At 39.0% G+C, this 72089-nt stretch overlaps 3 protein-coding genes across 3 annotated transcripts; 2 read left to right on the forward strand and 1 right to left on the reverse strand.

The window, feature by feature from the left end:
* Positions 1–39461: 39461 nt before the first annotated feature.
* Positions 39462–40093, reverse strand: LOC148041224 (uncharacterized). Its single transcript, XM_087687683.1, has one exon. The coding sequence runs from the start codon at positions 40021–40023 to the stop codon at positions 39682–39684; it is 342 nt and encodes a 113-aa protein (XP_087543809.1). The 5' UTR covers positions 40024–40093; the 3' UTR covers positions 39462–39681.
* A 10219-nt stretch (positions 40094–50312) lies between these two features.
* Positions 50313–51398, forward strand: LOC148041225 (uncharacterized). The gene is made up of 2 exons (XM_087687693.1): positions 50313–50688; positions 50781–51398. The coding sequence occupies exons 1-2, from the start codon at positions 50549–50551 to the stop codon at positions 51331–51333; spliced, it is 693 nt and encodes a 230-aa protein (XP_087543819.1). The 5' UTR covers positions 50313–50548; the 3' UTR covers positions 51334–51398.
* A 3332-nt stretch (positions 51399–54730) lies between these two features.
* On the forward strand, positions 54731–57617 carry LOC148041226 (uncharacterized). The gene is made up of 7 exons (XM_087680478.1): positions 54731–55134; positions 55349–55561; positions 55925–56091; positions 56296–56362; positions 56510–56594; positions 56843–56898; positions 57515–57617. Exons 1-7 carry the CDS (start codon positions 54731–54733, stop codon positions 57615–57617), a joined length of 1095 nt encoding a protein of 364 aa, XP_087536604.1.
* Positions 57618–72089: the final 14472 nt, after the last annotated feature.

The raw sequence follows: 72089 nt of genomic DNA on the forward strand, positions 1-72089 counted from the left end.
CCAACTTTTGTTGTCGGTGTTAAATCCTTGACCTCTTACTTTGGGTCTAGTAGCTCCTTTGGTGTATAGGAGATTTTCCCTTGAGCTGGTCTCTTTTACATTTTTGCTTTTAAATTTTCTTTCTCCATCAAGTAGTGAGTGCTCAATGTCTTTGTGTGAGAGACTCAGAACATTACTTAGTGTTGAAACAAGGTTCTCATATGGTTCATGATTAACACTGACGAGTAGCACTGCTATTGCCTCATCCTCATTAATGTTCTTTTTAAGAGTTGCTAGCTGAGTTTTAAGCCTCTTGAACTTATTGATGTGTACAGTCATAGATGAACTGTCTTTTACATCCAACTTATAAAATTGCATAAGTAATTTTACCTTCGAGTTCTTTGCTTGTGTACCAAAGATCTTGTCAAGTTCTTCCCATGCCTTCTTTGCATCCTTGATGCCAGAGATGTGGTGTAATACATCATCTGATAGACCCCATGAAATAATACCTAGAGCTTTGTTGTTCATCTTCTTCGATACCTTTGTTTTAGATTGGTCTTCTACAACATCTTCTTTCTTATTATCTATATCTTCTTCATCATCTTCAAACAAGTCCCACAAGTCTTTCCGCATAAGGTGATACATGGTCTTCTCCTTCCAGGCATGAAATCCTTCCCATTAAACTTTGCTATTTGCTTAAGCTCTACCATTTTTTACTAGCACAGTCAGCTTCAAATAACCAACAAAGAAGTTGTATCTCAATGTGTCAAGGGACACAGGATTATTAGTGTTTAAAAACACTGCATGAGTATCAAAGAGATACTATTTTGAAGCTCAATGTTGGGCATTGATGCTTAATCGTCTTCTTGAAGCTTTTTCTTGTTGGCTTGGAGAGGAAATCTTGCTGGAATCTCAATCACTCTTCCACGGCTTGGAGAGAAAATATTTCTTTGATACCATGTGAGAAAACATGGATCTAGAGCATAGGACTGACTATGGAGGACGAAAGTCGGTAACAAGACTCATAGTGACATAGACACGAAGACAAACTATTGCTCAAGTGAATTAGATTCCAAGATGTAGGCTTGGACTCATAAACACAATCTTGAGCTGACCATGACAGAGACATAAAATGAAGTACAATGTACAAAATAGCATATTTGAAAAGTGAACCAAGTATATGTATTTATAGCATTTTAGCTTCTCCACTCTCCTCATTGTGCATATGGGATTTAGGACATCTCTTCCTGGACCATACATCATTTGTTATTTCTCAACACTATTGGCAAGCCTAACCCCACTGTAAGAAGTGGACACACTTGGATTCACCAAAGGAGAGCAGTAGGAGCCAAGGCAAGAGGAGAAGGTGGACATGAACTTGGAAATGGGGCTGCATGAGGAAGAGCTTGTTTCAGTGCCTCCTCTTTCATAGCATGACAAGCAACGACATGTAGATACACCTGCAGAAAGAAAGATGACAGTAAGAGAAAGAAAAAAACAAATGATAGAGAAAACACAAAGAAAATGAAATGCCAAAGGAGTAAGGGCACCTATTTCCCCTTGCGAGGACGATACCCCATCGATCTTCCACACCGACTGAGAAGTGCTTAAAAATAGCTAAAATTTACAAATATCAAGGGAAAAATATTCAACGTCGAAGGCCGCGGCTGCAGCTAGGACGATTTTAAGCGTCAAGTGCTTTGAAGGCACCCGAGTGACACTTGTTGATTTTTGATAATTTTTCAGACTGCCGTGAGGGTTGTCAAGAGTTGCCAGCCGATGCGGGATGTCAAGCCAGATGCACAAAAATTTACAGCACTCGATTTGGAGCCCGGACAGGAAAATGGACACAAATGGGGCAAGATATGAAAAGATGGACATTGGAGAAGACCAAAAGGGGTGCCCTTTGGGACATTTTAACCCCCCCCTTCAAATTTTTGATCAAGAAGCATGAAAAAACGTGGAGAGAGAATGGAGGAAGAGGGCGCCATCTTCATGCCATTTTTTTAGCGCCTCCATGGATGGAGATGGAGATGACAAGCTATGAGTACCCCATACAACCGATCTTGGGGCTGATCTTCTCCTTCTTGGCCGATCTTATCACCTGTCTTCACCCATCCAATGGTGGCCTGAATGAAGAGAGCCAATTCTAGTCTTTCTCTCTCCTCCCTCTCTCTCCCTTAAGGGACTGTTCTTGTGTGGAAGAAGACAATGAAGAATGGTGGAGGAAAGCTTGTCCGAATTGCTTCCGAATGGATGAAGACATGAAGAGTGATGTTCTTGAAGATGCTGAGTATTAAATGCATGCTGGAAATCAGCCCCGTAATCAAGACCAAGAAATCGAGACCTGAAAATAAGCGGTAATGCTATTTTTATAAAGAAAAATGATCTTTTTATGCTATTTGCTTTATGAAACCTTGTTCATATGGGATGAAAGTTCATTATGATATTGTTTGCCATGAGTTTCAATTGTTTGCAACCTAAAAATCAGAAAATATAAGGCTACATGGCCGGAATTAGTGTTAAAATACATGAAAATACGTGTTTTAAGGGTAAATTTGGATTTTTTGCTATATAAATGAGAAATATAATATGTCACACCAACTAAATCTGAGTTTTTACTGTGAATGAGCCTAAGGGCCATAGCCCACAATCAACTTTCATTTTCAATCATTTTTTATATTTAAAAAATAGAAAAAAAATGCCCAAAATGGGAAAAATGGATTTAAAATTAGGAAAAAATGGAAAATGGACTGAGAAAAATTAGAGAAAATTATATCTATGTTTTTGCAATGTATAACGATGGCAAAGAATGAGGATGGCCTCGGTTTGTCCCCGTTTCTATGTTTTGTGCGTATTTATCGTTTTTTTAAAGGGAAAAATGCATAGAAACCCTATCTAACTGATCAATGATGCAAAATGCTAAGAGTTTGATAAAAAGGGGTTGAAACATTGAAAGATAAAAAAAGATTTGATTTATGCATTACACTTTGCAAATAGAAAATGGTTTAAATAAAGAGAATGATAGCATGAGCACATGGCTCGGTGCCTCCTTTCAATGCAGCACACGTTAGTGAAATTCATGGAAAGAATGCTTTATGCACCATGCACGATGCTGATCTTTTTTTTTCTGAGCACATAGCCATACAGGATTTTCATTAATCATAATAATTAAAAGGTATCAGAAAAACCTCCTAGATGCATGGCACTTGTCTTCCTTAGGTTGTGACCAACGATGAGCATGAGAGGACGGCCCAAGCTATAGGTTAGTCGTTGGGTCCTAAAGGGAAATTGATGTGAGGAATGGTACATCCTGGAACATAAAATATTGGTACCTTGAGAGGAGTTGGTGCTCGTATGTGTTATATGTCTAGCAGCGCATCAAAGGGCCAATCCCTGAGATGTAGGAGAGCTGCAGTGGGGCTCCGACTATTAGCCGATGGAGTGCCTCCTATATGTGTGTGACGAGGTGTTATGCCTAAGTACTTTGGGATCTCCCTCTGAGGAGTTTAAGAGAAATGTTGGACTATAAACTATAAACACATGAATTAAGCTTTAGGGCAGTTTGTCCTTTAGCATTAGATTGACGCTCCTAGTCTGCGAGGCCGTGACGGTGTTTGTGTGTCATGAGCATGAGGTCCGGCTAGTGCTATAGCCAGTGCCGGCCCATTTCAGGTCCCATCAGTGGTGCGTCTACCGGGAGCTGCCTATAAGTGGTGGTTTTTGGATCTAGGGTTTCTAGGGACCAAAAGGAAGTTGGTTTATGTCCTTTGACAAGGACTATCAAGTCGAAATCCAAAAAGCAGAACGTGCTAAGAGGGCTAGGCTGCGGTTAGAGTTAGTAAGTCATTACTCTCCTCAAAGGAGTAGCCCAGCACATATAAGAAGCAGTGGTTTTAGTCACCCAACTGCTCCACATATTCCGTTAGGTGCAGGAGGAAGCGTAAGTTCTTCCTTCCCTCCACCAAGTTTACCCACTTCAAGTGGGGGTGTGAATCCATCAGTTCAAGCTCCGACTACTAATCCGATTGTCACCATGGCACAACCTATTGCAATTCCTGCAGGGACGCCAGATTTACTAGCCTTAGGAGTTCCCTTACCCATTTTTAATGGGTTAGCGGAAGAGGATGCAGAATTTCACATTTGTGAATTTCAAAGATTGATGTTCAATTATCGCATCCAAGATGAGGGACATCTCATGATGTTCTTCAATATGACGTTAAAAGGAAGGGCTGCGATATGGTATCAGAGCATAGACTCTGGAACCATAACCACCATTGATAAATTCTATACAGCTTTCTGAGTGGAATATGCCCCTGAAAGAGGTGGCCAATATTGGTTGCGGGTCTTGAATGTAACACGCCAAGACCCTCATGAGAATGTGAAAGCTTATGCCAATAAGCTTAAAGAAGTATTCCGTAAGTTACAAACTTACATTCCCATTCCGTCGCCTACCCAATTGCAATACTTTTTGCATGGGTTGGATTTTAATATCCAAGTACAATTGAGCAGTGTGGCCTTGGCAGATATAGACACAGCTATTACGCGGGCAGAGGGAGTAGAAGCACGATTACAAACGGCCTACTCCTCTCGAATGAATGTTAATGGGGGTTTAGTACTACCTGGCGGCAATCCATCATCGACGAATGGAAGTCAAGGGATGCCTATGACTAACCCTAATGGGAGAGGAAGTGTGGTTTCGAATGTACCTTTACTACCAGCTCCTCCCATTGTGACTATGCCTATGGCAAGTCAGTTTGAGCATGCATTATATGTTGGCAATAGGTACAAAGGCAAGAAGGATCAGCTCTTCTGTGACTTCTGCAAAAGGACCGGACACACTGAGAAGTTCTGCCACACAAGAAAGAGATCCCAAAAGGCCTATCTAGTCGCAGTCAAAGAAGAAGAAGAAAATGGAGCAAAGGAAGAAGAAGATGAAGATAAAGACCACCAGGATTGGAAGGACAAGACTCATCAGTCCTTCTACTCTCATAACTCTGATAGACTATTTTAAAAAGCCTTGTATTTCCTTGCCCTAATGCTTCCTGCCATAAGCTTTGTAAACTCCTCATGTAACTTGGCATTACAGTCCCTGTACACTTTGTGAGGCCCCTGTTACAGCCTCTGGATGTCCATCATGTTTTGGTGCCCACACTTAGCCTTTTCTGCAACAGTCTCTGGTGTCTACCATGTTTGTGGTGTGCCCACACTTTGCAGGTGGTTCTCATTACAGCCTCTACACACTTTGTGCCTTTTTAGTTGTGATTGAGGAGGGGTGTTGAGAATCAGCAATCACACTCACTAAACAGCCTCTTTGTATGGAGCTTCAGGGTCAAGGACATGCAGGCTAACCTATCCCATATGCACAATGGTGCCTACTGCAGTTTCCTACTTTCCTATAAAGCATTGTGTTAGATATGATCAATGCCCCCACCCTCATTAGGTGCTACCAATGATCCATGGTGCTCAAAGTTGTAAGGCCCCCATTATGAGGAGAAGCCAAATGTGAGCCCGGACATTGGTTGAGTCCTGACTTGTATATCAGATGAGGTCTATGTGACCGGATGGCAAAAAGGTGACTGTTGTGGGTCTAATCTTTGGGTTAGACGGAGTGGTTAAGCTGGTAGCAACTCGAGGCACATTGCATTGAGTTGCGTGGTAAGGGAGTTAAAAGGGGCCCCTATTGTGGGGTCCGGGGGCCGCGGAAGCGGCCCCTGGCTGGGGGGTCCCAGGGGGGCCAGCGGCCCCCCTGGCGGGGGTCCGGGGGCAGCGCCCCCGGCCCGATGGTAAAGGGAATATTCCCTGGAATATTCCTTGGCCGACTAGTGGAGGCTCATATGGTAGGTCGGTCAGCAGGCCGACCTAACGACCTTCGCGGGCTATAAAAGCTAAACCCCTTCGCGGCCATCATTCACTCATCTTTCACCCAGTCAGAGTTGTTGTTCCAGCTAGCCTTAAGCTCTTCACCTATCTTCTGTCTAGATCGCCATCTAAGCTTCACTCAGTGGAAGCGCACGGGTGGACAGAGCCATCTTTGTATCAGTTGTTTGGAGTTAAAGAATTTTACTGATTCTCCTCTTATCTGTTGTGTACTCTCTATCTCTTTCTCAGATTCTGTTCGCTGCGCCGTGTAATATTTTACATGGTATCAGAGCCCAGGGGGCTCTAGAGATCGGAGAGCGTGCAAGAGGCAAAGGCTTCAACAGCAAAGAGAAACGATGTCGACTCCGGGAAGCAGTTCTGGCGCATCAGGAAGCGGTGCAGGAGGTGGTGCTGCTGTACCGGCTATTCAAACACTGAGGATTCGTCCACCAACCTTCAGCGAAGGCAAGTTAGATGGTACAAACTACACCTTGTGGAAGTTCAAAATTACTACTATCCTTGATTCTTATGAGCTTCTGGAGACTGTGCTGGGGACTGACACAGAACCACAGCCTACCCCCGACCCATCAAATCCTAGTGTGATGATTCCTCCGAATGCAGATCTTCTACGAGCTTGGAAACGAAGGAATGCAGATGCATTGTGTGCCTTAGTTACAAGCTGTTCTGACAGTGTTTTGACTCTGATTCAGCATACAACCAAAGCGTCAGAGGCTTGGAATGTACTAAGGAGTCAATATGAAACACGAAACCAAACAAGGATTCAAAACTTGGAGAATCAACTAGCAGCGGAGAAGTTTGCTGAAGGAGAGACGGTTGAAGCATTCATCACTCGGATTAAGAATCTGCGCGACCAGATGGCTGGCGCTGGGATACAAAAGACTAGCGAAGAGCTAGCTCGGAGGTGTCTTCGGATTTGTCCACAAAAGTTTGATGGACTAGTAACTGCCCTTAATACTCAGGTGAGACCTCAAGCTTTGACTTTTGAGGAGTTTTGTGCATTATTAATGGAGGAGGAGTTGAGGCTGAAAGCCCGAGAAGGAAGCAACAATGGAGATGCTGCATTCTCTGCCAATGCAAAAGGCAAAGGTGTTTCCTCCACCAAAAATGATGGTGACAAAAAGAAAAAGGGCGGCAAGAAGAGGTTTCAAGGAGAGTGCTTCTACTGTAAGAGGAAAGGACATGCAATTGCAGATTGTCGTGTCAAGAAGGCAGATGAAAAGAATGGTACCCTTAAAACTAAAGGGAAAGAGACAGCCAATACGGCTGAAGCAGAGTTGGAATTATTCATGGCGACCATTGAGGAAGTGTGCTCCTCGGCGCAAGAAGAATCTACCACTGACTCTTGGGTGTTGGATAGTGGGGCCTCCCGTCACATGACCAACAAGAAAGGTCTATACAGTTCTATGCAGCCTCTACAAGAATCCATCACTGTGACGGTTGGAAATGATGCTAAATGCCCTGCTGCGGGCACAGGTACTATTTCTTTTGTTGCTGCAAATGGTGAAGTCAAAAAGCTTTCAAATGTGTTGTATGTTCCCGAAATCAGGAGAAATCTCTTATCAGTTGCTGCCATAACTGATCTTGGTCATGAAGTGAGGTTCAAGAAGACAGGTGCAGAAATTATTGATAGTGCTGGCACAATTGTTGGCAAAGGAGAAAGAAGGAACAACCTGTATGAGCTAAGTGCTCTTACAGCCACCGCTGGAGTGGGCACAAGTAAGCTTTGGCATGAAAGGTTTGGACACATCGGATTTGCAGTATTGAAGGAGATGCAAAAGCAAGGTATGGTTGCTCACCTACCTACAATAACTGAATTGAAGGAACCATGTGAAGCTTGTATGATGGGCAAGCAACAGAGAAAGGCATTTCCACAAGAAAGCAAGAATAGAGCACATGCTCCTCTAGAGTTGGTGCATGCTGACTTGTGTGGTAAGATGCCTACACAGGCCTTGGGGGGATCTTCTTATTTTATGTTGATTGTCGACGACTACAGTAGGAAGATGTGGGTGTACTTCCTTCGTGATAAGGCTCAAGCTTTTGGTAAGTTTAAAGAATGGCTAATACTTGTTGAGAATGAAACAGGGAAAAGTGTGAAGAAATTTAGAACAGATGGTGGTGGTGAGTTCAACTCAAAGGAGTTTGAAGGCTTTTGCAAGAGCAAAGGGATCAAGCGTCAATTGACGACGCCTCACACACCTCAGCAGAATGGTGTTGTGGAACGCAGGAATCGTACCATTGTGGAGATGGCAAGATGCATGCTAAAGGGCAAGGGATTGCCTAACCATTTTTGGGCTGAAGCTGTTAATACTGCAGTCTACATTCTAAATCGGAGCTACACAAAGGCTCTCAAGGGAAAAACACCTCATGAGGCTTACACTGGTAAGAAACCATCTGTTTCACATTTCAGAATTTTCGGATGTGAATGTTATGCACATGTTCCAGATGAGAAGAGAAACAAGTTACAACCAAAAAGCAGAAAATGTATCTTCTTGGGTTATAGTGATGAGCAGAAGGCTTACAAGTTATATGACCAAGAGGCAAAGAAGATCATTGCGAGCCGTGATGTGGTGTTCAAGGAGGAGCCGCATACAGTGGAGGAGGAGAAGGCAAGGTCTTCCACTTTATCATCAAGCGAAGAAGTAGTCCACTATGAACCTGTCCCGAGAGCTATCCCTATCCTTAAGGAGGAGGAAGCATCATCTTCAGATGATGAGGAAAAAGTTCACCAACCTGACATCACCCCACCGGAAAAGCCATTGCCGCGCTGGGTGAAGCAGCTCTATGACCACAATAATCCTATGCCTGCATCTGTTGAGGAGAAGGCAGACGGACCAAGGAGGTCTCAGAGAATAGAGGAGCAGAGGAGGGCTTCTGCTCACATAGTCAACATGGCCTTGATGGTTGAGATTATGAGAGAAGTAAAGGAGCCAACTGACTTAGAAGAAGCACTTGCAGATCCATCATGGAAGGCTGCTATGCAGGCGGAGTATGACAGCATAATGAAGAATGACACTTGGGAGCTAGTGGATCGGCCAGCAAAGCGGAAGATTATTGGCACCAAGTGGATCTGGAAGGTAAAGTACAAGGCTGATGGTACCTTAGAAAAGTACAAAGCTAGACTGGTTGCCCAAGGATTTTCACAAGTTGAAGGGTTTGATTTTCAAGAGTCATTTGCCCCAACTGCCAGAATGACCACTATTCGCACGGTACTTGCAGTGGCTGCCCACAAGAAGTGGCCAGTGTACCAAATGGATGTTAAGTCAGCGTTCTTAAATGGTGACCTCAAGGAGGAGGTGTACGTGGCTCAGCCACCAGGGTTTGAGGCCCCCCATTCTGAGAACAAAGTGTGTAAACTGAAGAAGGCATTGTATGGGCTGAAACAAGCCCCCAGAGCATGGTACCAACGGATAGATAGGTTCTTTTTAAACCTAAACTTCAAAAGATGTGCCTCAGATGCTAACTTGTATGTTTACAGGGATGGTAAAAAGTCTGCAGTGATTGTCCTATATGTGGACGACCTTCTTATTACAGGTGACTATGAAGATATGATCAACCAAACTCGAAAGGCTTTGAGTTTTGAGTTTGAAATGACAGACTTGGGCTTGCTGCACTATTGTTTGGGGATTGAAGTCTGGCAAGAGCCAGGAAAGATCTTCATCTCTCAGAAGAAGTATGCATGGGAGATCTTGAAGGCATTTGGCATGACCGAGTGCAAGGAGATAGCTACACCTATGGAGGTGAATGTAAAGTTATCCGTTGAGGATACATCAGGACTAGCAGACATTGGGAGGTATAGGAGGTTGGTCGGCAGTCTAATCTACTTGTGTAACACCAGACCAGATATCAGTTTTGCTGTTGGTGTTTTGAGCAGGTTCTCAAACAAACCTCATGAGAGTCATTGGAAGGCTGGGATGCGGGTGCTCAGATACTTGAAGAAAACTCTTGACTATGGTATCACATACAGTTTCGGAACTTCTCTTGTGGGGAACTGTGACTCAGATTGGGCAGGAGACATTGATTCCAGGAAGTCAGTTTCTGGTTATTGTTTCTCTTTGGGTTCAGGAATTTTCTCTTGGATTAGTAAGAAGCAACCAACAGTGGCATTGTCTTCTACCGAAGCAGAGTACAAGGCAGCTTGTTTTGCTGCATGTGAGGCCGTATGGTTGAGAAGGATTCTATGGCATATGGGAGTGCAGGATGAAGAACCAACTGTGCTGAGATGTGACAATCAGAGTTGCATCGCCATTGCCAAAAATCCAGTGTTTCATGCACGCACCAAACATATAGAGATCCAGTATCACTATGTGCGTGATTTGATGGAGGATGGGATAGTGGAACTGGTCTACTGTCCAACAGAGGAGAATGGAGCAGATATCTTCACCAAAGCACTTACGAAGGATCTGCTTCAAGTTCATCTTCAGAGACTCGGCATTGGGCCGAGGAGATAGTTCACCTATGGGTGGACATTGAGGGGGGGTGTTAGATATGATCAATGCCCCCACCCTCATTAGGTGCTACCAATGATCCATGGTGCTCAAAGTTGTAAGGCCCCCATTATGAGGAGAAGCCAAATGTGAGCCCGGACATTGGTTGAGTCCTGACTTGTATATCAGATGAGGTCTATGTGACCGGATGGCAAAAAGGTGACTGTTGTGGGTCTAATCTTTGGGTTAGACGGAGTGGTTAAGCTGGTAGCAACTCGAGGCACATTGCATTGAGTTGCGTGGTAAGGGAGTTAAAAGGGGCCCCTATTGTGGGGTCCGGGGGCCGCGGAAGCGGCCCCTGGCTGGGGGGTCCCAGGGGGGCCAGCGGCCCCCCTGGCGGGGGTCCGGGGGCAGCGCCCCCGGCCCGATGGTAAAGGGAATATTCCCTGGAATATTCCTTGGCCGACTAGTGGAGGCTCATATGGTAGGTCGGTCAGCAGGCCGACCTAACGACCTTCGCGGGCTATAAAAGCTAAACCCCTTCGCGGCCATCATTCACTCATCTTTCACCCAGTCAGAGTTGTTGTTCCAGCTAGCCTTAAGCTCTTCACCTATCTTCTGTCTAGATCGCCATCTAAGCTTCACTCAGTGGAAGCGCACGGGTGGACAGAGCCATCTTTGTATCAGTTGTTTGGAGTTAAAGAATTTTACTGATTCTCCTCTTATCTGTTGTGTACTCTCTATCTCTTTCTCAGATTCTGTTCGCTGCGCCGTGTAATATTTTACACATTGTACTTGCTTCCTTTTCTTAATGCAATGATAGTACTCTTTTCTTTTCAGTGAAGTGTCAATGTTATTGTCCACATACACAAGATTGTGTTTATGAGTCCAAGTCTCAATCTTGGAACCTAATTCACTTGTGTAACAAACAGTGTCTTTATCTTCTTCATCATGAGTCCACACTTCTCCTTTCATCCACCATAACCCACTGCCATGCTCTAGATCCTGCATTTCTCACAAAAACAAGCATCTAGATCTTGGTGTGAGAGGATCAATAGGTTTCTATGCACCATGGGATTTCAGCAAATCATGGCTGATTATTCACTTCATGTCAAACAAACAAAGTATGGAATGGTGGTTGTGGTCATCTATGTTGATGATCTTATCATTACAAGTAAAGAATGGGATGCACAAGGAATTGGACATCAAATATCTTGGATTATTGAGGTACATTTTAGGCAAGAAATATTATGGATAGGAGATCTACCAATTGTTCTTCTTTTTCATTTACTTTGGCCATGGTGAGTTGGAGCAACAAGAAGCAACCAATATTTTCTTTGTCAAGTATAGAAAGAGACTATAGAGATATAGCATTAGCAGCATGTGCATAAACATGGTTGAGACAACTTCTATGTGATATGGGGATTGAGACAGATGATGGAGTTATCATGTATTTTGATAACATTAGGAGCATTATGCTGGCAAAGAACCAATTATACCATGCAAGGATGAAGAGATAGACTTAGTACACATAAAAAATAAAGATCAAGTCATGAATATCTTTACCAAAGTATTAGGTAAGGACAAGCTTGAGTACTTCAAAAGTGCACTTGGGATATTGTATTTGCTAGCTCACTTTGATCTTGAGAGGGAGTCTTGAGAAACATAACATAGGCTAAGTCCATATCCCATGTATGCACTAAATAAAAGAGTGGCTATGTGTGAACCCTATCACTCTTTCTGACACTATTACCACTATGCATTTTAATGAGTGTTTTGATGAACATACCAATGCCATTTAAATTTACCCTAGAGACAAAGCTTTTATTTTCTTTGTACATTCTACATAAATGAGTGCATCAAAAGAAAGTGAGAATGAAAGTTGTATTGGAAAATGAATGGCTACCAATATCCAGCTCTTAAAGCTTTTTGGACAGTTAGCCGTCTAACAAAATTCCCTCCACAAACGGAGTCATGGCACTCTTCCAAAATGAGTGGAACCTCATCAGGCATCACACATTGGCGATAAATATCATTAACCCCTTTTTGATATAATGTTACTACGATCAAAGAAAATTTCAAAGCCTGCTATCTAATTTTTTGCTTTTCTGATTTTGATAAACCGGCTCCAGTCTCTCCTGTTGATAGGAAATGTGTGATAACATCATTCCAAGATGGAATCAAAGCCATATCAATTTTAAACATTTTCTCAATATCACTTCAGCCAAAGACTATTTAGGCTCCCCAAAATCCACAAGGCATTCCACAATACCCTGTAGCTTTGATGGCTTACTTCTAATCTCATAATCGTACTTTTGCAAAGTGATTAACCACTTTGCTAAACGATCAGGCAGCTGTAACTTATTCATCAACAATCTAAGTCCTTCCACCTTCGTATAGAAAACAACCTTCTCATAGAGGATGTCGTGCTTGAATTTTTTAGTCGTAAATACCATTGCAAGGCACAACTTCTCCATGTAGGTGTAGTTGATTTCTAATATGCCCAACTTCCAACTAGCAAAGGCGATCGGATGATACTATTTTTCCTCCTAGATTTGGGATAAACCACAACTGATACTATGCATGGTAGCTATTAAAAATATGTAGCATACTTCGCCCCTTTTAGGTGATTCTAAAACTATTCCTTATACTAGCTCCTATTTCACATAATCAAAAGCTACCTTACAAGGGTCACTCCATGCAAATAGATAGCTAAAGGATAATAGATTCATTAGTGGAAACATTCTTTCTGCCATGCCATTTATGAATCTTTGATAGTATCCTATAGATGATAGAAAGCTATGTACTTCTTTCGAAGTGTGTGGTGGACTCATGGCGACTATGACCTTGATCTTTTCAGGGTCAGTTGTCGTGATCCCTACTAAATTGGCCATATGGCCTAGCCATAGCCCATAAGGCATCCCAAAGAGGCACTTCCGTGGGTTAAGAGCTATGCAAAATTGTCTATGCACTGCTCAAAACACTTTCTTAAAATAATCAATAGTCTTTCTCTTATGGTGGATGTACCCAGGTCATCAATAAATACTTTCATCTCCTCTGGGGAGATGTCACCAAAGGTATTGTCTGCTATTCATTGCCATGAACCACCTGCATTGCATAAACCAAAGGCCATCACATGGTACGTAAACGTTGCCAAAGGGTTTGCAGTTCATGGTATAAAACATGGAGTTCTTATGATTGCAGATGAACTTCATTAAGACACACATGAGACACTTTCATACATCATTCAGTTATTATACCCCTACATTAGTCTTGGATGTCATTTAAGTTCATAAGTTCCTTTGTAACTTGGCATGTAATTTTCAGTTTGTATCATGCAAATTGATAAAAATAAAATCTATGAGGCCCTTCAGCTTGGACTACAGGTGTTCTTTGATAGTCTACAAGTTATGTCACATTGGTTTATGAAGTTCATTAGCTTGGAAGATCCAACTTTTGTCAAGAGCACTCCAAAGTTGACTAGGTCCACAAGTGACACGGAGTAATAGTTGCAAAGGACTTATATGACTTGTATATGATCAATATGAACTGTTTTTTGTGTAGAAGAAGGACAAGAGTCCAACCTGCATTTTGTGGCATATTTTTTGGGCCTGCACACTGTTACAACTATATATATCATCTCTCACTTGACTGGGGTCTCACCTATATATACTAACTCTACATCAATATGAATCATTCTTTGGGAGCATGTCTTATGTATCTCTCTCTTTCTCTCTCAACATGGTATTAGAGCTATGGATGCGTAGCAACAACAAGGAATATAAGTTGTTTCATTGTTTATACTTGATTGAATTCTTTGCACAAGTGATGATTTGATACATGAACTTGTTCAAATTAGAAGTATTAGTTAATCCTGTCAAAACTGCTTATCAATCGGAGTTTTGGATCAAAAGTTATGACAGTTCAGGATTCAAGACAATAATTCTGCTCGAATCTATGATTCTTTATTTAAAATTGTAATTCTAATTACAGTTCGTTAATCCCCAATTACAGTTCGCTAATCGCTCGTCTTTGTTAATGACGTTGATTATGACAAGCAAACATCTTGCTATTTTTAGCAATGTTTTATTCTCGTTCAGCACTTTTCTTATACATGTCATCTCGTCTTGCACGTTACATCTCTCTATTTTGGGCTTTCTTTTTAGTCACTCAATACTTTTCGTTCTTCTTACGTGCATCTCCCTATTTTGATTGTCATGCATCTCAGCTACGCTCGTCTTGTTCATGGTTTGCAGATTCTACGATCTCATCGTATTTGTTTTCTCTCGAGATACAAGCATGGCCAATTGCGTAATTGTTAATGGATATCCATCTGGCCAACGTTTGGTTCCCTTCTTCCAAGGACAAGGCTTTCTTGGGTGGAAAGCAAAGATGATGGTAATTCTTGAAGGTGACAAATTATTTGATATTGTTTTGGGCGACCTTTTTTGCCCAGTTCAACCTATTGATGTGATGAATGACAATTCTTTGATTATTGATGGCCCGTTATTTGAACAATGGAAAATTGATCATACTTATTGGATTCGTCATGACAAAGCGGCTCGTCGTTATATATTGTCTGCACTTCTTGACTCACTTATGTTGGATGTCTTTCATCTGGAAACCTCTCATGCTGTTTGGGAGTATCTTATCTCAACGTTTGAGAAGAAATCGGTCACCAAAATTTTATATCTCCAAACTCATTTGAAGAATCTTCAATATAAGGTTGGTACTTCTATGCTTTCTCATATTGAGGCTTTTAAAGACATTATCAATCAACTTGGTGCTGCCGGCGCTCCTGTTGCTAAAAATCAGATTGTTACTCAACTTCTTAATACCATCAAAGATCCTTTATATGATAATATCATCACTATTTTGTCTAACAAGGATGATATCCACTTTGACAAAGCATGCATATATCTTATTGAATATTCTCAACGTCATGAGCATCATTTGGAAAAATCTGATGCTGTTTTGGTCACTCACGAACAAAGGGATTTTGATGCTGCTTTTGTTGCTCGCAAGCATCCCGCTTCACATTTTTAGCAAGGTGGACGCCCTAATCAAGGTGGTAAATATTCTTGTCTTGCTTATCCTAGCAAACATTGTTCTTATTGTGATAAGAAAGGCCATGTGGCTTTTGATTGCTAGGCACGTCAATATGATGAGGAGCATGCCGTTACTACAAAGCAACCTCGCTCGTCTAAAATTTTTCCTCCTTGTGATTATTGTGCACATACAGATCATCCATCTCGTCGTTGTTATAAACGCTGATATGATGAAGAACGTTATCGAGCTTATATTGTTCAACAAACTATAACTGATGATGATCATACTCATCAGGAGCTCAATTTTGTCCATCATGATGTCTCTCCAGAAAAGGTACTTCATGTTCATGATGGTTCTCTATTCATCATTGATTCAGGTGCCACTGGAAACATGACATACCAATCGCAGTGGCTTCGCAATTATCATTCTCTTCCTATCAAGAAGTTTGTTTACCTTGCAGATGATACGACTTGTCAAGTCAAAGGAGTGGGTGATTTATATCTGGGGATTGTTTCATCCACTAGAATATTAAGAGGAGTTCTTCATGTTCCAGATTTGCAAAGAAATCTTCTTTCTGTTGCTCGTCTAGTTGATCTTGGTTTGTTTGTTGGCTTTGATCATAATAAATGTCATATAGAGAAAGACGGACATACTATAGCAGTGGCTCCTCGACATGGTAATCTATTTGAGCTATCATTAAACAATACGGTTGCAAATGTTGTTACTACCCCTGGAGATGCAGATTGCAAATTATGGCATCAACGATTTGCACACTCCGATTTTGCCAAAATTCTTGATCTTCATCTTCATGGTCTTGTGCAAGGTATGGATCTTAAATCTCATCCACATATGGGAATATGTGAGTACTATGCACTTGGAGAACACCATCGTTCGCCTTTCCACACTTCTACTTTATCACATTCCTGTGCTCTCTTGGATTTGGTTCATACCGATATTTGCGGTCCTTTTCCTGCCTCAAAGTCTCAATATCGATATTTTATAACTTTCATTGATGATTTCTCACGGTACACACATGTCTATCTTCTTCGACATAATTCTGAGGCTTTATCTATATTTAAAAAATACAAGATAAGTGTGGAGCTTCAAATTGGATTCTCTATAAAGACTCTTTGCAGTGACAATGGTGGTGAATATGTATCCAATCTATTTGATGACTTCTGTAAGGATCAAGGTATTCATCATGAGTTTACAGTTCCTTATTCTCCTCAAAAAAATGGTGTTGCTGAGCGCAAAAATCGCACTATTCTTAATGCTATACGTTGCATGCTTATACACTCTGGTTTGTCTCAAAAGTTTTGGACTAAAGCACTTCTAACATCCAATTTTTTTTTTTATCATCTTCCAACAACTGCACCTGCCGGTAAAATTCCTATAACAATCTGGACAGGGAAGACACCTTCAGTCTCTCACTTTCGCACATTTGGCTGCATTGCTTATATTCATGTGCCCAAGGACACTCGACATAAGTTGAATCCTCCAGGTTTAAAGGTTATTTTTCTTGGTTATTCAGATCATTCCAAAGGTTACAAATTTTATGATCCTTCTACTCAAAAGGTTATGATTAGTCGTGATGCTATATTTGATGAGAAGACTATGGGTGGCACATGGTCGTCAGATGTTTCACATGATACACAGTCTTTGCTTAGTGCATTTCCTTACTTGCTTTGTGAGTCTACTAATTCTGATGATCATAAACCTCCTTCACCTCCAAAGAAGATTGATGAAAATTTGGAGATATATGTCATCTTCCTATTGAGATAAGGCATGGATTCTATTCTATTGAATATGATGTCTTTGATGATGCTATGTCTGTCCAAGAGGATCCAATATCATATATGGAAGCTATCAATTCGTCTCAAAGGGATCAATGGCAAGAAGCTATGCAAGCTGAGTATGATTCTTTAATTTCCAAAGATACATGGATTCTTACTGAACTCCCCCGAAATTGTGTTCCTATCAAATGTAAATGGGTTTATAAAACCAAGACCAAAGCTGATGGCTCGTTTGATAAGTTCAAAGCACGACTTGTTGCAAAAGGTTACTTGCAGATTGTAGGATTAGATTATCAAGAAACATTTTCTCCCATTGTGCGCTCCACAACTGTTCGTATGCTTTTGGCTTTTGCAATACTATTTGATCTAGAAATTCACCAAATGCTGTCAAGATTGTGGGAGAGAAGGAAGGAGTCTCGCTTGAAGCTTTCTTGCTTGCACAATGGGGGAAGACACACAAGGGTGGAGGCTGAAAACAGTTTTCCTCTTCTTAGTTGTGTAAGCCAAAAGAACTCAAGTACAAAGAAAATAGAAGAACCCTCTATATGGGTCTCAAACCAAACTCAACTAACTAAGGTGGCATACTAACTGAGCCACGAACTAGAGTAGATAAGGATAGCTATCATGTAGCTATTATTCATGGGCGGTGTACCAACCGCGTCTGCAACTGACAAGTCGGTGACATAAATACACAACAGTCACCCTGGCGTATCACGAGTGGAGCTCGATATCTCAACACTCCCCCTCTAGCTCAATCCCAATTCCTGCACACCAAGCAGGTCTCTGAACTTGCGTAGCTTCTCTGCGCCCAATGCCTTCGTGAATATGTCAGCTACCTGATCCTCTGTGCTGGCATAAACTAGATCAATAAGACCTAGTAAAACCCTCTCTCGCACATAGTGATAATGCACCTCAATGTGCTTTGTTCTAGCATGATAGACTGGGTTATTTGCCAAGTGTATACTACTCATGTTGTCACAATAAATGACAACTGGTCCATCTGTAGACTGATGCATATCATAAAGTAGCTTATGCAACCAAGCTACCTCACATGCAGCCATTGCTGCACCCCTGTACTCAGCCTCTGTGCTCGAAAGGCAACTGTAGGCTGTTTCTTGCTGCTCCAAGTGACTGCAGCACTCCCAAAAGAGAACACATATCCACTGGTAGATCGTCTATCAGAAATACTACCAGCCCAATCAGCATCAGTGTATCCGTACAACTGTATCTGAACCCCAGTCTCATAAAATAGTCCATACTGCAATGTGGACTTCACATACCTGAGTATGCATCTAGCCGCATCCAATTGTGGTTTCCTTGGAGCCTGCATAAACTGACTTACCAATCCAACAGCATAGCTCAAATCTGGCCTGGTAATAGTCATATAAATCAAACTTCCTATTATGCGTTTGTACATAGTAGGGTCTTCTAGAAGCTCACCTGCATCTGTGCTCAGCTTCACATTCTGCTCCAAAGAAACTGAAATAGGCTTACAGCCTGTCATCCCATATTTGGACAGCATGTCCAATCCATACTGCCTCTGCAAGAGCTGTATCCCACTTGGTGATCTAATCACCTCAATGCCCAAGAAATAACGCAGCTCTCCCAAATCCTTCATCTCAAACTTCTGCTTCAATAGCATTTTCACATGAAGGATATCTTCATCACTATCACCTGTCATAATCAAATCATCAACATAAATGACAAGTAGCATAATACCTTTCTCTGTTTTTCTCACATAAAGTGAGAAATCTGCCTTGGAAATCTGAAAGCCAATAGTGACAAGATACTGTCCTATCTTGTCAGACCATGCTCTAGGTGCTTGCTTCAAGCCATACAAGGCTTTCTTCAACCTGCAAACAAACTCAGGATGAACAGCATGCACATAACCTGGTGGCTGCTCCATATAGACCTCTTCTTGCAAATCACCATGCAAGAAGGCATTCTTTACATCCATCTGATGTAAAGACCATCCCTTTGATGCAGCCATAGCAATGACCGCTCTTACGGTTGCCATCCTTGCAACCAGACTGAATGTTTCTTCATAGTCAATACCATATGTTTGTGCATACCCCTTGACTACTAATCTTGCCTTGTATCTGTTCACAGAACCATCTGCATTGTGCTTCACCTTATAAACCCACTTACAGCCAATTGCATTTTTACCTTTAGGCAAAGGTACCAATTCCCATGTAGCATTAGCTTCCAAGGCATCCATTTCTTCATCCATGGCTTTCTCCCATTTTTCTTTTCCCATGGCTTCCTCAAAAGAAGTGGGTTCTGGTTCCTGTATCACTTTGACCATATATGCATAGTGAATGGCTGTAAATCCATCATATTTCAGCCTATCCACAGGATACCTAGCTCTCGTAGACCTGCACAAAGTAGGTTCACTTCCAGGTGCTCTCAAAACATCCCTGGTCTTCCTTACTCCAGGTGTAACAATAGAAGAAATACCCAACTCATCATCAATGCTCTGTTCTGAGCCACTGGATTCACCATCCACATAAGAGTGACCTACATTCACATCAAACATGGGCTGATCAACCTTCTCTTTTCCTTTTCGTGATACATGCATACCACTATCTGCATTACTTTGAGAAGATTCTCCTGATCTCAATCTGCCTGTCCATGGCAAAGAATGTGAACCACTGCTAGAGGACGCTCCAGGTCCACTAATATTTTGTGACTGCTGCTGTGAATTCTGTGCAGCATTACCATTTTGTGCATCTACATCATCAATCACATTTACTGGTTTATACCAGCTACTCATCTCATCAAAAACAACATCTCTGCTCACTGTAAACTTACGAGTAGAAGGGTTATAGCATCTATACCCTTTTTGCTGCAGAGAGTAACCAATAAAGATACACTTCTCAGCTTTTGGATCCAACTTGGATCTCAACTCATCTGGCACATGTACATAGGCAATGCAACCAAAAATTTTCAAATGAGAAATATCTGGTTTCCTACCAGTATACCTCTCCTCTGGAGTCATTCCATGTATTGCTGCAGTGGGAGTCCTGTTCATTATGTAGACTGCTGTAGCAACTGCTTCAGCCCAATAAAAATCTGGCAAGTCTTTTTCATTGAGCATGGCACGAGATACCTCTCCAATATGCCTGTTTTTCCTTTCTGCAATTCCATTTTGTTGTGGGGTATGACTGCATGAATATTGCTGCTTTATGCTATGCTCCTGCAGGAACCTTGCAAACTCATTTGAGAGGTACTCTCCCCCTCCATCTGACCTTAGGCATTTTATCTGCAGGCCTATTTCTTTTTCAACCATCGCTTTAAGAGTTTTGAAATGCCCAAAAACTTCACTTTTCTTTTTCATAAAATACACCCAAACTTTTCTGCTATAGTCATCAATAAAACTGACAAAATAATGACAGCCTCCAAGAGATGCAGCTTTAGTTGTCCACACATCAGAGTGGATTAATTCCAATGGCTTCTTACTCTCTTGAACATGTCTAGGAAATGGTTTCCTTGCCTGTTTTCCAAATTGACAGGCTTCACATACCTTATGCATTTCTGCAACCTTGAATTTCGGCAAACCTGCAATAATATTTTGGGCCTGCATTGATTTAAGTCGCTGTACATTAACATGACCAATGCATTTATGCCAGATATCAATATCTGCAACTACACCGGTCCCATGTGCAAACATTGCTGCACTCAATTCAGACATGTCTGCATCCAATGTAAACATTCTGCCTTCTTCTTTCCTTTTGCTATCAAGCGACCTTTATTTTTCATATCCTCAACAAAGCATCCATGAGGATTAAATCTGACCTGCAAGTCCTATTCAACCATTTGACCAACAGAAACCAGATTCTTGGTGATATTCGGGACATGAAATACATCGGACAGGTATTTCTTTTTCCCATCCTGCATAGACAAGGGAATTTTTCCAATTTGCACAATAGGATGTGTAGTATCATCACTAGTCTCCACAAATCCTGGTTTTTCCATTTTCCTTGCATCCTCCATCCATTCTGCATGACCTGTCATGTGGTTTGATGCACCTAAGTCAACATACCATACATCATTGCTTTCTTCTACACTTGTCACAGAATTGTTCATGTGCTGCACCATAAACAAGTGCTCATTTCTGTCATCACCCTGTCTACTAGAAGATGCATAATTCCCTTGTTGCAGTTTTCCATTCATGATGTCATTCTGCTTTTTATAGCAGTCTTTAGCCATATGACCCATTTTACCACAGTAGTAGCATTCAACATTACTGTTTGTATTTTGGCCTCTTTGCCATCCACCACGACCTCTTTGGCTCCCCCTGCCTCTAGAGTTACCACGTCCTCCTCCATAGGACTGGTTTTCTTGAGTTTGCTGCATATTCTGATTTCTGCCACGGCCTCCAAATCGGCCTCCTCTACCTCTGCCTCTACCTCTTCCAGCATTTGAGTAGAAGACAGCTTCTTTTGAAGTTCCTCCTGAAGAAGATGCACCACCATTTCTCTACTCCTCAGAAATTAGAAGAGCAATCAACTCCTCAAAATCAGGAAATCTTTCACGGATGGAAATGGATGTTCGGAACTGTGCATAATCCTTTCCTAGACCATTCAAGGTCACGGAAACTAAATCATCATCTTCCACTGACGACCCAATGGAAGCAAGTACATCTGCAATCTTCTTCACCTTCATGTGGTAGCCGTTGATGCTCATACTTTCTCTTTGCACATTATGCAACTCTTGCTTGAGCTGCATTTTCCTAGCTTGCGTATTTGTGCTATACATTTTTGACAAAGTATCCCATGCCTCCTTTGGCGTACTTGCATCCTGAATATGCACAATCATAGAGTCTGAAATACTGATAGACAGCCAATACATAACTTTCTTGGCTCTCTCATGCCATGTTTTGAATGCCTGCATTTGCTGTTGATTGGGCACATCAGGAAGAACTGGTTCTTCTTCATTTCCTGCAACAAATTCCCAATATCCTTTTCCCATAAGGAAATTTGTCATTCTAAACTTCCATGCTTGGAAGTTGTTCTTGTCAAGCTTTTCAGTGACAATCTGTGAAAGAGAATCAGATGCCATTATAGAAGACTGGAAAAAATTCTGTCACTGCAAAAACCACAGCTTCACCCTCACACGGGAAAATCTGCAAAACTGGCGAAAGTGGTATTTGACCACACAATCACTTCCTAGTGACGATTTTGCATCAACAGACAACAGGGATGATTCTGTAACTCCCAATGTCTCTGCGCACAAGCATACAATGCAATTTTTACAGTAACTTTTCACCGACCTGTAGAACAGTGGCTGCCCTGCATAAAACTAGGCCTTTTCCTGAGTGCGTGCAGAAAACTTCCGCCTCCAAAACAGGCCCCGAAATGGCCTCAAATCAAAAAAACAGGGTCGCCGAGGGCTCTTGAGCTCCTTACCATGAACAAGGCTCTGATACCATGTCAAGATTGTGGGAGAGAAGGAAGGAGTCTCGCTTGAAGCTTTCTTGCTTGCACAATGGGGGAAGACACACAAGGGTGGAGGCTGAAAGCAGTTTTCCTCTTCTTAGTTGTGTAAGCCAAAAGAACTCAAGTACAAAGAAAATAGAAGAACCCTCTATATGGGTCTCAAACCAAACTCAACTAACTAAGGTGGCATACTAACTGAGCCACGAACTAGAGTAGATAAGGATAGCTATCATGTAGCTATTATTCATGGGCGGTGTACCAACCGCATCTGCAACTGACAAGTCGGTGACATAAATACACAACGGTCACCCTGGCATATCACGAGTGGAGCTCGATATCTCAACAAATGGATGTTAAAACAGTTTTTCTCAATGGAAATCTTGAAGAAGAAATCTATATGGAGAAACCTGAAGGTTTTATGATTGCATGAAAGGAGCATCTTGTATGCCAACTTCATCGTGCATTATATGGATTGAAGCAAGCCTCTCGTGCTTGTTATATTAAGATTGAACTATTCCTCACATCTAAAGGTTTTGTTGCATGTTTTGCTAACCCAAATCTTTACATCAAAAGGAAGGGAAAATGTTTTATTATTCTTGCTCTATACATTGATAATACTATTCTTGTGTCAAATAATATTACTTTATTGGATGCTATGAAGAAGCTTTTATCGACTACATTTGAAATGGTGGATCTTGGTGAGATACATTCTTGTTTGGGTATTCAAGTTCAAGGACACCGACAACAAGGCATTCTTCTTCTTTGCCAGAAAAAGTTTATTAATGATATTGTTAAGAAGTTTAGGTTGACAAATGCACACTCTGCCAACACTTCCATTCTTTTGAGCTCTACCAAGGATACATCTACAACACGCAATGAAGAATCAGCCATTCATCAACCTTTTGCTAATCTTGTTGGTTGTCTTCAATTTATTGGTTTAAACACAAGACCAGATATTTTATTTGCAGCTAACTTTTTGGGACAATATCTTTCTTCCCCTTCCACTATTCATTGGAATGCTGCAAAACATATTCTTAGTACCTGAAGGGTACTAAGGAGTTTGGTCTTATTTATCGTCGTCGAGAGAATTCTTCTTTATCTTCTTCAACTTCTCTTGACCTTATTGGATGTACAGATGTTGATTGGGCAAGTTCACATTTATCCATGTGATCTACAAGTGGGAATTGTTTCTTTGTAAATGGATGTTTGGTTTCTTGGTCCAGCAAGAAACAACGATGTGTTGCGGTATCTACAATTGAGGCCGAATATGTTGCTGCATCATTAGCAGCTCACGAGCTAGTTTGGCTTCAACATCTACTTGCAGATTTGGGACATCCTTCATCATCTAGTACACCTCTTCGATGCAACAACCAAAGTGCTATTAGTCTTACCAAAGACTATATACAACATAGTAAATCAAAGGATATTGCTATTCATTATCATTATGTTCAACATGAAGTCAAGAAAGGTTCCATTATGGTGGAGCATTGTCCTAGTGATCAAATGCTTGCAGACATCTTCACAAAAGCTCTTAGCGAAGCTCGCTTTAGTTCATTAATACATGCACTTGGTATTGTTCCAAGTTCTTGTCTTGCTGATTGAGGCATGTATCATTGTATTCAAGAAAACTTTATAGTAAATCATTTTTGTATTGTAGGTATGTGTAGGGGCTTGGGTTTTTCCCTTGTTCTCCCCAAGGGTTTTTTCACTCGCAGCCAGAGACCTTTGTTTGAGTGGGGATGTTACAACTATATATATCATCTCTCACTTGACTTGGGTCTCACCTATATATACTAACTCTACATCAATATGAATCATTATTTGGGAGCATGTCTTGTGTATCTCTCTCGTACTCTCTCTCTCTCTCTCTCTCTCTCTCTCTCAACACACACCTATAGAAGATGGAAGGAGAGTTAAAGACTATGGTGAATGCTCCAAAGCATGCAAACACAAAGCAACATGAAGATAAAGAGGAGATACAAACAAATAAGGTAAGAGTCCTTTTTGCCCCATCCATTTGGTATCACGAAAATGAGTTGTATGACAGTCCATGAAAGGGAAAAACAGAGATAAAGTATTCAGCCTGCTCTTATGAGCGTCTTCTTCCATTATATTTGTGTACCATTGAAGCCCTTCTTGTGCCCAAGTACTTGAGTGACTTTGGGGCAAGTCAAGAGGTGATTTTTACCAATGTATGGGCTGAATAGGCTCTGCCAAAAACTGTCATAAATAGGCAGCCATTAAAACTCATTCATTTGAAGGGGTTTCTTAAAATTTAATCACTTCCTTGTGTAGACAAAGCTCCCAAAACAATAGGGCATTGGTTGAGATTGTAATGAGAGACTTTCCCATGAGTTTTTATACATTTATGAGTCAAGTTTGAGGGCTAGAAATTACTATTTTAATGCATGGATGAACTACATTTGTGGTTCTATTGATGCATTTTTATCATCCTTTGGACTCTATGTCAATTGTAATGAGTTATATCTCTCTATACCTTGTACCTTGAAGTCTCAATACATGTATCTTCATGAAATGGAGGGCATTAGAGCTTGAATTTGCTGTAGGAAATGGAACAAGATCTAATATAGATCTATGCATAAATCTCATGGTTATTCATATAATTGGATCCAATTTTATTATGGTAAACTTGTATGACACGACTATGTAAGAAATTGGTTACTCTCTATCTCATCTACTCTCTCCATAACCCGAGAATCCATCAAACCCCAATCATTTTCCTCTCTCCCCTTTGAATCTCTCACTCCTCTTCTGCTCTAAATCCCAGTGGTAAACCTTCAACCTCCAACATGACAATAGTGGTGAACCCGACGTGAAGGTCGACTACAGAAGAGAAAGCACAATGGGAGAATCATCAGGTTTGGGAGGAGATGCCTTGCACTAGTTGGTTCTTCTGATGCAAGAGAACCAACAACAACAATTGCAATTTCAGTAGTAGATGCAAATGCAGCAATAACAGAGGCAAGATGAAGAGCGGAATGATGTTGTTGCCATTAAAGCTTTGGAGGAAATTGGGCAGGAGCTCAAGCAATTTAATGGGCAAAATGTGTCCTCTTTTATCCTCCTCTATGCTGACAAGATGGTCTTCTTTGGGGTCCCTCATCATGCTTGGAGCCGATACTTTGCCCGTTTGACCATGCATGGCCTCCAAGACTGGATTCATGGTCTTTTCCAAAAAGATGCGAGATGGCCTACATTCAAGAAGGCTCTTCAAGAAGAATTCTTTCTTGAAGATTCTAGCCTTATGACGAAGAAAATCTTCACTGAATGGGTTGAAAGGCCCAATAAGGGACTAGCTGCCACCGCCCTTCACCACGAATTTGAAAGCAAATTGGCTCAGCTAGATCCTGATGATCAACAGAGTATGGAAAGCTAGAAGATTGAATTGTTTCTTAAGGTTATGGATCCTCTTCTTTAAGAGAAGCTGACTAATCGGCTTGAAGATCCTGACTTTGAGACGGGATTGAAGACTGCTTGGGGTGATGTCACTGAAGCAGTTAATATGATTGCTCGGAGAGAGCGGATGCGCCTAAGGTGGGGTTCTACCTCTCCACCATCTGAGTCCATAAAAGAGCCTGTTCTTGTATCTTGACCTCCTATTTCTATGGCCGAGCAACCAAGAAATCTTGTTGTTCCACCTCCAAAGAAGGATGTCATGGATGAGTTGATCTAGAGCATGCGGGATCTCCATCTTAATCTAACGGAGATTAATTCCAAGGTGGAAAGACTTGATGTGAAAGTGGAAGAAAGAGGGCGGTCAGCTGCCCAAAGACCCATACAAGAAGGCTTCAAAAGACACTGTATCTTTTGTGACGGCCTACAGCATGATAAGAGGGAGTGTAATGCATTCGGTGAAGCTGAGGTGCGAAAATTAGTCTTTTGGAAGGATGGTAAAATTCATGCGACCGAAATTGGGCTTCCTCTTGAGTCAAATTTTGGTAACGGTGGCATGAAGAAAAGACTAGAGGATTTGGCAACAAGAACAACCTATGCAGCTATTGATACAGCTACCTATGGGCTACAAATTGAGCCAACCAATGAGATTGTTAAAGCATGTAAAGCTGATGTAAAATCTAAAGTGTGGATGCAGGCCTTAGAAAGCATGGAGCGAGGCAAGGCATCCAAAGATGATTTGACTACTGCTAGTCAATGCATCCGAGGAAGAATCGGATGGACCGAGCCAGTTGATTCATTTTTAGCTTTCGCTCGGTTGGCTGAAATCAATAATCAAGAAGCTGTGGTAGAAGAAAAGAGAAGAAGATGTTGTTGGTCCCTCCTCTTCAGGGCCAACCAAACGTGTGACAAGAAGTAAACCGGATCAGCAGAAGGCTGCTAAAAATCCACCACCACCGCTAGAGCATGTCATGGAAGATGCCCCAGAAGCAAAGAAGATGGAAGGAAAGAGAAAAGGCAAACATCCTGGCTACAAGCTGCAATCTGATATAGAGACTACGACGGATCTCAAGTGGGTCCTAGAAGAAAGAATTCTTGGAAGCAAAATTGAATTTACATTGGGTGAAATTCCTGAAATTGCAAAATGAGGATTTCATGATGTAATAATTGATGTAATTAAACGAAAAAGACAATATGCTAGTGAAGAAATTGAAGAATCTGTGCATGCTTTTTTGCAAGCTCTTCATGTGTATTTGCAGGATGAAGAGAAGTTGAATACTCAAAGGATTTGATTGGAGGCAATCAAAGAATTGATTGCAGCCATAGAAGCCAAAGATGAAGACATTTATGAAGCTGAAATTAAAGAAGCTATTGCAGAGAATGTTATGGTGGGGTCTTCTCAATCCAAAGAGCAGCCCATGCATAAGAAAGAAGCTCGTCTTCACAACATGCAAGAAGAGATTGATGCTCATTTTATTCCAAGTGGTCAGTACTCCCGTACCCATTGGGCAAGGGCAACTACCAAAACCATTGTCAAGATTGGAGAAAGAGAGACTCCATGCATTGCCCTTATAAACCATGGTTCGGAGATCAACGTCATGTCAAGAAGTCTCTATGAGAATGGCGGATGGCCCATAGATGTGGACCCGGGATGGCGCATGAGAGCAGCCAATAATTCTTCTGGCGATCTCTATGTAGCATGTCCTTATGCACGTGTTACTATTGTTGATGCAAAAGATGATTTTCATTTCTTTGTTCAAGATTCTTGTAGCTATCCTATCATTCTTGGTCAACCTTTTATTTCTGAGTCTTGTTTGGAGACAAAGGCCCTTGATGATGGTTTATCTTATGCTCGGATAAGAAGTAAGGATAATGACAAAGTTGTCCAATTTTTGACTGTTTGTGTAAATCATCACTGGAATAGAGATCAATTGAGAGATTATCCCGTGCCTCCTAATACCCGAGAATTTAAGGGTTTTCGAGCTGCACTGCTGTAAGTAGAGGCTATGGCAGTGTTTCATGTAATAAAAATTTTCCTCCACATGTAAAGGGGGCTATGTCAAAGGCTGATTTGCAGGTATTCACAGCCAACAATGTGGGTTGTTATAAACAGTTTTCAGCCATGAATAGGGCTGAAAGAAAGCATTTATGTCATGTGGAACGGGAGCTGAAGCAAGTTGATGTTTTGGCTGAAAATGAAGAAATTTCAGGACTATTTTATGGGCTGATTTACAATGATACATTGGCCGAAATACATGCAGCTGTTCATGCATAAAATCAAGCTGAAAATCAGTCCATACAGGTATGTGCATTGGATATTTATGACATAATTCAAGAATTTTCTGATCATGAAGCTTTTGGATAGCCAAGTAGGGATGAGGCAAGAGTAGAAAAAAAGTACAAGACAATTGACAAGAAGGTCAAGCCGGTGGCAACTCTACTACCTCCCAAAGTGAGGGATCAGCTGAAAGGGCATCCAAGCAGCCAAGTCTTCGTGACCCCAAAGATATTGGTCACCAATTTACAACTGAAAGCTTACAGGAGCTAAAAATTGGTGAAGACTCATTTCTCTTGCTAGCTGAAAAGTAATCTTTTATGCAGATATTGAAGAAACATGGAAAAGCTTTTTCATTTCAGCCTCATGAAATTGGCTATGTGGATGCAAGTGTTGTGGCACCAATGGTGATTTTCACGGTCCCACACATCCCTTGGAATCTTAAACCAATTCCGGTACCAAGGGCTCATTTGCCTAAGTTACTAGAGCTTTTAAATAAAAAGATAAAGATGCAAATATTGGAGCCATCTTCAGCTCCGTATTCTAACCGATGGTTTACCATGCCTAACAAGAATGGATCTTTGTGATTCATTCAAGATTTACAGCCTGTTAATAAAGTCACTATTAGAAATGTTGGTTCGGGTCCAATTGTTGATGAATTTGCTGAGGCTTTTGCAGGTAGAGCAATTTATTCCATGGGTGATTTATATTCGGGCTATGACCGATTTCAGCTTGCTTTGGAAAGCCGGGACAATACCACAATGACGATGCCTCTTGGTTTGGTCCACATGTGTACTCTACCCCAAGGAGCTACAAATTCAGTGGCTCACATGATGAATGCCATGCACAAAGTATTGAGAGATTATATTCCCCCACTTATTCTTCCTTTCCTTGATGATGTACCGATCAAAGGATGTGAAATTCAAGAGAAGAATGAAGAGCTCAATGAGCTTGGATGCCGCTGCAAGTTTGTTTCCGATCATATTAATGATTGTGCTCAATACTTGTCTAAACTAGAAGAAGTCCATCTTACTCTTTCAGGAGCTAAATCTATTTTTGGAGTTGAAGAAGTTCTTATGGTTGGGCATATGTGTGCCCATATGGCCGAAAGCCTTCTCCAATCAAGATTGATGCCATCAGCAAAATGCGGAAAATATGTACAAATGTTTCGGAGGTGAGAAGATTTCTTGGAGCGTGTGTTTTCTATCTTATTTGGATCCCACACTTCGCTCATATTGTTGAAAATCTTTATCAACTGTTAAGAAAAGGCTAAAGGTTTATGTGGGAAAAAGAGCATACTCAAGCTATTCGAAAATTGAAGAAATTGCTGATTTCAGCCCCCACCTTGAAGAGGTCTGATTACTCTAATAGACAGCCTATTATACTCACGGTAGACACAAGTCCTATTGGGATAGGATGGGCTGTTGGTCTAGATGATCTTGAGGGAAATAGGTATGCAATCTGCTTTGGAGCAAAGGTTCTTAATGAACGTCAAAGAAGGTATGATCAAATTAAAAGAGAACTTTGGGGAATTGTAATTGCATTGAAGTGTGATCGGGAGTACTTGATGGGTGCACATGTAGTAGTTGAAACAGATTGTCTTCCACTCTTGGGCATGATTGCCAACTGTTCCACTCCCGACATAGCTATGCTAAGATGGATATCATATATTAAATCCTTAAATCCTGATTTGAAACATATTGCAGGAAGAGATAATCCAATTGCTGACATGCTTTCGCGTACCAGATATAAAGATGAAGAGGAGATGATGGATGAGGAAGTAACAGAGTCTATATTTGCTAAAATGGATGTTGTAATTACTGGTTTAAATCAAAAAACAGCAAGTGCCGCTGTTCTTAATGATGGTACAGTTGTCATAAATGCAGGTACATCATTAATTATAGCAAGTACAGTAGCTACTACTACTATAACAGAATTTACAGCAACAAAGAATGAAGAAACAACCATGGAAAGATGGTGGGCAGCTGAAAGACAGCATGCTCAATGCTTTGTTTTAGTTTGTTATGATTTTATGGAAGAATATTATGTAGATGATTGGCTGAAAATTGGCCAATACTTGAGCACTATGGCGAAGAAGGAAGATTGGACTGATGAAGAGTTCAAGAGAATCAGGAGAAAGGCTTATGGCTTCTTTCTCACAGACAGATACCTTTGGAGGCATGCGAAGAAGAAAGGAGGAGCGCCTGTTCGTGTCTTAGGAGACAAGAAGACTCAAAGACAGGTCATGCAAGAATTTCATGAAAGCCTATTGGTTGGCCATAGAGGCATATGGGGCACTTTTGCCAAGATAAAAGAGAAAATTTGGTGGCAAAACATGTGTAAAGACATTGAGCATTTTTTTGAGTCTTGTCATGTTTGTCAAATGTACTCTATGGTTAAGCATGGAGATGGGCTTCAGCCTACCTTTCCTTTATCCATTCATTACAGATGGGTTACTGATTCAGTAACCATGCCTATAGGAATTTGGAACATGAGATATCTAGTGCTTGCTAGAGAAGATCTCACAAATCAGGTGGAAGGAAAAGCCTTGACAACAAAGACCACTCAAGCTGTTTGTAGATTTTTACTTGAAGAAGTGTTTTGCACGTATGGATGTGTTGCCAAAGTAACTGCTGATAGAGGAGAATTAGATGTCGATGAGGCTTGCCATTTCTTTGCTCAATTGGGAATCAAGCTATCTCTTACATCAGCCTACAATCCTGAAGGCAATGGTAGGAGTGAAAGAGGTCATCAACCGATTCTCAAAGCTTTGGCAAAGTCTTGTTGAGGGAAGATGAGAGAATGGCCTAAAATGCTTCCATTCACATTATGGGCTGATAGAACTACCCATAGGGCAGTGACGGGTTATATGCCGGCTGAACTAATATATGGGCAGCCACCTATTATGCCTATTGAGGAGTCTATTATCACACGGAGTATCTTTCCTTAGGATGAAGGCATAAATAGAGAAGAGCTGCTAATTTTGCGCATAAGGCAGCTTGAAAGAAGGCCAGAGGATGTCAAGATAGCCATTGAAAGGTTGAAGGCAGTGAGGTTGAAGAATAAGAAGAGGTTTGACAAGTGTCATCGACTCTGTCCAAGAGCTATCCAAGAGAATGATTGGGTACTTGTCTATGACAGCAGCCTAGAAAATCAGTATAGTGCTCATAGGAAGCTAGCCAAGCGATGGTTTGGACCATATGTGGTGAAGGTAGTACATTTGATAATGCTACTTACACTTTGGCTGAAATGGATGGGACCATGATCAAGATACCAATAGCTATCAAATGTATCAAGCTCTTCAAATGAAGAGAGTCTTCTACTTGTGAGCTTGATGACTTGGATGTGAGCCATTTACTTGAAGACAAGAAAGAAGAACAAGACTTAGAGGAGAAAGATGAAAATATGTCAGAAGAAGACTTAGAGGAGAAAGATGAAAATATGTCAGAAGAAGAGCCTCCTTAACCTGCAATTTCATGAAGTGGCACATGCCAAAGGATGTGCAGGTTAGGAGGGGGGTGAATGTCAAAGGGTTTGCAGTTCATGGTATAAAACATGGAGTTCTTATGATTGCAGATAAACTTCATTAGGACACACATGAGACACTTTCATATATCATTCAGTTATTATTCCCCTACATTAGTCTTAGATGCCATTTAAGTTCATAAGTTCCTTTGTAGCTTGGCATGTAATTTTTCGTTTGTATCATGCAAATTGATAAAAATAAAATCTATGAGGCCCTTCAGCTTGGACTACAGGTGTTCTTTGATAGTTTACAGGTTATGTCACATTGGTTTATGAAGTTCATTAGCTTGGAAGATCCAACTTTTGTCAAGAGGACTCCAAAGTTGACTAGGCCCACAAGTGACACGGAGTAATAGTTGCAAAGGACTTATATGACTTGTATATGATCAATATGAACTCTTTTTTGTGTGGAAGAAGGAGAGGAGTCTAGCCCGCGTTTTGCAGTGCATTTTTCGGGCTTGCACACCTCTGGAAGATGGAGGGAGAGTTGAAGACTATGGTGAATGCTCCAAAGCATGCAAACACAAAGCAAAATGAGAATAAAGAGGAGATACAAACAAAGAAGGTAAGAGTCATTTTTGCCCCATCCATTTGGTATCACGAAAATGAGTTGTATGATAGTCCATGAAAGGGAAAAATAGAGATAAAGTATTCAACCTGCTCTTATGAGCGTCTTCTTCCATTCTCTTACCATATTCGTGTACCATTGAAGTCCTTCTTGTGCCCAAGTACTTGAGTGACTTTGGGGCAAGTCAAGAGGTGATTTTTGTCAATGTATGGGCTGAATAGGCTCTCCCAAAAACTATCATAAATAGGGCATCCATTAAAACTCATTCATTTGAAGGGGTTTCTTAAAATCTAATCACTTCATTGTGTAGACAATGCTCCCGAAACAATAGGGCATTGGTTGAGATTGTAATGAGAGACTTTTCGATGAGTTTGTATACATTTATGAGTCAAGTTTGAGGGCTGGAAATTACTGTATTAATGCAGGGCTGAAGTACATTTGTGGTTCTATTGATGCATTTTTATCATCCTTTGGACTCTATGTCAATTGTAATGAGTTCTATCTCTCTATACCTTGTATCTTGAAGTCTCAATACATGTATCTTCATGAAATGGAGGGCATTAGAGCTTGAATTTTTTGTAGGAAATGGAACAAAATCTAATATAGATCTATGCATAAACCTCATGGTTATTGATGTAATCGGATCCAAGTTTATTATGGTAAACTTGTATGACATGGCTATGTAAGAAATTGGTTCCTCTCTATCTCATCTACTCTCTCCATAACCCAAGAATCCATCAAACCCCAATCATTTTCCTCTCTCCCCTTTGAATCTCTCACTCCTCTTCTGCTCTAAACCCCGGTGGTAGACCTTCGACCTCCAACAGGATGACAACGTACCAAAGACAGTAATAAAAGTTATTTTCAACTTATCTTCTTTTGCAATAGCCATCTGGTTGTATCCCGCAAAGCAATCCATGAACGAATATATTTCCCTACATGTTAATTGGTCCAAAATCTGGTCAATAAAGGGAAATGGGTAGTATTCCTTAATTGTCTACTTATTCAACTCTCTAAAGTCTACACAAAGCTGGATTTGATTATTTTTCTTCTTCTTGATAACAATAGGTAAACACCATTCAATGTGCTGAACAGGGAAGATCAAACCAACTTGTCACAATTTTTGTAACTCCTCAAACAACATGTCCCTCTGTTTGAAAGGCATACGCCTTACTTTCTGACACACAAGATGATTACCTTCCTTAATTAGAGAGGAATGGTATGAGCAGCCAGCAAGATGGGAGGAATACCTCGCATCTCATCATAACTCCAGGCAAAGATGTCGCGGAACTCTTGGATAAGGGACACATAGTCCTCCCTTTCTTCTGAACTAAGCATGTACTCTAATTTAATTGGCCATGGATCATTTGGTGTACCAAGATCCAACTCAATCACATCCGCATCTCTTATCTTATCTTGGGGCTCTATTGGCTCATCCAAAGTTATTTGATAGATGTCCTCTGTAGTGGATCCTTCTTTTGATTCATCGCTCGATGACATCTCACTATAGCATATACATCTTCTAATGTCTCTAATTTCGTAGAGGATAGAGGAGATCTCTTGCTTTGAGGAGACTCAAGATATGCATCTACTACCACACGATTGGCACCTCTGCCAAATATCAAATGACTAGCATGTATATCCACTTGATAGTCAGATTGCAAGATCCATGGCCTTCCTAATAATACATGATAGCTTGGCTATCCTGTGAACCTAATAACCCTAAAGTCCAAAATGCATTCCACACTAGCAACGGTCACAAGGACTTTGGTAATACAACCTTCAAGTTTCCTTAAATTGTCATCAGCCATTTGCAGAATTGTGGAGGCGTCTTTTCGAATTGTTAGACCTAGTCTCTCCATCAAATCTGAACTCATGATGTTAAGAGATGATCATTTATCTACGATAGCATGATCCATTAGTGTTCCATCAACGTAAGTTGCAACCCTTGGGCAATGTTTTTCAACATGCTTCCACTAATCATCTCCTACTCGCGTAATGCCCAAAGGTTCCACGATATACCCAGTATGAAAAATCTTTTTAAATTCCTTGCACACTCCTAGAGATAGCTTAATCAGATGCAAGAGATTTAAGTCTAGTTTAACTTCACAAAGGGAACTTGCCAAATCGAATTCGTGATAATTTGCTAGAGCTCTCTTCTCTCGCCAGACCATCCTCTCTTTTCGTCATTGAACGGGCTTTGGTGCTTCCTTTTTAGCTTTTTCTTTCTCCTTGGTATTTCCTTATCCTTCTTGGTGTCAGCTTTACTTCCTATGGGTTTTAAAGGTCCCTCTTCCATGTCGACATTAAGGACTTGCATCCCTTTATTGTCTTGTTTAGGGTTTCCATCGATAGGTTTCACATTATCTTTGTCGCCTTCTCTACCCTTTTGACCTCTCGTAATGGCCCGCAAATTAGAAGCTTCAATGCCATTGATCCGTACAGCCTCACTGAGGCTAACTCTACTGTCTCTAGGTAGCTCCTCAACAGTAGCATTACCTCTTTGAAGTATTTGTTTCGGTCCATCATCTTGTTAAAGATTGTTTCCTTGTGCACGATGGTTAATACGACCTGGCTGTCTACTACCTTGCTAGAGAGAGCTAATCTTAGTCCAAATGCCCAAACTTCCCACGAATATCACATTTAACATTCGAACAATTTCTAGGGTTGTGCTAGCAGCCACACCACTTACAACTAAATCTTGATGATGCACCCTCTTCAGGGCACCTACTTCCTATCAAATTCTATTATTTTTAAATAAAATTGGCATCTATAGCTATTTTTCGATATTGTTCAAAAATCATGTCAATGTAGTGCTTCATCATATCCTTAACTTCGCCAAGGACATTAGAGGCACTTGACTCATAGCCATGATCGTCTATCTGTTGTTCCAATGGCCTAACAATTTGATTAGGCATTGGTTACTAACTCACATGAACAACATTAGGGCTTGATGCTTGGTCTTCAACATTTTTTGGAGTCATCTGACTAGCCGTAGGCATAGTTACACGGAGAGAAGCTAGCAATCAAGGAACATTTTGGACCATGCTTCCTCTCACATTCGAGTTAGTCATAGCTATCCCTTGACTTCCATTGCCATCGATCAATGCCAAATTATTTTCTGAAACTAGACCCATATTAAGATTGGTTCAAGAGACATAGGCCGCTTGTAGTCGGGATTCTACTTCTTGTACTCATCTAATAGCAATGTCTATATCTGGTAAGGTGACACTGCTCAACTGCACCTAAATACTGAAGTCTAGACCATGCAAAAAATATTGTAGTTAGGTAGCTGCTAGGATAGGGATAGAGGCATGCAATTTATGAAAGACCTCTTTTAACTTCTTGGCATATGCTCAGATATCCTCATGTGGCTCTTGACGTGCCACATTTAGTACATGTAGCCAATATTGACCACCCCTTTCAAGGAAAAACTCCCTTCAAAAGAATGCAAAGAATAGATCAATTGTGGTTATGGTTCTAGCCTCTAGGCTGTGATACCACACTGTGGCGCATCCTTTCAAAGTCATATTTAGGAACATCATTAAGTGTCCTTCATCTTGAGTTCGACAATTGAATATCAACTTCTAGAATTCGTTAACGTGCAATTCCACATCTTCTTCTGCTAACCCATTAAAGATGGGTAAAGGGAATTCCAAAGCTGGCAAATCTGTCATTCCAGCAGGTATAGCATTAGATTGTGCCGCCATGATAACAACCGGATTCGCTACAAGGGTTCGTGCAATCGGAACTATAGCTCCACTTGAAGTGGATGGACTGATTGAAATGGGAGAAGTACTAGAGCTTCCTCTCCCTAATAGACAGTGCACTGAGCTAGGGTTATTAATACCACGCCCTTGCAAAGATTTTGGGCCACTCCTTTCTACAGAGTATATTCTGTTTATCTCAGCCCGCCGTCTAGCTCGTTCAGCCATTTCTTGCTTTTCGAGCTTCGCTTGACAATCTTGTGAGTCTAGCTCACTAATTTTTGGCATACACCAAAGAATAGGTCCCAATCAACCAAGGTACGGAAACCGCCACTTCTAGGCAGCTCTCGACAAATGCACCACCTGTCAAGACCTAAAACAAACCCGATAGTGGCTATAGGCACTAGCGAGGCCTCTTTAACACTCACAAGGCAACCCCACATAGCCTCACAACCAGGAGCATCCAAGGGACACATTTCCCTAATCGCTACTGTAGATATTGCGTTTGTAGTGGAGCGTAGTCCAAGGATTGCCCTTTCTTACTCCTCAGAGGGAGATTCCACATGTCTTGGTATAATATACCACGAAACACAAACATAGGAGGCAACCCCTTGATGACTGAATGTTGCGGCCCCACTGCAGCAATCCTATATCTTTTGGGGATTGGCCCCAAGATGCGGTGCTCTAACATAAAGAACACACGAAGAATCTTCACTCTTATATTTTTTGAACAATCCATGAGATTTAATAATTTCTTACCAAGCTTTCCCCAAGAAATCGTTCATCTACCCTACAACTTGGGTTTCCTCACATACTCCATGAAGGTCAGTGCTTAGAAAACAATTGCAATGTGTCCAGGTTTGATACCATGTTATGCTCAATGCAATTGTGGATGACCATTGTGCTCAAGTATTTTATCATCACAAACCAGCTAGGTGAAGTGCGAAAACAACCCTTTGATGATTTTCCAACTAATAGTACGTGCAGCATGATAGAGACTAGCACCGAATTCCTTCTTGCTACTAGTCTCCTAACTCAAATGATAGCCCGTCCTATATGTTATGCATAGAAAAATAGATCAAATTTTGAATCATTTTCAACAACTAACCACTTTTAAAAACCCTCTTCCCTCCTACCATTTAGGTTTTGCACTCATTGGGTAGGTGTAATGTTCATTTTTATGTAATTTTTCATATAAAATTTGATAAAAACATACTCTAACATAGAAATAAGGCTTGAATGAGGCTTGATTGTCATGCTCCAGCCTTGTTTATGTTCACGTACATAAGCTGTATTTTTTTCTAGTTTTTTAGGCCCAAAAACTAAAATTTCCCTTATTTTTTCTATTTTTTCCCATTTATTTGTTCATACAAAATGTGGTATTTTTTTATTTATATGACTTGACTGATCATATTGATTGAACACTGATTTTTATTAGTTTTTTATCCCATATGAATTCCATTTCTCAACTCGAAACGGGAGAAATCTTCACTTTAAAAAAAAATTTAAGACACATTTTAGGTTTTTAAATTATTAATTACGACTATATACGACTATAGGTTCTACATTTTATCATATACAACCCTCAAACATGATTCATACAAATTTTCTTTCCATATGCGCATCACTAAAGCCATCAAATATCAAAATAATGCAATTTTCATTGTAAAATTTGAGCATACTACTTATTTGCATGGTGCTTGTTTTCATGCAATGATTTCGAGTAGCCAACAGACTCTTTGTCAATTCCCTGATAGCCCTAGACATTGACTCTCATCCTCCTTTCAATCTTGGAGTAATCCGGTCCATGTTGGCCAAACAAGCATCCTCCATCGCATCCTCTTCTTAATTTTTTGTGTATGAAGCACCTCTTAGAGGAGAGAGATGGAGGAGAGAGAAAGACTGACTTTTTTTCTCTCTGATCAGGTAGCCATTTCACAAGGTGAAGGCCGCGATTAGGAGTGAGAAATTCGAGGAGGAGGTTGCGCTGATCAGTTTCATGGCTTCTTTACAGGCCTATAATGCCTCTTCCCCACAAATCATCGCCATATGTGGGGGCGACATCATCTCGATGCTATTTTGAAAAAAACAACACTCCCCCATAAATTTAATTTTTTTTAGAGGGACTTAAGACACCCCCAAAGTCCATGCCCAAAAAGTTTTAATATTTGCCCCCTTTCCTCTTTGTCCTCTCCAGCCTCCCATCCGACCTCCGTTTTGCATTCTATAAATTTCTGCCAGTTTATCTTGAGGTCTTGAATTGCCGATCACTTGCTCCCATGCTTGATCCAACATTTGGAAAAATTATGAAAAATCCACAAGTGCTCTTCGAAACTGCTTTGAAATCCCATCTTCCGCGGCTCATAAAAATTACCAAATCCATATTTACTACTGACGAGGTCAAATTCCCTCTTAAATTTGTTCCTCTCTACATCTTTCCCGCACTTTAACGACCTTTAAAATCCGCTCTCAAGTCCCATGCTAGAGGAACTATGTTCATTCCCTTTGGGGCTTGATTTGTTAAAGATACTTTGTCCATCCTGAATGGCTAAGTGGGATCTTTGGTTACTATTTTATCATTTTCCCTGAAAGTGATACCATGCTCGAGTTTGTGCTACTATGGGAGCATCCATGGAATGGCCTTCGTAAGTAATAATCCATGGGAGTTTGAGAAAAGATTAGAAAGTAAAAGTGATGCTAGGATGGCATAGTCATCTTATATGACCCTTAATAGTGATAACTTTTTAGAGGAAAATATACCAAAGTGCAATTTCTAAGATCCATAAAGCATTGGATGATATCTATGTATGTGGAAACCCATTGTTAGAGAGGAAAGTTCTATTGGGACCTATCTTCTGTTCTAGAAAAATGGTGGTAAATGAGAATAGACTTGCTTAAGTACCACTAGTAGTAGGGGATGGGGTGGACTCCCTATTGCATAGCATAGGACCCGTAGACCATTCTATGAGATAGCATAAAACTTAGGATCATAGATTCTCAAAGGAAATGACCAATAAATAGGTTGTGGACATTATAGATATTAATCTCTAAAATTCTCTCGTGCTCTATGGACGTGTGTGTATATGTAAATATATGTACATATATCAATCACACCATTGGAACTCAATGTGGCGTATAGTTAATGCTTCCATGATTTTTTGAAATTTTAATACTATAGCTAAATGGTAATCGAATACACAGTTTGTGTACTAATGCACTACGTAACTTGCACAGAGTAGTCCCTCCGTGAGACATCCCAATACAATGATTCAGAGGTCATGGTGCTAGATTAAAGCGGAAGAAACGATCAGCGTTTGCACAAACCGGCACGACAGATGATTGTGAGCTAGGGACAACTTGATCAGCGCGCGCAATTAGTTGTAGCCTTAAAGTTGGGAACTCGAAGAAACTGAAGGTCGAGGGCGGGAATGATATTACGAAGGGGTGAAAATAACAAGAAGTTACAGCGAGGAGAAAATATTGTAGCTGCGGCCTCTGGGAAGCCCCAACCAGTAGCTCTACCTCCATATTCCAAAATATCGTACTATTATTGTTTCTCGATTGAGAGACGTTATATTATACTTGGCTGCTGTGAACTACGTCCCCTCACCCCCTCCCTGAGATCATCAACGGGCGCCGCAGAAGGAGCCGGAGACACCGCAGCCACGGACGATCTTGGAGATGACGGAGGAGCCGATGCCGGGCGGGATGTTCTGGCAGAGGCAGGCCACGGTGGCGGGCTTGATGGAGCGCACCACGCCGCAGCAGTTGCGGTCCGGGCGTGCACTGCCGCTGGCGAACTGAGCGCACGCCGATGCCAGCGCATTGATGGTGCCCTGGCACGCTGGAGCCGCCTCGGCCATCTCACTAGACAGCACTAGCGCCTGCAGGAGAACTAACACCAGCATGGCCGGCATGATGATATTCTTGCTGATCGGAACCAGCTTCTTCTGCAGCAGCTGGGCCATCTCTATCTCTCTCTCTCTCTCTCTCTCTCTTTCTCAACCTCAAGTGAGCAGAAGTAGACCAAGTGTAGACTGCGCGCTCCTCCCTTGCCCCTCCTCCCTGCTTTATAGCTGTAAGTGACTCCTGGCTCTCTATCCTCCACAGTCAACATACTCTGGCCCCTCTCTTTATTATCGTCAACGATCTCTTTATTTGCATGCGTACGGCGCGTCAAGCAAATTTTTTAAAATGACGAACCAGATTAGCTTCCTGAACATTCGATTTTCGTAAATGTTAGGTGCAAACGCTATGTGAAATGTCACAAAGACCAAGAGACACGTAAGAGGATGATAATTTTTCATAGGCGGCACTAAAACTAGTTGCAAGTGGTAGGTGAAATGTCGCAAAGAGGAAGAGACAAGCACTAACAGGATGAGAATTCATAGAACCTCTAATCTCTAATCTCTATCTCTAATCTATACTACATTATTATTTTGGTTAGAGGTTCGGGTATTTCCCGAACCTCCATTTTTCTCCCGAACCTCCACTTCTTTTCCAAGCCTCTACTTCCAACCAAAATTTGAATTGCATGCGCATGAAAAATTTGAATTGCATGCAATGGTGGCTTTAATGCCCCCCACGTCTTCCCCTCCTCCCTCTCTCATGATGAGGATGATACATGATAAATATACGAGCTGCCTTCGATTCTTCGTTGTTCAGTGTTTGTGCAGGTTGGATCGTGCGTTGGGCGTTGAAGGTTCTCTCTCTCTCTCTTGGGCGTTGAAGCTTGAGGCGTTGAAGCAGGGCGTTGAAGCTTGAGGCGTTGAAGGTTCTCTCTCTCTCTCTCTCTCTCTCTCTCTCTCTCTCTCTCTCTCTCTCTCTCAGTCGTTGGCCTTCGCCTCTGCCTCCGCCTCAAAAATCCACCGCCCCGTCCCCCCCCTCTGGCGAAATCCGCCCCCCCCCCGGGGCCGCCTGGGCACGCGGCCCTCCCAGTCCCAATAACCCCCCCCCCCCCCCCCCCCCCGCCCACCCCCCCCCCCTCCCCCCCCCGCCGGCCGCTGACGCATTTGCGCCCCCCCCCCCCCCCCCCCCCCGGCGCCTGGGCACGCGGCCCCGCCCGCCCCCCCCCCCCCCCCCCCCCCCCCCGGGGCGCCTGTTAAGATTAGTTATTATTAGTTTTTTATTTTTTATTAGTTATTATTAGTTATTAGTTAGTTTTTTATTAGTTATTAGTTATTAGTTATTAGTTATTAGTTATTAGTTAGTTTTTTATTAGTTATTAGTTAGTTTATTAGTTATTGTTCGTTTATTAGTTATTATTAGTTTATTTAGTTAAGATTAGTTTTGTTATTAATTAATATTGTAGATGTTAATGTTTATTATTAGTTTTGTTATTAATTAATGTTGTGTTATGTTAATATGTAGATGTTAATGTTAATAATAATATTATTATTATGTTGTTTTATGTTATGTTAATATGTTGTTTTTATGTTAATATGTTGTTTTATGTTATGTTATTGTTTATGGTAATGTTAAGGTTATTGTTTTATGTTATGTTTATGTTATTGTTGTTATTGTTTATGTTATCGTTGTTAATGTTATGTTGATTGATAGTTGTGAATGTTATGTTAATGTTTTTTATGTTATGTTATGTTATTATTGTTATTGTTAATTAATTGTCTTCTATCCAATTATTATGTTGTGTTATGTTATGTTTATGTTTATGTTGTGTTATTATTGTTAATGTTATGTTATGTTTATGTTTATGTTATGTTATTGTTGTGTTATGTTATGTTATTGTTGTGTTATGTTATGTTTATATTTATGTTATGTTATTGTTGTGTTATGTTATGTTTATGTTTATGTTATGTTATTGTTGTGTTATGTTAATGTTAATTTTATTAGTTAATGTTAATGTTTATGTTATGTTAATGTTAATGTTTAATGTTTAATGTTTGTTTATTTGATGATTTGATGTTATGTTATCTATTTATTAGATTATTAGTTATTTATTTATTAGTTAGTTATTATTATTAGATAGATTATGATTATGATTATTATTTTTTATATTTATTAATGTTAATGTTAATGTTAATGTTGTGTTATTATTGTTAATGTTATGTTATGTTTATGTTTATGTTATGTTATTGTTGTGTTATGTTAATGTTAATTTTATTAGTTAATGTTAATGTTTATGTTATGTTAATGTTAATGTTTAATGTTTAATGTTTGTTTATTTGATGATTTGATGTTATGTTATCTATTTATTAGATTATTAGTTATTTATTTATTTATTAGTTATTATTATTAGATAGATTATGATTATTATTATTATTTTTATGTTATGTTGTTAAATTTATTAGTTAATGTTTATGTTAATGTTTAAAATGTTTGTTTATTTGATGATTTGATGTTATGTTATCTATTTATTAGATTATTAGTTATTTATTTATTTATTTATTAGTTATTATTATTACATAGATTATGATTATGATTATTATTATTATGTTATGTTGTTAAATTTATTAGTTAATGTTTATGTTTATGTTATGTTAATGTTAATGTTTAAAATGTTTGTTTATTTGATGATTTGATGTTACGTTATCTATTTATTAGATTATTAGTTATTTATTTATTTATTTATTAGTTATTATTATTAGATAGATTATGATTATTATTATTATTTTTGTGTTATGTTGTTAAATTTATTAGTTAATGTTTATGTTTATGTTATGTTAATGTTAATGTTTAATGTTTGTTTATTTGATGATTTGATGTTATGTTATCTATTTATTGGATTATTAGTTATTTATTTATTTATTTATTAGTTATTATTATTAGATAGATTATGATTATTATTATTATTTTTATGTTATGTTGTTTATGTTTATGTTGTGTTATTATTGTTAATGTTATGTTATGTTTATGTTTATGTTATATTATTGTTGTGTTATGTTAATGTAGATTTTATTAGTTAATGTTAATGTTAGGCATGTTTGTTTATTTGATGATTTGATGTTATGTTATCTATTTATTAGATTATTAGTTATTTATTTATTAGTTATTATTATTTGATAGATTATGATTATTATTATTATTGTTTATATTTATTATTGTTAGTTATTAGTTATAGTTATAGTTATTATTAGATAGATAGATTAGTTAGTTGGATTAGAAGTTAGAAGATTAGATAGATAGATAGATAACATGAGTATTTTACTATAATTATAATTATCTAATCTAATCTAAATAATCATATCATAATAATCATCATTCATCATTCATTTCATAATTATTTTATTTTATTATGTTTATTATTATCTAACTAGCTAATTAGTTTTATTATTGGTTTATCTAAGTAATTTATTTTTTAGATTTTTTAGATTTGTTTATTGTTGTTTGACTAACTAATTAGTTAGTTTTATTGTTAGTTTATTGTTATCTATCTAATTAGTTTATTAGTTTATAGTTTTTTATAGTTTATTTATTGTTATCTAATTAGTTTATTAATGTTATGTTAATGTTAATAGTTATAGTTATGTTAACATCTATCTATCTAATTATTATGTTATGTTTATGTTTATGTTATGTTATGTTAATGTTGATGTTGATGTTGATGTTGATGTTGATTGATGTTATTAGTTAATGTTTAATGTTTAATGTTTATAAGTTTAAGGTTATGAATATGATGATTATGATTATGACTATTTTATTATGTTTATTGTTATTTTTTAGATTTAGATTAGTTTATTAGTTTATTGATGTTATGTTAATGTTAATAATGTTAATGTTAATACTTATGTTAATATCTATCTAATTATTATGTTATGTTATGTTTATGTTTATGTTAGTTATTATTGTTAATGTTATGTTATGTTTATGTTATGTTATGTTAATGTTGATGTTGAGTTGATGTTATTAGTTAATGTTTAATAATCTTAATTTATGAGTTGATGTTTATAAGCTTAAGTTTATGAAAATGATGATTATTGATTATGACTATTTTATTATGTTTATTGTTATCTATTATCTAACTAACTAATTATATAGTTTTATTAGTTTATCTGATGATTAGTTTATTTTTTAGATTTTTAGATATTAGTTTAATGTGTTGATTATTAACCAATGATTTTAATGTGTTGGTTATTAATTAATAATAACAATAACAACATAACAACATAACAACAATAACATTAACATAATTAGTTTCTTAGTTTACTAATTAGTTTATTGGTTTGTTTATTGTTATCTAAATAGTTTATTGTTATCTTTATCTAATCTAACTATTTAACTAAGAATAGTTTATTGTTATCTTTATCTAATCTAGCTATCTAACTATCTAACATTAAACATTAACTAATTAGTTTTATCAGTTTATTGTTATCTAACTAATTAGTTAGTTTTATTAGTTTATTGTTATCTATCTAATCTAATTAGTTTGTTTATTTGTTTATTACATAGATAGATAGATATTAGATTAGATAAACTAATAAACTACTATTAGATAGATATTAGATTAGATATAGTCTTAGTTTATTTATTGGTTTACTAATTAGTTTATTAGTTTGATAATTAGTTTATTGGTTTATTTATTGTTATCTAATTAGTTTATTGTTATCTTTATCTAATCTAATTATCTAACTAACTAATTATCTAACAACAATAACATAACATAACATTAACACAATTAGTTTCTTAGTTTACTAATTAGTTTATTTGTTTATTTATTGTTATCTAAATAGTTTATTGTTATCTTTATCTAATTATCTAATCTAACTATCTAACTAACTAATTAGTTTTATCAGTTCATTGTTATCTAACTAATTAGTTTTATTAGTTTATGAAAATGATGATTATGATTATGACTATTTTATTATGTTTATTGTTATCTAACTATCTAACATTAAACATTAACTAATTAGTTTTATCAGTTTATTGTTATCTAACTAATTAGTTTATTGTTATCTAAATAGTTTATTGTTATCTAAATAGTTTATTTGTTTATTTATTGTTATCTAAATAGTTTATTGTTATCTTTATCTTTATCTAATTATCTAATCTAACTATCTAACTAACTAATTAGTTTTATCAGTTTATTGTTATCTAACTAATTAGTTTATTAGTTTATGAAAATGATGATTATGATTATGACTATTTTATTATGTTTATTGTTATCTTTATCTAATCTAACTATCTAACAACAATAACATAACATAACATTAACACAATTAGTTTCTTAGTTTACTAATTAGTTTATTAGTTTATTTATTGTTATCTAAATAGTTTATTGTTATCTTTATCTAATTATCTAATCTAACTATCTAACTAACTAATTAGTTTTATCAGTTTATTGTTATCTAACTAATTAGTTTTATTAGTTTATTGTTATCTATCTATCTAATCTAATTAGTTTGTTTATTTGTTTATTAGATAGATAGATAGATAGATATTAGATTAGATAAACTAATAAACTACTATTAGATATTAGATTAGATAGATAAACTAATAAAACTAATCTAAATAATAAAATAAAAAATAAAATAATATCTTAGTTTATTTATTAGTTTACTAATTAGTTTATTAGTTTGATAATTAGTTTATTGGTTTATTTATTGTTATCTAATTAGTTTATTGTTATCTTTATCTAATCTAATTATATCTAACTAACTAATTAGTTTTATCAGTTTATTGTTATCTTATTAGTTTATCGTTATCTAACTAATTAGTTTTATTAGTTTATTGTTATCTATCTATCTATCTAATCTTTACTAAATATTAGATAGATAGATAGATATTAGATTCTATCTAATCTAATTAGTTATTAGTTAGTTATCTATATCTAATTTGATTAGTTTGTTTATTTGTTTATAAGATAGATAGATAGATTACTAAATATATTAGATAGATAGATATTAGATTAGATAAACTAATAAATAAACTACTATTAGATATTGGATATTAGATTAGATAGATAAACTAATAAAACTAATCTAAATAATAAAATAATATCTTAGTTTATTTATTGGTTTACTAATTAGTTTATTAGTTTGATAATTAGTTTATTGGTTTATTTATTGTTATCTAATTAGTTTATTGTTATTATCTTTATCTAATCTAACTAATTAGTTTTATTAGTTAGTTAGTTAGTTAGTTTGTTTATCAGATAGATTTATTAGTTAGTTAGTTTGTTTATCAGATAGATTACTAAATATTGTTATCTAACTAATTAGTTTTATTAGTTTATTGTTATCTAATCTAATATCTAATCAGTTTATATCTAACTAATTAGTTTATTAGTTTATATGATGATGATGATGATGATGATGATGATAATGATATGGTGATGATGTTTAGATTAGTTAGATGTTAAGGGTTATTGTTGTTATTATTATTATTTATTTAGATTTAGATTTTATTTAGATATTATTAGTTTATTATTGTTTGGATATTATTAGTTGGATATTATTAGTTTTTAGTTTATCTAATTAATTATAATATGTAATGATGATGATGATGATTATTATTATTATTGTTGTATTGTTTATTAGTTTATTTATTGTTAGTTTATAATTAGTTTTATTAGTTTATTGTTATCTATCTATCTAATCTAATTAGTTTGTTTATTTGTTTATTAGATAGATAGATAGATAGATATTAGATTAGATAAACTAATAAACTACTATTAGATATTAGATTAGATAGATAAACTAATAAAACTAATCTAAATAATAAAATAAAAAATAAAATAATATCTTAGTTTATTTATTAGTTTACTAATTAGTTTATTAGTTTGATAATTAGTTTATTGGTTTATTTATTGTTATCTAATTAGTTTATTGTTATCTTTATCTAATCTAATTATATCTAACTAACTAATTAGTTTTATCAGTTTATTGTTATCTTATTAGTTTATCGTTATCTAACTAATTAGTTTTATTAGTTTATTGTTATCTATCTATCTATCTAATCTTTACTAAATATTAGATAGATAGATAGATATTAGATTCTATCTAATCTAATTAGTTATTAGTTAGTTATCTAATCTAATTAGTTAGTTAGTTAGTTATCTATATCTAATTTGATTAGTTTGTTTATTTGTTTATTAGATAGATAGATAGATTACTAAATATATTAGATAGATAGATATTAGATTAGATAAACTAATAAATAAACTACTATTAGATATTGGATATTAGATTAGATAGATAAACTAATAAAACTAATCTAAATAATAAAATAATATCTTAGTTTATTTATTGGTTTACTAATTAGTTTATTAGTTTGATAACTAGTTTATTGGTTTATTTATTGTTATCTAATTAGTTTATTGTTATCTTTATCTAATCTAATTATCTAACTAACTAATTATCTAACAACAATAACATAACATAACATTAACACAATTAGTTTCTTAGTTTACTAATTAGTTTATTAGTTTATTTATTGTTATCTAAATAGTTTATTGTTATCTTTATCTAATTATCTAATCTAACTATCTAACTAACTAATTAGTTTTATCAGTTTATTGTTATCTAACTAATTAGTTTTATTAGTTTATGAAAATGATGATTATGATTATGACTATTTTATTATGTTTATTGTTATCTAACTATCTAACATTAAACATTAACTAATTAGTTTTATCAGTTTATTGTTATCTAACTAATTAGTTTATTGTTATCTAAATAGTTTATTGTTATCTAAATAGTTTATTTGTTTATTTATTGTTATCTAAATAGTTTATTGTTATCTTTATCTTTATCTAATTATCTAATCTAACTATCTAACTAACTAATTAGTTTTATCAGTTTATTGTTATCTAACTATCTAACTATCTAACATTAGTTTATTAGTTTGATAATTAGTTTATTGGTTTATTTATTGTTATCTAATTAGTTTATTGTTATTATCTTTATCTAATCTAACTAATTAGTTTTATTAGTTAGTTAGTTAGTTTGTTTGTTTATCAAATAGATTTATTAGTTAGTTAGTTTGTTTATCAGATAGATTACTAAATATTGTTATCTAACTAATTAGTTTTATTAGTTTATTGTTATCTAATCTAATATCTAATCAGTTTATATCTAACTAATTAGTTTATTAGTTTATATGATGATGATGATGATGATGATGATAATGATATGGTGATGATGTTTAGATTAGTTAGATGTTAAGGGTTATTGTTGTTATTATTATTATTTATTTAGATTTAGATTTTATTTAGATATTATTAGTTTATTATTGTTTGGATATTATTAGTTGGATATTATTAGTTTATCTAATTAATTATAATATATAATGATGATGATGATGATTATTATTATTATTGTTGTATTGTTTATTAGTTTATTTATTGTTAGTTTATAATTTGTAATTTATTGTGGTCTTATTTTATTTAGATTTAGATTAGACAAGATAAACGTTTTAGGATATGTGGGTAAAACTATCCTTTGTCTCATTGATTGCAATTCGTAGGGCATTATTCAAGTTAGAAAACTATTGTTAATTATATTACTATTTACTTATTCGTGGTCGTGACTTTCATTGTTGAGAGATACAACTATCCTTCAGATCAACTCATTGCGATCTGTGGGGTTGGCATGGATGTGGTAGCCCTTCATGGCATTAAAAATTCGTTATTGACGTTTTTAAACTTAGGAGATTGTTTAGTGTGTGAATTATAATTTCATTGGCAGGGGTGGGGTATGATTTTCTAAGAAAGGATATTAGTTGGTGTGCACCGTGCAATGTTAGGTGCACCACCTAAAATACCAACTCATTGGTCATTGTGGCGTTGGCTTTGATCCTTGACTTTTCTCATTATAAAATGGATACATTCATTGTGACAAAAAGCCTAATGTCTCAATTAGGAAGCCATGAGAATTTGCTTGAAATCTAATCCAAATGCATCTTGAAGACCCACTTGAGTCCTGTGTGGGATAAATCTAATGTCAATCTAATGTCATCTACGATCTTTCACTGTTTGAGCATTGGAAGTTAATGCACGTATGTTTAAATTTAATGCATTGGAAGTTAATCTAATGTCATCTAGGATCTTCCATTCTTTTTAATTTTTAAGATAAGATAAGAATAGTTGATATGCACTTGGATGTTGACGTATGTGTTTTGCGCAGCATGGAAGAAAAAAATGCGTCTGTAGCAAATGTTGTGCAGTGCGCTCCCAGTGTGCAAACGAATGTGTGCAAAGGGAAAGAGGTTATAAGGAGGAAAGCAATTCGTCGTGCACTTAGGCATGTTGGAGGATATGAAAGTTCTGTTAGTTTTTTGAGATTCATTCATCGCTTCGATGGGCTTGAGAAGCAAGTGAAGGCACTGTTTCGACGTCAAAGGGCTTCGATTCCTCTTGATGAAAGCATTGATAGCCGTCTACAGAGGATTGAGAGAATTTTGGAGGAGAAATACGAAGGGAACCTTTGTGATGGGGTGAGGATACATGATGAGTTGGAAGAAATCAAGGGTTACATGGGCGAGATATATGAGCATGTCCGAAAGTATTGGCCACGTATTGGATCCTTGGATGATCATGATGAGAAGATGAAAGATCTTATTGACAGTGCTGGTCGTATAGAGGATGGCGTATGTGAGTTAATTGCTCACAAGAATGAAAATGTTTCCCTTGATGTGCAACTTACTTCTTTGAAAGTTTCCCTTAATAGGTTTTCGGCAATGTTAACCCAGATGAATCACCGTGTGGGTTCATTCCCTTTCACTCGAGAGCATTGCCCTTGATATGCAATTTGCTTCTTTCAAAGTTTATCTGGATAGGTTTTTGACAATGTTAACTTGGATGAGTCGCCGCTGCATAAGCACATCCTTGAAAACCTCCATTTTGAAAAACATTGTCTATCTCTTTCAAATTGAAAATTGCTACATACTTGATATATATAATCTTTGTAAGACTTTTTAAATGAGTTGTGTAAAGACTTCTTAAATTGATGAAAACCTCCATTTTAATAAACATTGTCTATCTCTTCTAAATTATTAAGATTTTTTTATTTTTGATCTCAGTTTGATAGTTTAGATTTTCATATTTTCACCTTGGTATTCATCTTTGGATCTTTAACATGTTTGAGCCTTTGCCAAGATCTATGTATGGATCTAAACGAATGAACATCCATTAGTAGGGCTTGCACACACAGCGAGAGAGAGAGAGAGAGAGAGAGAGAGAGAGAGAGAGAGAGAGAGAGAGAGAGAGAGAGAGAGAGAGAGAGAGAGAGAGAGAGAGGGAGGGAGAGGGAGGAGGTAAGGCATGGCTATATATTTGGTGAGTGTCATGTGTACATGTGGATGAATGGACATCCATTGAAGAGGGGAATCATTAATTGGATTTTGGTGAGCACTGTGTATGTGTGTACCCATGCATGATTATTTACACGTGTTCGTGTATGACTGTTCTTTTGTCTTGGAGTCCAACACACTTTCAATTTAGGGTTTTCAATTGGAAATGTGTTTGTCTTCAATGGCTTTGAGATTTGAGGTTTCTCTGTTGGGACTCTTATACTTTATTGAAAGTTTCGTGCAGTCGTCATGGAACAAAGCAAAGCTATGGACGATGTTCCAGACATAGTGCATTCGACTCCATTGAATGCAATTGATTTGGTTGAATCAAAGAAAACAACGACAACATCATCTCTTCGACGCTTGCCTGCTTGGAGTCGTTCGCATGGGTATGGGAGATAGTTGTTATTCTAATAATTGTATTTTCACCAAGCTATTTTGTTCTTTTTTTGAAGATAGTCATTTGTGTATTTTGTTGCAGCCAAAATGTGGAGTTTAATAGAGTGAATAAAGTTAATGTGCGAAAGATGAAAGAAGTGGCGAGGCAACAGGGAGGCCATGTTAGTAAATTCACAAGGACATCAACGATCCGAAGAAACACAAAGGCTGCTTCAAGTTCTTTGGAGTTTAAAAGCCTCGAGACCAAGATGGATGAGTTGATGGAATTGCAGACGAGTTTATCCACACGTGTCGATCATGCACTTGCTATTTACTCTGCAGAGTTGCATGAACAAGCTAAGGGTTTATATGGTGTTGTGTGCGAGACAAAGCACACCCAGAGTGTTCTTCAACAAGTGTCGAGTGGTTTGGGCGGTGAAGTAAGAGAACTTTCAGCAATTGTCTCTGAGACAAGTAGGTTGATGAATTTGTTGTTGAATGATATGTGGGCATCGTTTTGGGGGCATGGAGATGATCGTGAGCCTATGATTTGCCAGAGGGGTTGTCGACTACCGTTTTTGCAGTTCCAAATGAATGTTAATAGGTTCAATGCCTTGCTACAACAATTGAGTCGTCAAATGAACGGTCCCAATTGAGGGGGATTTACTTGGCTGAGGCTTATGATCTATTATCGTCTCGCTTATATCTTGCTTGGAAGTGCTTGGACCAATTTTTTTTTTGTAATGATGTGTGCTTCCTTTTTGTGAAGCTTATATTGGTTTTAATGTAACGATGTGATATTCTCTCTCTCTCTCTGTATGGTTTTAATGTAAGAATTCTATGGTCTAATTGTAATATTCTCTCTCTCTCTCTCTCTCCAGTATTTGGTTTAATTTATTGGTTCGATTTATTGATCTATATCTATAGTAGTTTATTTATAGATATAATTATTATGTCTTGCAATCTAGAGAGAAACTTCATTGGTTTTTGCTATGTAGTATGTATCAAAGAGTAATATTTTCTGAAAAATATGTTTCAATGTCTAGGAACTTGCTATGTATCATAATAAGATTGTGTATTTTTTCTCTTTTCAAGAGTTTGTAAATATTAAGTACATTTTTATTTTTAAGTATATTGTCTCTTTCTTGAGGTTTAAATTGTCGTAGTATTTTTTGGATTATGTGATTCGAGATTGATTTTGCTTTTAAGTCTTTTTGAAAATATACTATTCCCAATCAAGACTCTCCTTGAAATAATGCATGTTTTCTCTTGATGTGCAGGCTCTGTGAGAATCCAAATAATATGGGATTAAATAATCAGAGAACTAGCAGGGATTATGTGTTGCGTATTCATAGGCATAGACTCAACTCCACACGATATAGATGACGACAAATTGCTAGGCTTATGGCTCAAATGGCAAGACATGACCGGAGGGGGTATAAAGAGATGTGTTCTACTATAGTTGAGTGCCGGAACGTTTTGCAAGGAGGGGCTCTAAATCATGATAGCTTGATTCGTGAGAGACTTCACAGCTTGATTGAGCAGCAATTTGCTAATGATTATAATTGTGATGTTGAAAATCACCTGAACTTAGGAAATGCTGTGATTAATGAGTCACGTGTCAATAATGTACCAACCTTTAGTGCTCGAAATGGAGGTTTTTGCTCCATTTTACATGCTTTGCCTGCAATGGATATTCATCCTGCAACTACAATATTGCTATTTCAAGATCCGATTGTGCATTCCATGGGAAGTCTTTCTGAGATGTGTGAGCGATGTTCAGCTAAATTGTGGAGATGTGAGGCTCAAGTGCAGGGGTCAGTTTTGTTCGGTAAACATTGTTGTCGAAATGGAAAAGTAATGTTGCCACAGTTGCAATATCCACCACAACTATTGCATGATTTGTTGCATGGTATGCATCCTCAAAGCAGAGTATTTAAAAATAATATACGAGCATATAATAGTGCTCTTGCATTTGTGTCACTTGGTGCCAATGTTGATGAGCTTTTGCCTGTTGTGGGAAATTCTTATACCTTTAGAGTGCATGGCTCTATTTATCATCGTATAGGCTCTTTGATTCCTAATGTGCAACGACAGGAAAGGCCAAGATTTGCACAACTTTATGTTTATGATACTGAGCATGAGTTATCTAATCGGTTGGATGTTATGCCTAATTTATTGCCAAACTTGCTTGGGGAGCTTCAGTCTATGATGCATCAACACAATGCATATGCACAAGCTTTTAGATCCGTGGGTATGCAATTGCAAAATAATCCCTTACATGATTTGAGAATGACTATTTTTGGGGTTCAACATGCTAATAGACAATACTCAGTTCCAGTGGCAACTGAGGTTGCGGCTATCATGCCAGGACAAGGCGATGAGAATACTCTTGATCGTCGAGACATACATGTTTATAGTCGGGATGGATGATGTATTGCTATTTCAAACTTGCATAGGGCATATATGCCAATGCTATACGTCCTTCTTTTTCCTATGGGTGATGATGGTTGGCATGTAAAGGTACCTTATAGTGGTGTTAATGTTCCAATTAATATACATGGATTATCTAATAAGGACTGTGTTACTCAGATGCAATTTTATGCATTTCGACTACAAGTGCGTGAGGACACTGAGGTGTGCATGTTGCGGGGTGGCCGATTGTTGCAACAATTTATTGTTGATGCTTATTGTAGTATAGAGCAATGTAGGTTAGCTTGGTGTCGTCAAAATCAATCAGTTTTACGCTCGGAAGTTTATAAGGGCTTAGCAGATATGGTGGGAGTGATGGATGATGGGCCGATGGGGATTATTGGTGCCTCTGTTGGTAAAAGGGTGGTTTTGCCGTCTTCTTTTACTGGTGGGCCAAGACACATGTATCAGTTGTATCAGGATGCCATGGCTATAGTGCGAAGTAAGGGAAAACCTGATCTGTTTATAACGATGACATGTAATCCAAAGTGGTTAGAGATAACTAATGCTTTGTTGCCTGGACAGACTGCTTATGATCGCCCGGATTTGACTGCTCGGGTATTTCATAAAAAACATGCTGATATGATGCATACATTGTTGAAAAGGAATCTGTTTGGAAATGTTGCAGGCTATGTTAGTGTGATTGAGTTTCAAAAGCGGGGGCTACCACATTCTCATACTTTGCTAATTTTGGAGCACCCTTTTAAACCCTCTGAAGCATGCCATTATGATAGATTTGTTTGTGCTGAGTTTCCTGATAGAGAAAAGTTTTCAGCTTTGTTTGAAACTATCTCAAAATGCAATGTCCATGGTCCTTGCGGTGTAATGAATCCCAAGAGCCCTTGCATGCGCAATGGTCGATGCACTAAAAAATTCCCTCGGAGATTTGTGAATGTGACAACTGTTGATAGCTCTGGCTATCCTGTTTATAGAAGACGAGATGATGGAAAGACAGTCACAATAAAGGGTAATACTATTGATAATCGATGGATTGTTCCATACAATCCGTACTTGAGTAAAAAATACAATGCACATATAAATGTTGAGGTATGCTCAACGGTGGCAGCTGTCAAGTATTTGTATAAGTATATATACAAGGGACATGATCGTGCAACGATTAAATTTTCTGTTGGAAACTCAGGATTAAATGGTACGACCTTTCGTGAAGTAGATGAGATCGAGAGTTATTTAGATGCACGGTATGTTTCTGCTTCGGAAGCGTGTTGGCGAATATATGACTATGCATTGCACAATGAGAAGCCTGATATACAGCGGTTGCAGGTGCACTTGCCTGGTGAGAATTATGTGGTGTTTCAAGATACAGACAATATATCACATGTTATGCAGAATGAAGATATCAGGAAAACTACTCTTACGGAATGGTTTGTGTGCAATAGTGTTCATCCAGAGGCTAGAGCTATACGGTATCAAGACTTCCCGATGTATTGGGTGTGGAATGCACAACGAAAGGTATGGACGAAGAGAAAGCGTGGAAATACGTGTGGTCGAATATACTTTGTGCCGCCCACATCTGGTGAGCGTTATTACTTGCGAATGCTCTTGACAGTGTCTCGAGGATGTATGTCTTTTGATGATTTGCGTACTGTTGGCAACGTGGTGTACAACACCTTTAAGGAAGCCTGCATTGCAAAGGGCATGTTAGAGGGTGATGATGAGTGTGTTGTGTGCTTGGAAGAGGCTGCATCTGTACAAGTTGGTGCCCAGTTGCGTGCTTTGTTTGCTGCAATTTTGGTCTTCTATGAGCCTGCACAGCCTGGTCAGCTCTGGGATAGGTTTATATCACCGATGGTGGAGGATATTTTGTATAAGTTACAGCTAGAGCATGTGCATATATCTTCTGCAGTTCTACAACAAGAGGCATCAAAGAGGGCTTTATTGCATCTTCAGGATCTTTTGCGACAGCATGGGCGAAGATTGTCTGACTTTGATGGATTGCCAGAACCTCATCGAACAGATTCTCAGTTGTGTGCTAACCCTCTTTTAGAAGATGAATATGCATATGATATACTGGAGCAACGTAGAGTTTGTGTTTGTATGGAGGCAATGTTGAATGATGGACAGAGGGTTGCATATGATGCAGTTATGGGTGCCATTGGTGGAAACTTTGGGGATGTTTTTTTTTTTGGATGGTCCCGGTGGGTCTGGAAAGACGTTTCTTTACAAGTGTTTGCTTGCTAGGTTGCGCAGTGATGGTCATATAGCATTGGCAACGGCATCATCTGGCATTGCTGCTTTGCTTCTGCAGGGCGGTCGTACTGCTCACTCAAGATTTAAAATTCCATTGGATCTATGTAATCGATCCACCTGTAATATTCCTGTTCAGAGCGATCTTGCTCAACTTCTCAGACAATCGAGCCTTATTTTATGGGATGAGGCTCCCATGATGCACAGGTTTGCATTTGAAGCTGTTGATAGAACTTAAAGAGATATTATGGGCTGTAATAAACCATTTGGTGGAAAGGTTACTTTGCTTGGGGGTGATTTTAGGCAAATCTTGCCCGTCGTGATGAAGGGTTCTCGTGAAGATATTGCTAATGCGGCACTGTGTTGCTCTCATTTATGGCAGTATGTTAAGGTGCTAAGGTTGTCTGGGAATATGAGAATGTCAACCGTTGGTGGTGTAATGGATAATGGATTTGTTGGTTGGATTCAAGGGATAGGGGATGGAGTGGGTATTACGGAGAATTGTGATAAGTTACATATTCCATCTAGCATGGTATTGAAAGGGTGCTCTATTGAAACCTTGGTTAATAGTGTGTACGGTGAAGTATCCGTGGTGAGAGACTTTGGGGCATATTTTAGTGAGCGTGCTATACTTGCAGCACGGAATACAGAGGTGGCTTCTTTGAATCATTGTGCATTACAATCAATGCCAGGAGAAGTTGTACAGTACTATAGTGCGGATTCAATTGCAGAGACAGGTGATAGCTCATTTTTATACTCTGTAGAGTATTTAAATACATTGGATCTTGGAGGTGGATTTCCTCCCCATCTATTGTTGCTAAAGATGAATGCACCTATTATTCTGCTTAGGAACTTAAATCCAGCAAAAGGTTTGTGTAATGGTACACGGTTGATGTGTAAGGCATTCAATAAAAAAGTGATAGATGCTGAAATAATAACAGGGACAAATGTAGGGGAGCGAGTTTTTATTCCTAGGATCACTTTTATTCCTGGCACCTTGCAGTTTCCGTTTGCTATGAGGCGGAGGCAATTTCCTATTCGATTGGCCTTTGCTATGACAATCAATAAGTCGCAAGGCCAGACATTGTCTGTTGTTGGTCTTTACTTAAAGACACCAGTATTTACACATGGACAGCTGTATGTTGCATTTTCAAGGGTGAAATCCTCATGTGGTGTGAGGGTGTTATTAGATGAGGATGGAAGCACTGTGAATGTCACGACGAACATTGTGTACAAGGAGGTACTTCAAAAGATGCAATGAGGTGCATTGCTTTTTTGCAAAGATGCATACGGAGATGAGTTTTTTGGAGAGTGGAAGATATGCTTGCATTTTTTTAGAGATGTATCTATTGAATTTTGATGGCTTCGTAGTCCTTGCTTGGTGTGTAGGTGAGATAGCCTCAAAGCTGTATTCGGTTGGCATATACTCGATCGTAATTGAGTATATATTCCCTGCACTGTATATAAGTGTTTGCTTGACTTTTGCAGATGCCTACTCCAAGCTGGGGTTATTATCCAGCTTCTGAGTATCAGAAGGAACTGCAGTGTAACTTGCGCGCAGTGACAACGGATGATATTATAAGAAGAACGCTTGCAAGGGTCATTGAGCGTTTGTATGATGATGTCAACATAGAGATTTTACTTCCAGTCTTTATTGAGGTGGTGCATTGTGGGTATACTCAATGCTTTCGAGTGCATATGGGTGAAGCTGAGCAAGACAAGAGGTTTCGGCGATCTCACACTGATAGAATACCAAGGGGGTGGTCGGCGTATGAATTTAAGGATCTCAGTTGTTTTGTGACGCTACATCAAGCTGTGACAATGCCTGCCAAGGGGTTTGCAAGTGTTAAGCCAGGTATTGTTATTCCAATATTAAGTGATCTTTGTCAATATTGTTGGATATGTTCATATTTACGTTGTGAGCTTTTAAAATTTTAGGTGCAAGAAAGAGAGGAAAGACTATCATGTCCCCTGTACCATCACCGGGACGAAGAGTGGCAATGGGACTTGCTTCTCCTGAGCATGCTGTGTTGGAGGATGGAATTTTCCCCAGTGATTCCTCAAAGAAAAGAAAGCTTCATTTTGGTTAGGCCCAATGAAAAGTTTCAACATCTTTGTAGCGTTTGGATGTAGATATGTATCTATATCTACTTATTATAGGTGTAGATACTTGGATTTATGGTACAAAGTTTTCGGCTCTGAAGCAAGGTTTGGTTTTGGGCTTTACTTCACCTATCTGTATTTGATGCTTGGATATGCTTAAACTTTGTGGTTCCTTTCAGCGTAGCAATGTTATTTCTGATTGTAACGTCGAATGATCATGAAGAGCTACTTCTAGCTATTGCGCATAGCAGGTGTTGTTGTTTTAATGTTGAGTGGTGATTGGACTTGCTTCGCCTGGCCATACTATATTGAAGAGCGGAAATACTATTATGTCCCTGTACCATCAACAAGACGAAGAGTGGCGATCGGACTTGCTTTGCCTGGCCATGCTATGTTGGAGAGTGGAAAATTTTCCAATTATTTCTCAAAGAAAGAAAAGCTTCGTTTTGGTTAGACCCTATGGGAACTGTAAATTTTTTTGTAACATTTGGATGTAGATGCATAGGCACAATCATGGAGTGACACTTTGTGGTTTGTTGATACTTGAAATTGTGGTGCAAGGTTATTGGTGTAGTCTCTAGAAGAAACTTTGGTTTCGGGCTTTGCTTCACCTATGTGGGTTATTAATACTGGGAGTTTGCATGCAATGCTTGGACAAACTTAAATTTGTGGTGTGGCTCATATATCTTTTATTTGTGGTTTGTTTCACCGTAGGAATGTTATTTCTCATTGTAACATCCAAGGATACAAGTTGTTTCTATAAGTTTTGCAGAGCAAGTATAGATACAAGTCTATAAGTTTGGTGCATGGTCATTGCATGTATATATGAGTCTATGTACTCCTTGATGCAAATGCATATTTGGTCTTTTATACATGAGAGAGAGAGAGAGAGAGAGAGAGAGAGAGAGAGAGAGAGAGAGAGAGAGAGAGAGAGAGAGAGAGAGAGAGAGAGAGAGAGAGAGAGAGAGAGAGAGAGAGAGAGAGAGAGAGAGAGAGAGAGAGAGAGAGAGAGAGAGAGAGAGAGAGAGAGAGAGAGAGAGAGAGAGAGATGTTCCAGACATAGTGCATTCGACTCCATTGAATGCAATTGATTTAGGAGTGATTGAGTGAGTGTGGATAGAGGGGGGAGGTGTAAATGGGATGAGAGATAGAGGGGTTGTGAGTAGAGGAGAGTAAAGCATGCGATGTTTTTGTGATAGCATTATCCACTGTGCGATAGGGAAGTGAAGCTGCCGTGCGATATAGAGGAGAGTAAAGCATGCGATGTTTTTGTGATAGCATTATCCACTGTGCGATAGGGATGTGAAGCTGCCGTGCGATATAGAGGAGAGTAAAGCATGTGATGTTTTTGTGATAGCATTATCCACTGTGCGATAGGGATGTGAAGCTGCCGTGCGATAGCACGGCAGCTTCACTTCCCTCGCACCCCGCTTCGCGGCAGCGAAGCTGCCGCGAGCGGGATAGCGTTCCTTGCGCGCGAAGCGCGCCAGGAACGCTAGTTTATATTACTTAAAGATTCTTCAGGGGTATCACATGGCAAGCATTGAAAGGTGCCACATGGTGGGTGCTTGCCACCTTAGGAAGACTATGATGTTCTTATGCTAATAAAAAGAATAATGAACATCTTCCTAAATGAGCACTTATAGAAAGATACTTGCTAGTATCTTCCAAGCTTCAAGTCTTCTAAAGTCCTAGATTGCTTCAAATAGCAACCATCCGTATCAAATGTTTAGAGAATATGCATATGTCCATACTAAAAAACGCATGGCCAGAACCATCCATGTTGATGCTTTTTGCACATGTTATCATGTCTAAACACTTGCTATCAATGTCCTCATTAACATTAGCAACATATCCTAGCTAATCCTTGACTTATTGAGTGCATTTATCATGAGCTTGTTAATTGATTAGCAAGCTAGGAGGGGAATTACATTGCATTCACTTGAAAGCACTCTTTACCAGCTTGATACTACACTTAGCCTTTCTATGCAAGCAACACAATAATATCTAGCTTACATGAGTTTTTCTTGGAATTTCAATCATTTCTCCATATTTCTTATTACTTACATCCTTGGTTTGGCCTTGAATCTTTTATTAGGAACTTGATCTTACAACAAGAGCATTAATTACATTAGTTGAAATCAAGAAATAATTATTGTTACTTGAGCAGAAATCCAGTTATTTACACACACACACACACACACACACACACACACACACACACACATGTACTCAAAATTGGAAAGAAAAATAACCACAATCAACACTTGCTTACATTGATTATATCATTAACCCTAAATCAATATATAAGGATGCATAAAGCAATAAAGAAGAAGAAATAAAGAAATGGAAGAAGAACAACCACAACAACAACAACAAGACATAGAAGAAGGACACTTACCTCTCCACTTGAGGACATGCCAAGTGGAGATGTAAGAAGAAGACATAAAAGAAGAAAGCTTACCTCTGCACTTAGGGATGTGCCAAAATGAGTAAAGCAAGGTAAGTTTCGGTTCAATGCTATCTTGCAGAATTATGAAGCATGGAACAGGTTCTTAGTGTTCCAAGTCATGTTTATGACCGCGATGCATTCCTCAGATTATCAAAGAAGGATCGATATGATGAACATCCTAGAGCATATTTATAATCCATCACCTTTGTACGTGGAACGGAGGTGGACGGGTGACTTAGGAATCTACTACATAGTTGCCCATCGGTTTGCATACCTTCGAACCAATCTAAAGAGGATCAAGTGGTTGGAGGACCTGAAGATCATAAAGCTATTCATTTTTGTTGAGGCTCACGTAAACACAACTTTACATGTCGAAGGTCGGAGGGTCGAGCTGAACTCATATGTATACGAGGAAGTGACCTGCATAATCCCCGCCGACAGGATCAAGATGTTGGGACGCTACGAGAAGAATGGGTACCAAAGGAAAGGATACCCTAATCTTCCGATGACTTATCGATTCCTCAAGATCCATGACCCGAAAGCATACAATTATCCAGTTTCCGTGGCTAAATGTAACACAACATTATTCTCCCTAAATTAATGTACCATTTGCTTTACTATCCCAAGAAATATTGTACTCCGAAAGAGCTATGTCCATATAAATGAAATAAGACTTCTTTTTATCAATGTCTGTCTTCTCTATGAGAATTGATAAAAAGTTAAGTGGCTAGGATTATTGGTTGATAGCTGAATTGGGTATGGAATATAATCATAACGATTAGCGAGTTGTAACGTTAAAAATCCTCTATCCAGGCACAACCCCAGGTACAAGTTCCTAGTTCGTCCCCAACATTAAGTACGGCCGTGATTCAGGAGAAGAAGTTTCTTCTCAAGCAGATTAAGCCGCCAGAATTTGACGGGAAAGGAAGGACGGACCAAGCTAATGCTGAGATTTGGATAGAGTCCATGGAAGATTACTTTGAAGCAGCTAGTATTGCACCCGCCAACCAGGCTATGCTCGCCAAGCTAAAGCTCATCGGTGAAGCTAGGCTTTGGTGGAAGCAATGGTGCAGAGATCAAGGGATCTCGAAAGGATCCGTTACCTAGGAAAAGTTGAAGAAAGCTGTGCAAGGAAGATACTTACCACCTGCGTACCACACGCAGAAAATGAATGAGTTCTACGAGCTGAAATAACTAGGTCTGACTCTTGACGCATACTACTCAAAGTTTGTCTCACTTCTGAAGTATGCGCCACAGATGGATATGACACAGCAAGTGTTGAAATTTTGTGCCAGTTTAAACCCGCCAGTGAATAGCCGCCTCGAATCTATGCACTCAACAGATCTATAGGATGCACTCATTCGAGCTGCGCCCATAATTCAGGAGGTGCAGGCGAGGCCAAGAAGTAACAAGAATTGGTCTTATAATGACCAGAATAGAGGAGCATATAGGCTCCAAGAGAAGAGAGTTCAAGGTCAAAACCGGGGACAAAGAAAGAAAGCAGGGACCAATAATGTCAACAACTTTGTCCCTACCCAAAGCAATGGGGCTGAAATCTCTGTTGTTTCCACTGCAACGAGCGCGGTCATTTCAGAAGGCAATGTGCCAAGCTTGGCGGAGGACATTGTCAAGCTCCTTTCCAAGGAACTGCCCGTGGCCAAGGAGCCAACACCTGAGGCAAAGGAAGATCCGCCTGTGTTGCCAACAGGGAAATATGTAAAGAAGAAGACCCGACCATGGAAGTAGAGTTTGAGAGGGCAACAGTCCATGTTGCCCTTCACAAGAAAGGCCCAAATCGCCAATTTTCGATGATTCAGACACCATCGGACTATCAAGGTAAAGGCTTCAAAACCTTGATTGATTGTGGCAGTACGCATTCCTTAATCTCACCAGCTTGTGCAAGAAGATTAGGAATAGCCACAGTAGAAGCACCTACCTTGCTTGACGAATTAGCAAATGGTCATGAGGTCACTTGTACTAGGCAAACTGCTAAGGTGGAATTCTTTATGGGAGGAAAGTCGACTTCGGTCAAATTCAGGGTCATGAACCTAGGTATCCAAGAGTGTCTACTCGGAATGGATTGGCTTAAACCTAAGGATGCCCACATTCATTGTGGAAAGGGCCAAGTTTCCTTTTGAAACTCTGAAGGGGAATTGGTCACCACTCAAAGAGAGGTTGGAAAGCCAAAAATTCAATTGGCTAAAGCATCTCGGATCATAAAGGGAGTTAGAAAGGGGCTACTTGTCTACTTGATTAAGCTTAATAAGCTAGATCAGAAGCAGGAGCCTAGTGAAGAACCTTATGGCTAAAGGAGTACGTGGACGTATTTCCTGAAGAGCTGACAGAACTCCTATCTCAAATAGAAGTGGATCATGAGATCAAGCTAGTGCCAGGAGCTACGCCAATTGCAAAGAGGCCTTATAGAATGTCCATACCGGAAGCAATTGAGTTGAAGGAGCAACTCAAGCAACTGTTAGATTAGGGCTGCATCCATCCTAGCAATTCACCATGGGGGGCTCCAGTGATGTTCCAGAAGAAGAAAGATGGAACGCTTCAATTGTGTATTGATTACAAGGGGTTGAATCAATGTACTGTTAAGAACAAGTTCCCTATTCCTAGAATAGACGAGCTTCTTGACCATCTTTAGGGTGCGAAGATTTTCTCCAAGATTGATCTCAGGTCTGGTTACTATCAGATAAGGATCAAGGAAGAAGATATCCCAAAGACGGCCTTCAACACAAGATATGGACACTTTGAGTTTCTAGTCATGTCATTCGGGCTGACGAATGCACCTGCCACCTTCAACAGGTTAATGCAGGATATCTTTAGGCCATATCTTGATGACTTCGTACTCGTCTTCTTTGACGATACCTTAGTCTATTCTAAACAGGAAGAAGATCATGAACTCCAGCTTCGGATTGTCCTTGAGACAATGAGGGCACACAAGCTTTATGCTAAGATGAAGTGTGCATTCTTCAAACGTCAGATTGAATATCTGGGATTCATCGTATCAATGAAAGGAATCTCAGTGGATCCAGCCAAAGTCAGAGATGTTCTAGAATGGCCAATACCAACAACTATCAAAGAAATACACAATTTTTTGGGATTGACAGGATGGTATAGGGTCTTCATAAAAAACTATGCTTTGATTGCAGCACCTCTAACAGATTTACTGAAGAAACAAACATCCATTGCATGGTCAACTACCAAACAATCTAGCTTTGATAGATTAAAGAAATGTTTGGTATCAACACCTATCCTGAAACTTCCAAACCTCAGTAAGGACTTCGAAGTAGTAATTGATGCTAGCACGCTTGCCTTAGGATGTGTGCTCATGCAAGAAGGCAATCCTGTAGCATACTCTTCAAGAAAATTGAAGAGCCATGAGAAGAATTATACTATCCATGATCTAGAATTGTTAGCTGTCATCCATGCTCTGAAGCTTTGGAGACACTACCTGTTGGGTAACAAGTTTACTCTAGTGATGGATCATAAAAGTCTCAAGTGGATCTTTACCTAGAAAGAGCTCAATATGAGGCAACATCGATGGATTGAAGTGCTGGAGGAGTATGATTTTGAAATCAAATACCGACTTGGAAAGGAGAATATAGTTGCCGATGCACTCAGTTCGCAAGGCATTCCTTAATTCTCTAATCTTGCAAAATCCATCAACAGCTAGATCTCTAGCCACAAAGGTATCCATGCCAAACAACCCAATACTTGAACTAGCCAGAGAAGAAGCATGCCATGATCCCACCTATCAGAAGGTGCTAAGGGAGATCCTTATCAAGGATCAAGACCCAAAGCTATAGGCTAAGTATCATGAGTTCTCTATCAATAGTGGACTTGTCTACTATAGAACGAGACTATGTATATCAGCAAGCCAATCACTCAAGTAGAAGATACTGTGGGAAGCTCATGATTCCCCTTTCTCAGGACATCCTAGCTATGCCAAGACTCTCAATGCAATTAGAAAGAGCTACTATTGGGAGAGGCTTAAAGGTGATGCCCTCAAATATGTCATGAGTGTTTGTCTTGTCAACATATTAAGGCCGAACATGTCAAAATGCCAGGAAAGTTGCAACCACTTGGAATTCCCCAAATGAAATGGGAATTCATCAGTATGAACTTTGTTGTTGGGCTACCCCAAGTTCAAGGAGGATACAACTCCATCATGGTTGTGGTTGATATGCTTACTAAGGTTGCACACCTTATTCCTATTAAGACAAACTATAAAGCCTCAGACATTACAAGGTTGTTTATCAAGGAGATATTCAAGCTACATGGGCTGCCCAAAAGAATCATTAGTGATCGTGATTCTCTCTTCACATCACACTTCTGGAGAGCTATCTTTGAAGCCATTGGGACTCAACTTTGTTTTAGTACAGCCTACCCTCCCCAAAGTGATGGTCAAACAGAGTGAATCAATCAAGTCATCGAGGATATGCTAAGGGCATACTACTACTGTGAACCAAAAAGGTAGATTCAATACTTGCCTTTGGTTGAATTTGCCTACAATGCTTCATACCAACAAAGCATTCTGATGATCCTTTCCAAGCATTTTATGGGTATGACTGTCAAAGTCCCCTAAACTTCTCAGATCCAACCTTGAGGGTTGAAGCTTTGAGGCAGACGCTGGAAGAGATGGATGACCAAAAGAAGTCAATTAGACAGAACATCCAAGCCACCAAGGATAGACAGAAGGCATACGCGGATTTGAAGCATCAAGATAGAACCTTCGAGGAAGGAGACATGGTCTTCATTCAGGTATGGCCAAAGAAGAGTTCCCTATCCTTAGGAGATTGCAAGAAGCTAAGTCCAAGGTATTGTGGACCATACAAGATCCTTAAGTGCCTAGGACCCAATGCTTATAGACTGCAACTCCCTGAGAACCTAAAGGTTCATAATGTATTCCATATCAGCCTATTGAAGAAGTATGTACCTAATCCTAGCCATGTACTTGATGACCAACAAGTTGTAATGCCTAGCCAAGGAGTCCTTGAGCTACGGCCTAACTGGATCTTAGATGTTAGGGAGAGACAACTAAGATCCAGAACCTTGAGAGAATGCCTCGTCCAATGGAAAGATTATCCCGAGGAGAATGCCACTTGGATGGATGAAAGCACTCTCAACCAACAATATCCCCAGTTCATCTTGAGATGAGGACATCTCGATTCCTCCAAGGGGGAGAGAATGTAATATTTCCACTTAAAAAATAATACTAGAACCGACTTGGCACACACCACGTGAAACTCATGCAAATGTTATTTTCAATATTGGAATCACCGGTAGTTTAACCTGCAAACCACATGCGAGGAATCAAGGCCTTTGCATTGGCAAACCGAGACCGAGGTTCAAAACCGCATAAACCGCGGGGAAACTCCCTCTTGGGAGGAGGTTAAGAGGATAAGGTGCAAATAATTGCAATTTTTTTAAACTAATTTTCCCCTAGCCGATGCGTGGCTGAGGGAAGGGGATGGGCTTAGTGAGATGTGGACTGCATGAGGAGGGGCCCCCTTAGTGGAGGGGGGTAAGAGGTTAAGGAGGTTGAAGCAGGGAGCTGCCATGCTCTAGTCGTGGAGAAAGAGAGGAAGCCATAGCCGACGCCACCGCCTGTGGCTTGACAACTGCCGCCATCCTCACGCCATCATTCCTCTTCCACAATTGGCCCCTCCCTCTTCCACGTGGATCTGCAAACCAGAAGCTTCTAAGGGGGCTTTCCTAAGCCCCCCTTCCCATTAGATCCCCCATAAGTCCATTCCACCCCCCCTCCCCCCCCGGGTCTTTGAAGAGAAGAAGAGGAAGCTTATAAAGCCCCCTTCCCACTAATCTCCCATAAGGCCGACCCTAGCCTGGGATTTTAAAGCCTCCATTCCCGCAAGGCCCCTTCATAGGAGCCCTTTCGCGAACCCCATCTTTTTTCGAAAAAGGCCCAAGCTCTAACCCCTAAGGCCTTCCATAAGCCAAATCCTGCAAGCCGGTACTTCTTTCAAGGATCTGTACTTCAAAGGGAATCTCCACGTACGAGGGAGACGGGCAAAGATCTTAAGGCTGTGTACCAGGGTGAGTAAGTTTGTAAACTGCGAAGGCAAACCAGAAGCCGAAAACACATCTACGATGGCCCCTAAAAAGTCACAAGGCGCACGTGTAGAGGAAAATCATCTCCTAGTATTCATGTGGATATTTCACCGAGCCCACAAGTCCAAGTTTTCTTTCTTTTTTGATTTCACGTGGAAGTATTGCAATTATGCATGGTTATTGTCAAGATTTTGGGAGAGAAGGAAGGAGTCTCACTTGTAGCTTTCTTGCTTGCACAATGGGGGAATACACACAAAGGTGGAGGCTGAAAACTGTTTTACTCTCCTTAGTTGTGTAAGCCAAAAAGAACTCTTATACAAAGAAATAGAAGAATCCTATATATGGGTCTCAAACCAAACTCAACTAACTAAGGTGGCATACTAACTGAGCCACGAACTAGAGTAGATAAGGATAGCTATCATGTAGCTATTATTCATGGGCGGTATACCAACCGCATCTACAACTGACAAGTCAGTGACATAAATGCACAACGGTCACCCTGGCATATCACGAGTGGAGCTCGATATCTCAACACTCCCCCTCGAGCTCAATCCCAATTCCTGCACACCAAGCAGGTCTCTGAACTTGCGCAGCTTCTCTGCGCCCAATGCCTTCGTGAATATGTTAGCTACCTGATCCTCTGTGCTGACATAAACTAGATCAATAAGACCTAGTAAAACCCTCTCTCGCACATAGTGATAATGCACCTCAATGTGCTTTGTTCTAGCATGATAGACTGGGTTATTTGCCAAGTGTATACTACTCATGTTGTCACAATAAATGACAACTGGCCCATCTATAGACTGATGCATATCATAAAGTAGCTTATGAAACCAAGCTACCTCACATGCAGCCATTGCTGCGCTCCTGTACTCAGCCTCTGTGCTGGATAAGGCAACTGTAGGCTGTTTCTTGCTGCTCCAAGTGACTGCAGCACTCCCAAAAGAGAACACATATCCACTGGTAGATCGTCTATCAGAAATGCTACCAGCCCAATCAGCATCAGTGTATCCATGCAACTATATCTGAACCCCAGTCTCATAAAATAGTCCATACTGCAATGTGGACTTCACATACTTGAGTATGCGTCTAGCCGCATCCAAATGCGGTTTCCTTGGAGCCTGCATAAACTGACTTACCAATCCAACAGCATAGCTCAAATCTGGCTTGGTAATAGTCATATAAATCAAACTTCCTACTATGCGTCTGTACATAGTAGGGTCTTCCAGAAGCTCACCTGCATCTGCACTCAGCTTCACATTCTGCTCCAAAGGAACTGAAATAGGCTTACAGCCTGTCATCCCATATTTGGATAGCACGTCCAATCCATACTGTCTCTGCACGAGCTGTATCCCACTTGGTGATCTAATCACCTCAATGCCCAAGAAATAACGCAGCTCTCCCAAATCCTTCGTCTCAAACTTCTGCTTCAATAGCATTTTCACATGAAGGATATCTTCATCACTGTCACCTGTCATAATCAAATTATCAACATAAATGACAAGTAGCATAATACCTTTCTCTGTTTTTCTCACATAAAGTGAGAAATCTGCCTTGGAAATCTGAAAGCCAATAGTGACAAGATACTGTCCTATCTTGTCAGGCCATGCTCTAGGTGCTTGCTTCAAGCCATACAAGGCTTTCTTCAACCTGCAAACAAACTCAGGATGAACAGCATGCACATAACCTGGTGGCTGCTCCATATAGACCTCTTCTTGCAAATCACCATGCAAGAAGGCATTCTTTACATCCATCTGATGTAAAGACCATCCCTTTGATGCAGCCATAGCAATGACCGCTCTTACGGTTGCCATCCTTGCAACCGGACTGAATGTTTCTTCATAGTCAATACCATATGTTTGTGCATACCCCTTGACTACTAATCTTGCCTTGTATCTGTTCACAGAACCATCTGCATTGTGCTTCACCTTATAAACCCACTTACAACCAATTGCATTTTTACCTTTAGGCAAAGGTACCAATTCCCATGTAGCATTAGCTTCCAAGGCATCCATTTCTTCATCCATGGCTTTCTCCCATTTTTCTTTTCCCATGGCTTCCTCAAAAGAAGTGGGTTCTGGTTCCTGTATCACTTTGACCATATATGCATAGTGAATGGCTGTAAATCCATCATATTTCAGCCTATCCACAGGATACCTAGCTCTCGTAGACCTGTGCAAAGTAGGTTCACTTCCAGGTGCTCTCAAAACATCCCTGGTCTTCCTTACTCCAGGTGTAACAATAGAAGGAATACCCAACTCATCATCAATGCTCTGTTCTGAGCCACTGGATTCACCATCCACATAAGAGTGACCTGCATTCACATCAAACATGGGCTGATCAACCTTCTCTTTTCCTTTTCGTGATACCTGCATACCACTATCTGTATTACTTTGAGAAGATTCTCCTGATCTCAATCTGCATGTCCATGGCGAAGAATGTGAACCACTGCTAGAGGACGCTCCAAGTCCACTAATATTTTGTGACTGCTGCTGTGAATTCTGTGCAGCATTACCATTTTGTGCATCTACATCATCAATCACATTTACTGGTTTATACCAGCTACTCATCTCATCAAAAACAACATCTCTGCTCACTGTAAACTTACGAGTAGAAGGGTTATAGCATCTATACCCTTTTTGCTGCAGAGAGTAACCAATAAAGATACACTTCTCAGCTTTTGGATCCAATTTGGATCTCAACTCATCTGGCACATGTACATAGGCAATGCAACCAAAAATTTTCAAATGACAAATATCTGGTTTCCTACCAGTATACCTCTCCTCTGGAGTCATCCCATGTATTGCTCCAGTGGGAGTCCTGTTCATTATATAGACTGCTGTAGCAACTGCTTCAGCCCAATAAAAATCTGGCAGGTCTTTTTCATTGAGCATGGCACGAGATACCTCTCCAATATGCCTGTTTTTCCTTTCTGCAATTCCATTTTGTTGTGGGGTATGACTGCATGAATATTGCTGCTTTATACCATGCTCTTGCAGGAATCTTGCAAACTCATTTGAGAGGTACTCTCCTCCTCCATCTGACCTTAGGCATTTTATTTGCAGACCTGTTTCTTTTTCAGCCATAGCTTTAAGAGTTTTGAAATGCCCAAAAACTTCACTTTTCTTTTTCATAAAATACACCCAAACTTTTCTGCTATAGTCATCAATAAAAGTGACAAAATAATGACAGACTCCAAGAGATGCAGCTTTAGTAGTCCACACATTAGAGTGGATTAATTCCAATGGCTTCTCACTCTCTTGAACATGTCTAGGAAATGGCTTCCTTGCCTGTTTTCCAAATTGACAGGCTTCACATACCTTATGCATTTCTGCAACCTTGAATTTTGGCAATCCTGCAACAATATTTTGGGCCTGCATTGATTTAAGTCGCTGTACATTAACATGACCAATGCGTTTATGCCAGATATTAATATCTGCAACTACACCGGTCCCATGTGCAAACATTGCTACACTCAATTCAGACATGTCTGCATCCAACGTTAACATTCTATCCGTCTTCTTTTCTTTTGCTATCAAGCGACCTTTATTTTTCATATCCTCAACAAAGCATCCATGAGGATTAAATCTGACCTGCAAGCCCTACTCAACCATTTGACCAACAGAAACCAGATTCTTGGTGATATTCGGGACATGAAATACATCGGACAGGTATTTCTTTTTCCCATCCTGCATAGACAAAGGAATTTTTCCAATCTGCACAATAGGATGTGCAGTATCATCACCAGTCTCGACAAATCCTAGTTTTTCCATTTTTCTTGCATCCTCCATCCATTCTGCATGACCTGTCATGTGGTTTGATGCACCTGAGTCAACATACCATACATCATTGCTTTCTTCTGCACTTGTCACAGAATTGTTCATGTGCTGCACCATAAACAAGTGCTCATTTCTGTCATCACCCTGTCTACTAGAAGATGCATAATTCCCTTGTTGCAGTTTTCCATTCATGATGTCATTCTGCTTTTTATAGCAGTCTTTAGCCATATGACCCATTTTACCACAGTAGTAGCATTCAACATTACTGTTTGCATTTTGGCCTCTTTGCCATCCACCACGACCTCTTTGGCTCCCCCTGCCTCTAGAGTTACCACGTCCTCCTCCTCCATAGGACTGGTTTTCTTGAGTTTACTGCATATTCTGATTTCTGCCACGGCCTCCAAATCGGCCTCCTCTACCTCTGCCTCTACCTCTTCCAGCATTTGAGTAGAAGACAGCTTCTTTTGAAGTTCCTCCTGAAGAAGATGCACCACCATTTCTCTGCTCCTCAGAAATTAGAAGAGCAATCAACTCCTCAAAGTCAGGAAATCTTTCACGAACTGAAATGGATGTCCGAAACTGTGCATAATCCTTTCCTAGACCATTCAAGGTCACAGAAACTAAATCGTCATCTTCCACTAGCGACCCAATGGAAGCAAGTGCATCTGCAATCTTCTTCACCTTCATGTGGTAGTCGTTGATGCTCATATTTTCTCTTTGCACATTGTGAAACTCTTGCTTGAGCTGCATTTTCCTGGCTTGCGTATTTGTGCTATAATTTTTTGACAAAGTATCCCATGCCTCCTTTGGCGTACTTGCATCTTGAATATGCACAATCATAGAGTCTGAAATGCTGATAGACAGCCAGTACATAACTTTCCTGGCTCTCTCATGCCATGCTTTAAATGCCTGCATTTGCTATTGATTGGAAACGTTAGGAAGAACTGGTTCTTCTTCATTTCCTGCAACAAATTCCCAATATCCTTTTCCCATAAGGAAATTCGTCATTCTAAACTTCCATGCTTGGAAGTTGTTCTTGTCAAGCTTTTCAGTGACAATCTGTGAAAGAGAATTAGACGCCATTACAGAATACTGCAAAAAATTCTGTCACTGCAAAAAACACAACTTCACCCTCACAAGGGCAAATCTGCAAAACTGGCGAAAGTGGTATTTGACCACACAGTCACTTCCTAGTGACGATTTTGCATAAACAGGAACCAAGGATGATTCTGTAACTCCCAATGTCTCTGCACACAAGCATACGATGCAATTTCTGTGGTAACTTTTCACCGACCTATAGAATAGTGGTCGCACAGCATAAAACAGGCCTTTTCCTGAGTGCGTGCAGAAAACTTCCACCTCCAAAACAGGCCCCAAAATATACTGCCCTCTTGCTTCACCGCGAAGGGCGTCTCAACCTGAGACAATGCACTCTTGCAATTTCCGGCTGTGCTACCTGCAGAGATTTGCTCCCAAAACAGAAAATGAAAGCAACGCTGCTCCTCTTACCAGAACACCGCGAGCTTGGCTTGCTTTCTTGAGCTCCTTACCACGAACAAGGCTCTGATACCATGTCAAGATTTTGGGAGAGAAGGAAGGAGTCTCACTTGTAGTTTTCTTGCTTGCACAATGGGGGAATACACACAAAGGTGGAGGCTGAAAAGTGTTTTACTCTTCTTAGTTGTGTAAGCCAAAAAGAACTCTTATACAAAGAAATACAAGAACCCTATATATGGGTCTCAAACCAAACTCAACTAACTAAGGTGGCATACTAACTGAGCCACGAACTAGAGTAGATAAGGATAGCTATCATGTAGCTATTATTCATGGGCGGTGTACCAACCGCATCTACAACTGACAAGTCGGTGACATAAATGCACAACGGTCACCCTGGCATATCACGAGTGGAGCTCAATATCTCAATAGTTATTTCATGGACTAGCATGCACTTATGCTTGTCAAATCCACCTAGCTAAATGCGATTGAAATAAATTGGCTATTTGAAATTTACTAGAAGTAACTCACGATATGAAGTTGGTCATTGGTATTTTCAATGGAATGAACGAAAACACTTAAGGTGTCTATGCATTTTAGGACCCTATTTGCAAGTTGCCTTTTGTGCATTTCAAAGTGATGGTCTAGAATGCCTATTGCCTATCTTTACAAGGTCGAAATTATTAAAGTGCACCTTTTATTAGGCATGGAAAGATTAAATCGCATGTCACATTTTTAGACAAATCTTCTTTGTAATGATTCATTAAGGAAGTCGTTATCAGCCATAGGAAATAGCAAAGCATGGAAAAGATTCTAAGGGTTGCATGAA

This window comes from Lygodium microphyllum, chromosome 1 (assembly GCF_053477565.2).
Source record: "Lygodium microphyllum isolate KBCC chromosome 1, Lygodium_microphyllum_v1.1.10, whole genome shotgun sequence".
In the NCBI taxonomy this organism is placed as follows: domain Eukaryota; kingdom Viridiplantae; phylum Streptophyta; class Polypodiopsida; order Schizaeales; family Lygodiaceae; genus Lygodium; species Lygodium microphyllum.

What these genes read in the sequence shown, in the direction of transcription:
- LOC148041224 (XM_087687683.1), bottom strand. Translation starts at nt 40,023, where the DNA reads ATGGCCCAGCTGCTGCAGAAGAAGCTGGTTCCGATCAGCAAGAATATC.
- LOC148041225 (XM_087687693.1), top strand. Translation starts at nt 50,549, where the DNA reads ATGGAACAAAGCAAAGCTATGGACGATGTTCCAGACATAGTGCATTCG. An exon ending in GCTTGGAGTCGTTCGCATGG is followed by an intron (nt 50,689 to 50,780) that starts GTATGGGAGATA and finishes ATTTTGTTGCAG; the next exon opens with CCAAAATGTGGAGTTTAATA.
- LOC148041226 (XM_087680478.1), top strand. Translation starts at nt 54,731, where the DNA reads ATGTCTTTTGATGATTTGCGTACTGTTGGCAACGTGGTGTACAACACC. An exon ending in CATCGAACAGATTCTCAGTT is followed by an intron (nt 55,135 to 55,348) that starts GTGTGCTAACCC and finishes TTTGCTTGCTAG; the next exon opens with GTTGCGCAGTGATGGTCATA. An exon ending in CGAACATTGTGTACAAGGAG is followed by an intron (nt 56,595 to 56,842) that starts GTACTTCAAAAG and finishes TGACTTTTGCAG; the next exon opens with ATGCCTACTCCAAGCTGGGG.